The 70,641-nt window shown below is 49.0% G+C and overlaps 11 protein-coding genes across 11 annotated transcripts; 6 read left to right on the plus strand and 5 right to left on the minus strand.

The window, feature by feature from the left end:
* Positions 1-3,690: 3,690 nt before the first annotated feature.
* On the minus strand, positions 3,691-5,558 carry ALTATR162_LOCUS59 (uncharacterized protein; the record flags this gene model as incomplete). Its single annotated transcript, XM_043307652.1, has 3 exons — positions 3,691-4,061; positions 4,123-4,496; positions 4,558-5,558. 3 exons carry the CDS (start codon positions 5,556-5,558, stop codon positions 3,691-3,693), a joined length of 1,746 nt encoding a protein of 581 aa, XP_043163587.1.
* Positions 5,559-6,427: 869 nt separating this feature from the next.
* ALTATR162_LOCUS60 (uncharacterized protein) lies at positions 6,428-7,360 on the plus strand (the record flags this gene model as incomplete). Its single annotated transcript, XM_043307653.1, has 2 exons — positions 6,428-6,545; positions 6,621-7,360. The coding sequence occupies 2 exons, from the start codon at positions 6,428-6,430 to the stop codon at positions 7,358-7,360; spliced, it is 858 nt and encodes a 285-aa protein (XP_043163588.1).
* Positions 7,361-7,453: 93 nt separating this feature from the next.
* ALTATR162_LOCUS61 (uncharacterized protein) lies at positions 7,454-17,149 on the plus strand (the record flags this gene model as incomplete). The annotated part of the gene is made up of 5 exons (XM_043307654.1): positions 7,454-7,546; positions 7,601-7,711; positions 7,768-10,542; positions 13,857-15,043; positions 15,094-17,149. 5 exons carry the CDS (start codon positions 7,454-7,456, stop codon positions 17,147-17,149), a joined length of 6,222 nt encoding a protein of 2,073 aa, XP_043163589.1.
* Positions 17,150-17,721: 572 nt separating this feature from the next.
* On the minus strand, positions 17,722-19,969 carry ALTATR162_LOCUS62 (uncharacterized protein; the record flags this gene model as incomplete). Its single annotated transcript, XM_043307655.1, has 2 exons — positions 17,722-19,650; positions 19,709-19,969. 2 exons carry the CDS (start codon positions 19,967-19,969, stop codon positions 17,722-17,724), a joined length of 2,190 nt encoding a protein of 729 aa, XP_043163590.1.
* Positions 19,970-21,295: 1,326 nt separating this feature from the next.
* Positions 21,296-27,767, plus strand: ALTATR162_LOCUS63 (uncharacterized protein; the record flags this gene model as incomplete). Its single annotated transcript, XM_043307656.1, has 6 exons — positions 21,296-21,591; positions 21,639-21,930; positions 21,987-23,043; positions 23,092-23,564; positions 23,627-23,830; positions 23,889-27,767. 6 exons carry the CDS (start codon positions 21,296-21,298, stop codon positions 27,765-27,767), a joined length of 6,201 nt encoding a protein of 2,066 aa, XP_043163591.1.
* A 1,262-nt stretch (positions 27,768-29,029) lies between these two features.
* On the minus strand, positions 29,030-30,076 carry ALTATR162_LOCUS64 (uncharacterized protein; the record flags this gene model as incomplete). Its single annotated transcript, XM_043307657.1, has 1 exon — positions 29,030-30,076. The coding sequence occupies one exon, from the start codon at positions 30,074-30,076 to the stop codon at positions 29,030-29,032; it is 1,047 nt and encodes a 348-aa protein (XP_043163592.1).
* Positions 30,077-34,832: 4,756 nt separating this feature from the next.
* Positions 34,833-35,396, minus strand: ALTATR162_LOCUS65 (uncharacterized protein; the record flags this gene model as incomplete). The annotated part of the gene is made up of 1 exon (XM_043307658.1): positions 34,833-35,396. The coding sequence occupies one exon, from the start codon at positions 35,394-35,396 to the stop codon at positions 34,833-34,835; it is 564 nt and encodes a 187-aa protein (XP_043163593.1).
* Positions 35,397-55,013: 19,617 nt separating this feature from the next.
* ALTATR162_LOCUS66 (uncharacterized protein) lies at positions 55,014-56,020 on the plus strand (the record flags this gene model as incomplete). The annotated part of the gene is made up of 4 exons (XM_043307659.1): positions 55,014-55,102; positions 55,158-55,281; positions 55,331-55,542; positions 55,594-56,020. The coding sequence occupies 4 exons, from the start codon at positions 55,014-55,016 to the stop codon at positions 56,018-56,020; spliced, it is 852 nt and encodes a 283-aa protein (XP_043163594.1).
* Positions 56,021-57,359: 1,339 nt separating this feature from the next.
* ALTATR162_LOCUS67 (uncharacterized protein) lies at positions 57,360-58,748 on the plus strand (the record flags this gene model as incomplete). Its single annotated transcript, XM_043307660.1, has 5 exons — positions 57,360-57,407; positions 57,459-57,677; positions 57,731-57,831; positions 57,897-58,181; positions 58,232-58,748. The coding sequence occupies 5 exons, from the start codon at positions 57,360-57,362 to the stop codon at positions 58,746-58,748; spliced, it is 1,170 nt and encodes a 389-aa protein (XP_043163595.1).
* An 854-nt stretch (positions 58,749-59,602) lies between these two features.
* ALTATR162_LOCUS68 (uncharacterized protein) lies at positions 59,603-59,932 on the minus strand (the record flags this gene model as incomplete). Its single annotated transcript, XM_043307661.1, has 1 exon — positions 59,603-59,932. One exon carries the CDS (start codon positions 59,930-59,932, stop codon positions 59,603-59,605), a length of 330 nt encoding a protein of 109 aa, XP_043163596.1.
* Positions 59,933-60,345: 413 nt separating this feature from the next.
* On the plus strand, positions 60,346-62,650 carry ALTATR162_LOCUS69 (uncharacterized protein; the record flags this gene model as incomplete). Its single annotated transcript, XM_043307662.1, has 2 exons — positions 60,346-60,493; positions 60,654-62,650. The coding sequence occupies 2 exons, from the start codon at positions 60,346-60,348 to the stop codon at positions 62,648-62,650; spliced, it is 2,145 nt and encodes a 714-aa protein (XP_043163597.1).
* Between the last annotated feature and the right edge of the window lie 7,991 nt (positions 62,651-70,641).

A 70,641-nucleotide genomic window follows, 5' to 3' on the forward strand; every position in this document is an offset into this window, starting at 1 on the left:
ACCTGCGCCCACGCTGCGTCGCCGTTAACGGGCACGACGTCTGGGCCACCATCGCCGGGCTGGTGGACCTGGAAATACTGCGAGCCCTGGCCCTGGACCAACAACCGCTGGCAATGCACTTTCTTAATGCGCTTGTTAACACGGTCTTGGATGTTCTTCTGCTGTACCTAGGTTGGGCGTCCGCCTTTTCCTGCTAGCGACCAGTCGTGGACCTTCTGCCAATGCTTCCGCACGGTCTCTGGGCTTCGGAATATTTGACGGCAACGGTCGGGGTCTAATCGACACATCATCCCATCTTCGTACACCGGCAACTGATGGACGGGCTCAATAACCTGGCTGGGCACCTCTAACTCGCTGGCGTACTCGATCAACCCGGCCCAACTGCGGACCTCGTCTGCTATTAGCTTGGCTTCCTTGCGTTTAACGTGATGGCTGCGCTGCACATAGCTCTTGATCTGGCTGGGCAAAATGCCGTGTCGGCACTCTCTGCACACTGCTAACGCGTACTTAACTAAATGCTCAAAATGCTCGCCTGCGACGCTGCTCTCTGCTATGGTGGTACAACAGCTATAACAATATTTCAAGCTCACGATATCAACTACCCGTTATTGCGGACTCTACAATATATATCGCGCTGTGGACGCGCTGTAGACGCGTCTTCCTACCTGTATACGTGATGCAGCTAATCGCGTATCTGGCGTTGGCGGTCGCTGCTCGCTATCTCGGAACGACTCCGAACCCTGGGGTTTGGGGTATCGCGACGTCATAACCCTAACCCTAACCTCCGAACACGAAACCCTAACACTATCAACCCTATTAGCTGCAGGGCTGCAAATTCGTGTTAACGTGCAACTCAGCGCTCTAATTAACATATCTAAATTTTAGAGCTATCGGCCTGCGGGAACCTAACTGGACCAGCCTGCGAAGTTTACTGGAATCAGCCTACGTGATGTCGCCTACGCAGGGAAATGTGTACATCTCAGCACCGAAATAACTAGAGTCAGCCCTGACTCCAGTTAGCGCCCTGGGATAGAGCTAATCCGCTAACAGGATCTAAATCTAGTCTACCTCTAAAATAATAATCCAGTCTACCCCCAAATCTCAGATGTACACGCTGTACGCGTAGTTTCTATCCCTAACAAAGTATTCCAGTCTTATAAGACTGGATTTAGCGCCCTAGGATAGGACTTATAGCTATTAATAAGCTCTCCTTAATAACATAACCCTTGTAGAACTAATAGTTTAAGGTAATAAGACGTACAGCTATACGCTAATTTATTATTAGTTAGTCTTGCACGTATAGGTTGCAAGCAAGTGCAAGGTCTTTTATCTTAGCCTACTTAACTAATAAGAAAGGCATTTAACGTTAAGTAAGAAGACCTGCAAGTGCGTTGCGATACCCTTGTCGATTAAAGGCATTGCGAATAACGTTCTAGTCTGTAGTCGTTTAGGATACAGAGGTAGTAGCTTACAGCATTGTAACTAGTGTACAAGGGGTGTGCAGAAGCTAAGACGATTTAGGCTAAGCATAGTGTCTTAGAACATAGGTAATAGTGTTACTACGATAAGTATTAGACTAGGAAGGACATTATGTACAGACATACTAAGTCCTTGTACACTTGCGCTTAGAGTTGCTAGTACTCTAAAAGGTCTCTGTTTGTATAATAGCGTTAAAGTATAGAGGAGATATACTGCAAGATAAATACTGTAGCGTTAGAGATAAGCTTTTAGACGAGGGATTAAATAACATTGCACTAGTATATGTGTAATACACGACATATTTAGTAGGGTTTTAGGTAAGGTCCGGAGCATCTAGACAGCAGATTCTCTGTTTCTCTATGTGCAATACTAGCGTACTTGGCGCTAAGACTCTTATCGCGTTATAACTGTTATAACGTAATAAGAGCTCACGTAACGATATAACGATTTAAGAACCTTAAACCGTTATACGCTATAACGGTTTAGCTTAACGCGTTAAGCTGCCCAAGTATGGCTTGTACCCTCTTCGCTCCGCGAGCGCCCTTCTCAACTCCGCCAATCTCCCCAAAGCTCAACCCAATGATTATTGCAATACAGTAGGCCTCTCAGATACCGAAAAGCGACTCTAAACTCTCGGGATGTGGTGATCCCATGATCGAGCTGGTTGGGATTGAGATGCGAAGGACGCGAAGCTGCTTGCGAAGAACGCACCTCCATCCCTACTCTACCTGTAATGCCATTCATCCGCTGCCACCAAATCTCGAATCCGAAGCCAGAATTCATCTCCAAGAATCATCGTTATCTTGGGAAGAAATTCACGGTCAACAGGGACGATTTCAACGGCAGTGCCGCTCGACTGGGACAGCGCTTTCTAGCCCCTCCAATGCCGACAGCATTGCCTTCGCTGAAACATCCTGCAAATGCATTGCGCATACCAACGAGCATCTCCAACCAGCTCAAGCATACGCGCCACGTTCGTCTTCCACAGACCGTCGTCCAAGACCAACCATCATCTACACATCGTGCCTTAGCGTCGCAATCCTGTGATCGACTTTGATGTCTGGTCGTTGACTGGAACAGGCCGGCATACCGCACCGTTGAGAACAGCACGCTTCCATCGATCGCCGCTCCATCATGGATGCTCGGTTCGAAGGGACTGCGCGATGGCTCGCGATTGAATGTAGCCATCAAACAGAACGTCGCTGGGCTCAGTATCTATCACAGGCTGCAATCGGCAGTCCTGGGGGTTGCCCAGTAGCTGCCATCAGCACCATTTACCGACATTCCATCAACAATGACCTTGCGACGCGACACTAAGATGCAAGACGGGAACGAATGACGACCTGCTATGTCTCCCCTCTTCGACTAAAGCATACGCGGAACGGCCGAAGACGGGCCCCTGTCTCTCGCGCCCGACTACACAGCCTCGCTAGACTACGTAAGATCGGACACCACAGCCTCAATTGTAGGCCACTCGCTCTTGGAGAACACATTGCGGCGCAACGTATGGCATATAGATGCATCTCATCGCGATCAGCGATGCAGCTCCATGGTGATTGTGATAATGGACATACCGGAGGACGTGTCGCCGAAGCCAATGCGGCCCCCGTCCAAGAGCGCCAAGCATGGCAGGGCAACATGAAGACAAAGAAAGCAGGCGTGTTAATTGTCGATGTCGGGAGATTTGTACGCATGGTCACCGAGCAGTGGTACTTGCGAGAGGTGCACGCGCATGGAACTGCCTTCGTGCAAGACGATGGCTTAGACGCGGTAGTCGTGTTGAGACTGAGAGTAGAAGCAGGTTCTGTGAGTCGCATGCAGACTGATGCGCCTTCGCCGGAGGTGTTCATTGGTTCCTACTTTACTTGGCTGAAATGTTAGAGTCATCCATATCATCCATGCTTAGGGTCGGTACGCTGCAACTTATGTGGTCAATCGGACTCGTCTTCCCGACACGAACGGGCCGATGACCAGCAGATAGGACATACGATCACTTTGCAAAAATTAGCCCTTCGCTCACACATCGTACTATCCGCCATTCTGGACACAGTTCTTGGACAACACGTTCGTCACTGATGAGTTAGGGATCGACGCCGGTACAATGGCGTCCCATACTGATGCTCAGTGTCTAACAAGCTTATAGGTCTATTATATATTACAAAGCAGTACTATCCCTACTAGAATTCTCTTAAATCACTACATACACCAGGACTAAACAGTAAGTTTTTTCTCTTGTTGAACCTCCTCTGAAGCCTTGACCTCGTTCGAAGCCATCGCATCCTTGCTTGGCTTCTTCTCGTGGTCCGGTAGCCTCTTGAACGGGATGAGGGCGGTCAATATAACCGAAAAGGCAGCACATGCCAATGAAAAGGCGAACACGTCTTTGATACCCACCATGTAGGCGTCCAGTACAGCAGTCAAGTCATCGCCACTGAATACATCCTGCAGCTCGGAAGCTCCGGTGCCCAGAACAAGGGCAACATCAAGGTGATCTGAGCCCGAGGTGAGGGCATGCAGCATGCGATTAGCGAAGAGGGACTGCGCGATGGCAACAAAATAGGCACCGCTGAGGGTTTGACACACTGAGGGAGACATTAGCTTGATTGCGAAATAGAGATATAGATAATGCTGGTCAATACTTACTGACCATGATTCCAGTAGCGCTGGCCACTTCGTCAGGTTTCGAGAAGCCCTGAACAGCTGTCATAGGAACCTGGTTACACAATCCGATTCCAAAACCAAAGAGTACCTCTGCGCCGATGTACTTGGCTTTGGGGGAGTCGACATCAAGGATATAGATGAGGGCCATACCGGCAGTCATGATCAAGGCACCGGCAAGCTCGTAAGGCTGTGTGTAGCGCGTCTTTCCGATAGCGCCGCCGCTGACCATGGCTCCCAGAGCGAAGAAGGCGAGGAATGGGAGTGTGTTGACACCGCTTGTGACAGCGGACTGACCATGAATAGATTGGAAGTAGATAGGGAGGTAGAACATGACTTGGTAGAGCGCAGCGTAGGACCTAGAGGTGAAATAGTTGGTAAGCCGTTGCAGAAAATGATGGACATCAGTTAATGACTTACACGAGACAGAAAATGACATTACTCCATGTCATACGCTGTTTCAGGATGCTCAAAGGAGCCATGGCGCGTGCTCCTTGCAGCCATTCGACAACGAAGAACCCAATTGTGAGCAAGATCCAGAGAACAAGAGTGGCAATTACCGAGCCGTCGTCCCAAGGTTTGCTCTGACCACCCCATTGAAGCGCGAGGGTCAAACACACGAGAGATACGAGTAGCAGACAGAACCCCGGAATGTCGAGGTTGAGGATGATTTCTTTCCATGTAGCAGGAACGGGCTTGACGTGCTTCGGTACGCGAAGGAACAGCAATAGCAGAACGATGATGGGCCCCCCAACGGGTAAGTTGATCCAGAAACACCATCTCCACGAAACGCCACTCGTGAACGCACCGCCAATGACTGGCCCAAGGATCGTGGACATCATGAAGACGGCCATCCAGGTGCCGATCAAAAGAGGATGGTTCCTAGGCGGAGCCACATAGTTGATGACGATGAGAGTGCCACCAAGAACACCGGAAGCTCCCCAACCTTGAAGAGCGCGGCCAACAATGACAGCCACGCTGTTCGGTGCTGCAGCAGCGACGATGCTGCCTACCAAGAAGATGCCGACTGCGCTAAGATAGACCCATTTGACGTTGAGGTACTTGTACAGCTTGCCCCACAATGGCGAGAAAGCGGCTGCGAGAATGAATGTGGCGCTGCCATACCATCCTACATCGTCGAGCTTGCGAAAGTCGTTGGTGATACCGGGGATTGCAGTCGCGATGATACCAATCTCTAGCGAGACGAGAATGGTGCTCACGAAGATTGTGAACATGACAAGGCCCAGGCGGAGGCCAGTCAGATACTCAGGCTCCACTTTTTCGGTGGGTGAGGCTGTAGCGCTGTCTTGCTTTTCGGAAACGCTCTCAGCTGCATCGTGCTCGTCGTGACTAGACGTGGGCGGCCTACGCGTGTCCATGTCGGATTTGTTGTTGCTCTCGAGACTCGGACTGTCGGTCATTCTCGCTGTTGCTTTCCACAGTCGTACTTTGTCGAAACAATGAGGTCGCAGATGGGTTGATCGTTGCAACTGGAACGAGATTCGTAATATGGGGAACACACAAGTTGTGCCAATTCTCGTGCGGACTGACAATCGGGTGATGGCAGAGAAGAAAGTCGCCCAGTACAGTCAAGTAGAGATAAGCTCATGATCAGCTCGGACCACAGATCTTCTCAGGACGCACTCAAAACAGAAAAATATTCGACCGCCGTGGACTTGTTCGTTGGAATGTTCGACGTTCCTCCGCCGTACGGTGATAAACACGGGCGAATCCCGAAGTGGCCCAGTGCCGGCGGAGGAACGTCAAACCTGATTGACCGCCGCACCCCACCGTGAAATTCGACCGCTCACCCCACCATCTACTTCGACCGCTCGCCCCACGCTTCGCGCGGTCGAAACTAGCGGCTGACTATTACTTCTTCTCCCATGCCCCCAACAAACTTTGTGGGGAACTGAAGGAGCCTTATCAGGATCCTGTTGGCGTGAGAAGGGCCCGGGCCGTACCCTAATTCATCATCCACACCGACGCTATCTGCTGACTGCGCTACACCCTCGTTCATCAAATTTAGGCTGCAGCAGCCATTCGCTAGTGCTAGTCAAGCTCACGACACTTCTTCAATCTCACGCAAACCTATCTGCGTAATGGTGATGCTAGGACACAGGGTGGACCCTCTGGGGGCCTTGGAAAGTATTCTTAGACGGTGGAGAACCAAGAGCGAAGTCAGTGCTCGAGCATTTATACCTGCGATCAATTTCTCCTTAGTAGATGTTATCAGTTCACTTTTGAGTCTCTTTGAAAAGACTGAGCAGGGCTTTCCCAGGAAAGCAAGATGCCTTCTGCAACTCCGTCGCTCGACGTCCCCATCGCAGTCGTCGGCCTAGCATGCCGTTTCCCTGGTGATGCCAGCTCTCCTTCAAAGTTTTGGGACATGCTTAAGAATGGCAGAGGTGAGTCACTCGAGGATCTAACCTGATTTGAACCTTCAAGCATTCATCAGTTGCAGGGAACTTACAATATTACAGATGCATACTCGCCCACATCAAGCAGGTGGAACTCGGATGCTTTCTACCATCCAGTCAATGGCAAACTGAATTCGCTCCCTACCAAAGGTGGACACTTCCTCAAAGAAGATCCTTATGTCTTCGATGCATCCTTTTTCAATATCACAGCAGCAGAAGCTATCGCTCTAGACCCTAAGCAGCGGATGGCTCTTGAAGTGGCATATGAAGCATTCGAGAACGCCAACATGCCACTTCAACAGATTTCAGGCACCCAAACAGCCTGTTACATTGGGTCGGGCCCAAGTGACTATCGGGGATCGGTCGAACGAGACTTCTTACACAATCCCAAGTACCATCTTCTAGGGACTGGTGACGAGATGATCTCCAACCGTATCTCTCATTTCTTCGATATTCACGGCCCTAGTGCCACAGTCCAAACAGCTTGCTCATCGAGTCTCATGGCCACTCATTTGGCATGTCAAAGCTTGAAATCAGGGGAGTCGGACATGGCCGTCACCGGTGGCGTCAGCTTGATGCTCACTCCCGACTTCACGACACATCTCAACAACCTCACATTTCTGAATCCTCAGGGTCGATCGAAAGCTTTCGACGAAAGTGCGGGCGGATACGGTCGCGGTGAGGGCTGTGGGATTATCATTTTGAAGCGCCTGGACAAGGCTATCCAAGATGGTGACAGCATTCGGGCTGTTATTCGTGCGACTGGTGCCAATTCAGATGGTTTCACACAAGGAAGTAAGTGAAGATGTTTCCATTCAGCTGAAGGGCGCCATTTTGAAACGGCGTGCACAACTTGCATACTTTGTCAGCTACTTAAATTGTCTTACTCAGTCACAATGCCGTCCTACGAAGCACAGGCAGCACTCATCAAATACGTGTACGAGTCTCACGGACTGGATTACGATTCGACTCAATATGTCGAAGCGCATGTGAGTGAGCCATGTCACGTACACTATGCTGACTATCGCTAAACATAACGTTAGGGCACTGGTACCAAGGTCGGCGATCCAATCGAGATGAAGGCGATATACAACACCATCGGAAAGGGTTCATCAAAACCACGGAAGCTTTACGTAGGAAGTGTCAAACCAAATGTGCGTGTAGAATGTTGTTGCCACCACTCTTCTCCACACCACTAACTTATGATCAGATTGGCCATCTTGAATCAGCTGCTGGCGTATCTGGAATCATCAAAGGCATTCTCGCCATGGAGCATAATCTTATCCCACCGAATATCCACTTCACCAAGGGCAACCCCAATATTCCTTTCCACGAATGGAATGTGGCAGTGCCGTTGAAGCCAACAGCTTGGCCCGTTTCCCAGACCAAGCGCATGAGTGTCAGTGGCTTCGGGATGGGCGGCACGAACGGCCATGCGGTTCTTGAATCGTTCAACCCCAGTCGCCTGGCAGACGTACCCGTAAAACATGGCGACTTGACCCGATTCCAGAAAGCTCGCAACAAGAAACGACTTTTTGTTTTCAGCAGTCACGACCAGGCCGGCTTTAAGCGTAATGCTGACGCTTTGGTCCACCACATAGAGAACCTTGGTTCTGCAGCATCCAGCTCCGAATTTCTGGCGAATCTGGCCCATACACTTTCAGGAGCCAAGTCCAGCCTGTCATGGCGGGCAACCTGCCTCACGGAGAATACTACCGAGATTTGCGATTACCTATCCAATAAACCAGGTGATGGAGCTTCTCGAGCGACCAGCATTGGAAACACCACCCCTCGGATCGGATTCGTTTTTACGGGCCAAGGTGCTCAATGGGCTCGTATGGGTGTAGAGATGCTCGACCGCCAGGTGTTTAGGGATTCAATTGAACAATCGGCAACTTATCTCCGAGACATGGGATGCCTGTGGGACCCTATTGCTGAGCTTGAAAAGGCCCAAGCCGAATCTCGCTTGAGCTACCCAGAGATCAGCCAACCCATATGCTCTGTGCTGCAGATCGCCCTGGTCGACGAACTCCAGTCATGGGGGGTTATTCCCTCCCGAGTGGTCGGCCATTCCAGTGGCGAAATCGCCGCAGCATACAGCATCGGTGCGCTGAGCCACCGAGATGCGATCGCCGCAGCTTATTTCCGAGGAATCGCAGCTACTAAGCTTCAAACGGATGCACCAGACCTCAAAGGCGGGATGATGGCTGTCGGCTGTTCGCGAGACGAGGCAGATGATGTGATTGAGCAATCAAATCTCAGTGGCACAGCTGTTGTAGCCTGTGTCAACTCACCTTCAAGCGTCACGCTATCTGGTGATGTGAACTCCCTCGAGCAACTCCGAGCTATATTCGATGACCGAAAGATCTTTGCTCGACGCCTGAAGGTTGAGATGGCGTATCACAGTCGGCACATGAATCGCGTGTTTGGTACCTACTCTGCATCCATCGCCGACCTTGAGCCCATAACGCAGGACGATACCAATGAAGATGGAGACTTCCAGATTCAGACGATGATATCTAGCGTCACTGGCCAAGAGGTTGCGTCTGAGCTTCTAGGACCATACTATTGGGTTCGCAACCTAATTTCGCCTGTACTTTTCTCGGACGCGGTTAAAGAGCTGGTCAGCCCAACTGACCATGATGAAAATGATGGTAGTAGCAGCGCTGTAGATTTGCTGATCGAGATTGGCCCACACAGTGCTCTTAGCGGACCTGTAGAGCAAATACTGAATCACCATGGCATAAGAAATGTAGGCTACAAGTCAATGCTCATCCGAGGACGCAATGCAGTGGAAACCAGCCTTGAGCTCGCATCGGAGTTGTACCTCGATGGTATTCCTCTCGATATCTCCAAGGTAAATGGAGATCTGAAAGTTCGTCGATTAACAGACCTGCCTCCCTATCAGTGGAACCATTCGAAGGTCTTTCGCCACGAAAATCGCATCCAAATGGAGCTGATGACGCGCCAATTTCCGTCCAGAAGTCTTATCGGAGCTCAAGTCCCGATGATGGACGAGAGCCAGCATGTCTGGCGCAACTTCCTCAGACTTGCTAACGAACCTTGGCTTCGCGGTCATAAGATTGGCAGTACTGTATTGTTTCCGGCAGCTGGGTTGGTCAGCATGGCTATCGAAGCCGCACGGCAACTGGTGGAACCAGGAAAGACGGCTCGATCGCTCCGTTTTCGCGAAGTGTCCTTCTCAGCCGCTATGGCACTATCTGAAGATGTCGCCACCGAGGTGATTTTGCACATGCGGCCACATCTTATCGCTACTTCTGGATCCACCCCCTCTTCGTGGTGGGAGTTGACTATCTCCTCATGCGTTGGCACTAGCCAGTTGCGCGACAATTGTCGAGGTCTAGTCACTATAGACTATGCGGATACCACCAGTGAGCAGATGGCTAAGGAGAACGTCAATTTTGAGAACTTTATGATCTCAGAATACTACCGAGTCCACAACGAGTGCCCGGACACCTGTTCCAAAGAAGATTTCTACGGACAGTTCGAAAAGATCACTTGGAAATACGGCGAGGCTTTTCAAGGCGTTGAAAATGTCTATCCCGGTGACGGCGAGTCAACCTACGACGTTAGGCTAGTGGACATAGGGGAGACATTTAGTAAAGGTCAGAGTGACCGCCCATTCCTCATTCACGCAGGCACGCTCGATTCTATCCTGCAAGGTTGCCTCGGTAGTACGTACAAGAATGGGAGGTTCGAGACGAGCAAGCCAGTCTTACCTACGTTCATCGGCGAGATGGAGATCTCCCTGGATATACCTGGAGATATGGGATATGTTATGCCGGGACTTTGTGAATCCAAAAGGCATGGCTTCAAAGAGCTATCGTCGAACATCAACATATTCGACACTGGTCTTTCAAAAGTCATTCTATCTGTTGTCGACTACCGAGTTTCGGAGCTAGAGAATGACACGGAAGCCCAGGACATCCAGCAGCTTGAAGTAGATCCCGCGGAGATCACATCTGTCGTTCGTTGGAACTGCTCTGTTGCGATTGCAACCCAAGAAGAGCTTCAAAAGTTGGTGTTGGCTTCTGCACCTGAAGCTCAGAGATGGGAACAATCAATTCAATCAATTTTGAGCCTGTAATTGTTTCTAATTGAAAAAACTCCGAGTTCACATTAATGTTGACTTGATTGAAGAGGTTTTTAGGCATGTTAATTGATGATTGATTGACTTTTTGATGGTTCTTGATGTGAAACTTTGAGTAATCTTGTATACAAATAGTTAGAGATCTGTCTCCCAATTGCATATATCGTAGATCGCAGCTAACTCAGACTCATTTAGAGTATCCTCTGCGTTATTAGAAGGCTTAAAACCTGCCCTCTTCCAACTCCGTACACATTGTATCGCAGCTAGTAGTTGAGATCCAATCTTCCGCCTCTAAGGCTCTAATAGATCGCCAAGCTCGCTAAAGAGGCGCTTACATTGGCAGCTACTGGCTGGTATTGTGAGCAGATCTATCGCGAGTTGCGATAGGTGAGGATATCGCGTGCGTAGGCCAATCCAGTATAGTATAGGGCTGCCTTCCTGTGCGAACTGCGCCTTTGTCTACGCTAGCTCATATCGCCGCCAGCAGTCAAGCTCATCCGCCTCTGATATGTTTAGCTCGGTTGTATACTCGCGATCAACAAGCGCATCGATCGCATCGTCTATAGTGTTTGATCGTGGCGGTAGAGGCCTTCTTGTAGGTAGCGATAGCGGCTTGTATTGCGCCCAAAGCTGTTGTAGGGCATCCTCGTTTGCGGTAAGCCAGTGAGGCTTATCGCGCCAGCTGTTAAAGCAGTAGTTTTTGTAGTACGGGTAGAGGGAAACAGCGCCGTAGTAGGCAGGCGAGGCGTCGAGTTTAGTGTAGTAATCGTTTAGTTTCCGCTAGGCCGCCCTTAGGTTAATAGGCAGGTGGTCCTCAGGAGCGCTATTAGGGCTATAGTTAACGCTATCGTAGGTAGTAATTATCGCCTCATAGGTACTAAGGATATACTCGTATACTGGGATCACCTTATATAGAGCTCCAAATCCACCTGTTTTGCCGCGAGCTTCAAGGCGTTTGGTGGCCTCCTTCAGCGGCCTCAACGCCTCGATATACTTAGTTACTACCGCCCAATCTGCCGCCGATAGGCCATCTGATCGCATCCATGATGGCGCTTCTGGTAGCTTGTTGCCCTTTGATATAGCGTACGCGTCGTCGCGAGCGATCTGCTTGATATGGTGACTGGAATATAGGTTAAAAGTTTGGGATAGGTGTACTGCACGCTCAAAGGCGTCGTGATAGCTGTTCCACCGTGTAACTACAGGCTTAATAGGCTCTAATATCGTTTCTGTTTGTGTGTAAGATTGCTTGTTAACTAAGGCCTGCAGCGAGGCAAACAGATCGTGTTGTTGAGGCGTTTTGATATAGTTAATTATATCAAGTAAGACACCTAGTGGACCATCGCGCCGCCAGTTTTGCAGGTATTCTGTCTCAGCCTGATGCTCCTCTGTATCATTATTAAACGATTGAGTATTAACTCTAAACATAATCGCCTGGCCTACGAGATTGAGCGTATGAGGCGCGCAGCGGAGTCGACGATGGAGCCTGTCGAACTGGTATATATCGGCGAGTTTGGCGATAGCGCTATCGTTTGCGTAGGCGTTGTCGAGGACAAAGTATCCAACTTTTGAGCTATCAACTTAGAACTGTTGGAGTGTTTTGTATACAACTTCAGCGATCCTCTCGCCTGTATGAGCGCCTGTAAGTTGAGGCAGGGCAATAGGTAGGTCCCTAAGGTTGCCAAAGGTATCAGCATAATGAGCAACAACGCCAAAGAACCCGCGTTTACCACCCTTTGTTGTCCAGCCGTCAAAGCTTATATGAATTTTGCTAGCAGCCTGCGACAGATCTGCAACAACCAAGGGTTCTAGGTGTCGATAGAGCCTCATAACAAAGGCTGATATACTGCGGTGACTTACCCATAGGGCTTCTGCAGCCTCTAGGTTAGCGTACGCGATCATCTCGCGGAAAGCTGGTGTTTCAAACTCGCGGAGGGCGTGATTGTTGTCGACTAGCCAGCTGACTGCAGCGTATCGAAAGCCTTGTACATCAAATCCTCCAAGCGTGTTTGCAATGTCCTGAGATACAGCTACACGGCTGTTACTCAACAATCGTAGAGACGTTTGGCCGCGAGGCAGCGTAGTACTAGCGAGCCTGCCTTGACGATCGAGGCGATGGCCTGCGCGAGCTTGACCCATATGGCTTATCGCAGCTGTTGTTGAGGTTGTTACCTCTATTGGGCGCATCCCATCTCTGTTCTGGTGTCGATAGCAGTACCTGCAGATCCAGAAAGTCCTTGTAGGGTTGCCGAGTTTGGCGACGCGATAGCCATGCTGGAATACCCAGCTCTTCTTTCCCTTAAGGGTCCTTAAGGGCTTCGTATATTGAGGTATATCAGCCCAGTTAAGGCCGTCAAAAGTATCAGCAAACCAGGCATCCAGCTCACTAGTATTGCCTGTAGTATCGCCGGTAATATCGCCTGCCTCGCTTGTAGCTTCGGTAGCAGCAGTTAAGCCCTTAGCTGGCGGAGGAATCGCGTCTCTAAGTAGCGGATCGAAGAGCTGTAGTTCGAGTGGAGTCTCCTCGGCGGCCTGGCTCGCGGCGATCGTTAAGGCCCTGCCCGGCGAGGCTGTAATAGGCAGCTCGGGCTGCAATTGCGATGGAGGTTGCGATGGAGGGCTTTGGCGACTAACTCTAACGCGTTTATTAGGTGCAGCAGCACGATTAACAGCGCGTTTAGGAGGCTTTGGGGGCATTATAGGTAGGCGTAGCGCGTAAAATACTGTAGATTAGCGGCGTAGGAGGCGTCTATAACAAGATACTAGATAACGTGTTTGCATAAGCTAGGGCGTTTCGAAACAGATCTTCTGCGAGGTTACCTAGGTGCTGACTAATAAGAACTCAACACTAAAAAATTATCGCGATATCGATCTTGCGTAGGCCCCGCTAGCCTCATCCTACGCCTCCTATGCTGCGATCAATAACGATCAATTAGATCAATTTTTCAATCAATTTTAAGCCTCTAATTGTTCCTAATTGGAAAATCTCGAAGGGTAAATTGATTTTGAATTGATTGAGCTTTTGCATCAAGAATCAATCAATTCAATCAAAAAACTTGATTGTTCCCAAGTCTGCTGAAGCTAGAGTTCGTGAGGTAATTCACCATCTCCTTACCCGTATCCCGTGCCGAATCCGCAGAGGCGATGATGAGGCTTCGTATTTCATCGAATGTATCTAACATATACTGCAGCTAGTGCTTTTGCACATTCATAACAATCCTTCAGCGACTGTGATCGAGCTGACTCGAGACCTTGAGCCAACAAACCATACAGTCATGTCACAGCTACCTAGCGGAACCGTCCAGTCGAGCCAGCTACATTACGCCGCTATAAGCGTTGAGACTCCGCTTGAGGGCAGTACTGCCAATGGACTTTCGAGTGTGAATTCATTCTATTTAGGGGGATCAGATGATCTCTCACCTAGGGGTGTCACTGCAGCTGATCTCCTGATCGTTCCCCAGGCCGTTAGTGACTGCGAAAACATAGAAAACCTCTTGGATCGTTTGGTCACTCTTGGAAAACCCGATGCTGCATTAATACTGGAGTCACAGAAGAGTTTTGATCAGCTTACTTCAATTTTGAAGACCAAGGGGTTCCAATGTGTCCTGGACGTTCAACATTCGATCGCGCTGTTCAAGAGGCAGATTTCGCAGCCCACCAATGGCTTGACCAACTGCACCTCAGCCACATGCGACTTTACTATAGTCGACTCATTGGCGCCTACCGAAGACATCAACACCTTTTCTCATAATTTGCGAACTACCCTTGCGAACCAAGGCTATACCGTGTGCGTTGCTACTTGGACGGAGATAAGTGCTTGTACCGAGACAGAGCTCGAAGGCAAAACTCTTATCTCACTGATGGAGCTCAACAAGCCGATGCTATCTTCTCTCTCAGAGTCCGACTTTCATAACTTTCGCAAGTTAGTGCTGAGCAGCGAGCGCCTGTTGTGGGTCAACGCTGGTGATGATCCATCTATGGGCGTGATTGATGGCATTCGAAGAACCATGAGGAGTGAAGTAGCGGGCATCAAGTTCCAGGTCTTGCGCCTGAGTAGCTTGAAAACGGCTTTACAATGCGGTCCATCGCTCGTTAGTCGTATTCTCACAACCGAAAGTCAAGACGATGAATATCGGGAACGCAATGGTATGCTTGAGGTTGCTCGTATCTACAACAGTCCCGAAATCAATGCGGACGTCCGCCACTGTCTCACAGATTCCGTCCGTGTGCAACGGTTGGCAGACCAGGTCAAACCACTGAGACTTACGATAGGTAAGCCTGGTCTTCTGGACACACTGACATTCATCGAGAACGACCGTATGAAGACTGCGCTGGGGGAAATGGAGATCCAAGTGGATATCAAAGCGACCGGCATCAAGTAAGGCAGGTGCACTATTTGCAACGATTGTATGCTAACACAATCAACAGCTTCAAGGATATCATGGCAGCCATGGGACTAGTCGGCGTTTCTCTGATTGGCCAAGAAGCCAGCGGTATCGTCACTGCAACTGGGAGCGCTGCAGCCTCACGCTTTAAGCCTGGGGATCGAGTGACACTTCTCTGGGAAGGCATGCATACGACTAAGCTCCAGCTAGATCATCGCCTCGCCGTACATATTCCTGATTCCATGTCTTTCGAAGAAGCCGCTGCGTTGCCCATGGTACACGTCACTGCTTACCACGCCCTCATGAACATCGCCAAATTGCGCCGTGGCCAATCCATCCTCGTCCACGCTGCTGCTGGTGGAGTTGGCCAAGCTGCACTACAACTGGCTGCCTACCTGGGATTGACGGTTTATGCGACCGTTGGAAGTGACGACAAGCGCAGCCTATTGATGACGAAGTACAACATACCCGACGCGCATATCTTCTGTTCACGCGATGCCAGTTTCTTAAAGGCCATCAAGCGTGTCACTGGCGGCCGCGGCGTCGATTGCGTGCTCAATTCTCTTTCCGGGGAACTGCTTCGTGTTTCCTGGGCATGCCTTGCGCCCTTCGGCACGTTTGTCGAGATTGGACTGCGCGATATCACAAATAACATGCGTCTTGACATGCGTCTATTCAGCCAGAGCACAACCTTTGCCTTTATCAACATTGCCAATTTCTTCTGCGCTGAGGGCCTCGACGCGTTGGGCAACATCCTTTCAGACACCTTCGACCTTGTCCATCGAGGTGTTCTGCGCTCACCCTACCCCTTGACCGTATACCCTGTTTCGGAGTTGGGAACTGCTTTCCGCACTATGCAACAGGGTAAACATCGTGGTAAGCTTGTGCTCTCATTCGAAGGGGATGCTCAGGCACCAGTGCTCTGTAAGGCTAAGGACGCACTTCGTCTCAAACCCGATGCCACGTACCTCTTCGTTGGTGGACTGGGCGGTCTTGGTCGTAGTCTGGCGCAGGAGTTCATAGCCTGTGGAGCACGCCATATTGCATTCGTTTCGCGGTCTGGCGATACCAGTAAGAAGGCCAAAGCTACAGTAGACCATCTCACTGCGCTCGGTGCCGTAGTCAAGGCTTATCAAGCAGACATTGCAAACGAGGATGCTTTCCTCTCTGCCATGCAGCAGTGTGTTGCCGATCTTCCACCCATCGCGGGTGTGCTTCAAATGGCCATGCTATTGCGCGATACGCTCTTCGAGAAGATGTCATACGAGGACTGGACCGGGCCCACGCGGCCTAAGATCCAAGGAACGCTATCTCTACACCGCTACTTCTCTGCCACCCGCCCACTCGACTTTTTCCTCATTTGCTCTTCTATCTCCGGAATTTTCGGCTATGCAGGACAGACCGCCTACGCTGCTGCGAATACATTCCAAGATGCACTTGCACAACATCGCCGCAATCAGGGTCTGAAGGCCGTTGCAATTGATCTAGGTATCATGCGCGATGTCGGGATCCTGGCCGAGCAGGGTACCACGGGCAAACTCGCTCTTTGGGAAGCAGTTCTCGGCATTCGAGAGAAGCCTTTTCACGCCCTAATGAAGAGCATCATCAATCGTGAGTGCAAGGGAGAGGCATGTCCAGCTCAGATATGTACCGGCCTCGGGACCGCAGATGTAATGAAGAAGTTCGGCTTGGAACGCCCAGAACATTTTGCCGACCCGCGATTCGGTCCGCTCAATGTATTGAGCATTGATGCAACTTCGTCCCTCAACGCAGATGGTTCCGCTGTTGTATCATCGCCTTCTACACGTCTCGCTTCTGCGTCCACTTTCCAAGAGGCTGTGTCTATCATCACGGACGCGCTAGTCCACAAGACAGCGGAAATCTTGCTTATGCCTGTTTCCGAAGTCGACCCGAGCCGACCCATGTACCGTTATGGAGTTGATTCGTTGGTGGCTCTGGAGGTGCGGAATTGGATTACGAGAGAGCTGCAGGCAAACATGGCGCTGCTGGAGATTCTGGCCGCAGTGCCTATGGGCGAGTTTGCAGAAAAGATCGCGGAGAAGAGCAAGTTGGTGACAACGGGAAATGGGGAGAGATAATTGAGTAGGTGATTTCGACTATGGATCTTGGTGATTCCATCGCGCGGCGCGGATATCTGTAGATGTATCTTAGACATACAGATATGTTTTAATGTTGGGTTCCGCCATGCGAAACCAGTAAAAACTCTCTGTTAATCTCGCCTTACATGCTCACCAAGATGAACTGTCCGGTGACGAGATGGTGATACACTACAGAGGTACACCAAGTTCAAGACTTTGGATCCAATTCGAATCTTTTCGAAAGAATAGCGTAGTGGCATGTACAATTTACATAGAACTCTGTGCCTATGGTATGTTTAGCCTGGGCAAAGAGAGGAGTTGCCATGAACGACTGGTTATAAGAGGGCAAAGGAGGCACCTGTCAGAAAAGAAATAGTGATATTTTGATAGCAAGATCGTTCGGATAAGGAAGATGATCAGACTGATTCCTCATCGCACCGGTATCCAATGACCAAGCAGGTAATGTCAACCCGTATCTAAAAGCATCACCACAGCACTAACACGGCACATGAGAATATTAGAGCTAAGTACGTATGAATGCCTAACATCAATCTGTCGGGGAGGGTTAATGATCATTGCCCAAGATCTGTGTCACTTCTCATTATGCTCTCAAAAAACGCCATGTCCACCCCCTGAAACGCCCAGTCCTCACTTCCTGCAGCTAGCTCTGGAAAATTACCCTGCCATGGTGCAGGGAGTGACGATGAAAAAGCTGTATCGGAGACAGTGGCTAAATCTCCTCCGAATTCTTGGTGTTCTTGTTGCTGCTGTTGGTGTTGCTGACGCGTGAAAACAGCTGAAGAATCTGGAAGAGCTGCCATAGATGTGGCGTGGAATGCGATGTTGTTAAGAGAAAGAGCAGGAGGTGGCGTGTTCGGATGGGAAGAATAGCTCAATTGTGTTGATGAGGGGAAGCGGGCTTGAGAATGAACATGCACCGGATCTGAGTTGGTGTTGGTGGTAGTTGGGAATCGATCTAACTGCAACGGAGCTGTTCCATGCATGGTAGCAGTGACTGAAGCTTGATTTTCGGTAGGGGTATCTTTTCCGATGCGAATGATGCCAAAATACGGAATTTGTACGCTGACTACGCCATCCTCTTCTCGTGTTGTACCATCTTGTTGCACGACCCCATTACTCGCCTCACTCACGCTCACTCGCGTATCGCCTGCCTCCATCTCTATCGCCAGTAGCTTCTTCAGCAGATCTGCACTTTGAGCACTCAGTGCGTCAGAATTCAACTTGTTAATCTCATGCATGTTCTCCTGGACTTGCTCGATCATGGCACGATCGCTCAGATATTGGTGCGCGAGCGGATTGTCCGCTTCAGCTCGATGACAGTCCATGTGTGCAAGTAGCAGCGCCATGGCCGCCATGAGGGCAAGAAAGTCGACGGTGCGGCAGCTGTACGCAATGCGGTTCAAACTACGCAGTGTGATGTAGCGCGACAGCACCTCACGCGACGCATTTACGCACGTCATCCGTGAGTAGTCGTGTTTACTCTCATCAGACGAGACGCGCAGCATGTATGGTAGGTGCAACTGGATCAGCAGGTTGTAGTGAAATATCTGCGCAAGAAGCCGTCGCGTGTCCCAAAAGTGGACTTGTAGGTCGGCAGAGGCAGTGTTGAGCTTGGGGGCTAGCCACCATTTGCTCGTGAGGCCACGAGCGGCTTTTTGCAGCTCCAAATCGATTTCGCGGGTGACGACAGCATGTTGAGCATTGGGACTGCATTCATTACGCTCCAGGATACGAGACATCAGTACGCAGTGTAGGCGCTCAAGACGACCCATTTGCGTATCGTTGGAAAGGCAAGTTTCAGAGGCCATGCTGCGGTCGGTACATCCTTGCGGTATGCCCAGGAGGAGACACAGGTGTCGATCCAAGGTGACGATGCGGAGCCACATCAGTTGTGGGTTGTACTCTGTCTTAGGATCGAGTACTTTGTACTTCGATAGGCTGTCGGATCGATGGAGTCCCATCAACTGTGCGATACTCATCGCTCTTCGACCCGCGACCCAGCTTTTTCGAAGGTTTCCAATGTTTGCTTGGTACAAACTCTCGATCATGATACACTCAAGACTTTCTACACTGCCCAAAAGCTCGTTGTTGGTTGTCACGTGGTGGATTGCGATATCAACTAGACGCTGCATGATGGCGCGCGGGGACTCAGAAAGAATTTTGATTTCTTTGTCAAGATCGGGGTGGAGGTGCTGCAAGAACGTGGCAAGCTGGAGCATGTGCTTCGCAATCAGAACAGGATGCACATGTGGTTCTGGAATGCCAAGCAGACTGTCAGGAGTCTTGAGGCCGTTTCGATAGAGAGTGTCGTACGGCATGGTCAAGAGCTCGTGGGCAAGTATGGAGGAGTGACGGCTAGCTTTGCAGATGCGCTCTGTATCTTCTCGTGACGGTAGTGCCTCATGTAGATACCTGGAAAGCTTCTCATGTTTCATCGGACATGTTGATGCGTCATTGCTGCTCCGGGTCGTAAATTGTTTCTGGAACGTGGTCAGTAACGATCGTACACCAGGATAATGGGACAGGTGCAGGACGTACATCTGAGGACTTGCGAGAGGGGAGGTATCGGCAGGGCTCAGAGTCTACTGACACAGGTGTGAGAATGTCATGATCGGCTCTTCTCGCATCGTCACTAGAAGTCGCAATGGGGGTTGAGGCGTCCAGAGAGGCGCTATCGTTCGCACTGTGCGCAACATGGGAGTCGTCCTGAACAAACTCCTGGCTGATGCATGGAGAGCCACGCTGTCTGCATCCATTGCAGGAGGTACTGGTAATGCGCGGATCGAAAATACACTTCATTTTCCTCCGCTTGCATTCCCAACAGCTGTGTGTGCCTTTACGGACCTTTCTCCGCTTCGCGTTCGGGAATGTGTCATGTGACGGTGCAGCACGTGGAGACGACATCGGGTCTACTCTCCGGTGAGTTTGAGCTTCTGTTCCAGCTGCGAAAAAAAAAACGTTGAGTTGACGGACGGCGGAAAGAGGTTGACAATCACGGCGGCCGGCGGTCGAAGGACATTAGCTTATGCTTGCGGCGGGGGAAGCGCCGTTCGTCCGCCGCACGGGCGAATAATGCCAAGAGACACGTGGGGGTTCGGCCGTAGCGCGTGAGATCTAAGCACCTCGGCTGTGACGGGGGATCGACCGGTGCGGCGTGGTCCGTTCCGCGACTCACTAAGTCTGCCGCATCCCCTCTGTTCACACGTAGCCCAGATTATGAATTTTAGTTGTCAACCAGCACAACACCCAATCCTTCTGTGGCCCATTCCTGCTGCCCGCAACCTGAGGCTTTGAGCGGGATTCTTCTGATAACATGATCAGCGCGACTTGACTCGGAGAACTGGGGCTATCGTACCCGCGACTGACAACAAACGGAGGGATTTCAGGCCACCACCGAAAATACGGTCATCCTACGTAATATTTTCGTTGAGTAATCCTTTCAAGCATCATTCCATTCCTCATTCGGACGGGACGGAAGCCGCCACTGACACTCTATCTTCTCATACCAGGCTCTCCCAATGCCTTGAGTGATAGTGGAACTGGCTGGTTTAGAATTACCGCCAATAGGCGACTTCATATGCAATCAAGTCCCTCTCAAAGGATTCAAGGCGTCCTTATCAGCACTTAGGTATCGCATTATGATAGCGCATCTGGTTTGTTGAATTGTCGTTGCCTCCGCGGAAATCGTAGCTACATCCACATGCTGAACTCATAGGCTTTAGTGAGGTGGAGAGATATGGACCATTTTCCTAAATGGATGTGTATCAGTTTAGCCCCATGTGGGACGACCGGCTCAAGCTGATACCAGCCGCAGTACGTACAATGAATGAAGGCTGTAATGACCACATCCACATTTCCTGCAGTCAGCACAACCAACGCGAGATACCATGAGCGTACCACACAGGTTGTATCCAGTTCCTCGATTCAGCGATTTGCAGTGTTGAGAACGATAACCTCCTTAGATCATCATAGCATGGTCTGTTCACTACTCGTCTAGGTTTCATCCTGTCCGTCACTATGCTGGCCGGATGAGAATATATATATTCTCAATAGCCACCGAGCCGTTGTTCTTGCAACAGTGTTTGTAGCTTTATATTTCATCGTTGATTTCAATACTTCGTCATTATGAAAACCAGCCACCGAACAGTTCTTCTCTTTGGAGACGTCACAGATCCTTGGGTAGAGGGCATCGACCATGTCTATGTACAGGCCGCAAAAAAGCCCTGGATTCGGTCGTTCTTGGAAGATCTCTTCTCAGCGATCAAGACAGAGACCAAAGCCATGGACCGAGTGTTGCAAGAAGGTTTCAAGGATTCCTCCAGTTTCCAAGAGTTGGCTGAGAGATATCGACACGCTGGAGATGATTTCGGTATGGCACATGCCATGATGATCTATGCGATCCGAGCTGTAGTTCTCCTAGAGTAAGCCTCTTGCCAATCTTCAACTACGATCTCCTCATACTGACTAGTTTGAGGACTTTGAGTCGGGAGCCGCATATACTTGACGAAAGCCGACCCAGGCCCGAGGTGATCGGTATTTCTGGAGGACTTTTCAGCGCAGCAGTGATGTCAATCTCGATCAATTTCGAAACTCTTTATGCAGCATGCATCGAGGCTGGTCGTGTATGGTCGAGACTCTGCAATCTTACCTTAGTAAGATCAAGGGCTATGGAGGAGAGCCCCGGCACTTGGGGCTGGGCTATTCTCGGTATCCCAGCAGCAGATCTGGGTAAAACTCTCGATCAGTTTCAAAGTTCCATGGTAAGTTCTATATACTCGAATGAAATTACACTAGAAACTAATCAGTGTTCTCGCAGGGCATTCATTCTTCCAAGAGAGCAAAGATTGGAGTCATCGGAGATCGATGGAGTACCATCATAGGGCCTCCTTCTGTTTTGGAGCTCACTTTGAGTGAATGTCCTAATCTGAAGAATCTTCCAAAGAATGAGCTCAACATCCATGCTCTACAACATACCTTGAGCGTCTCGGACTCTGATATCGACTACATCGTTGGAAATTCTCCGTTGCTAGAGACACCTCTACCTTCTGGATACAGGATACATGGACTAGATGACGACTTTCCGGAAGCGAGCTACGCAGAATGGAGGCATCTCTTGAGGGCTTCGGCATATCAGACGTTGTCACGGCCTTTGGACATCGTCCAGGCTGTCAGCAATCTGAACGCTGCTCTGGGCGCATCAAAAGACATTGAAGCCAAGATCATCGGTCCCAGCAGCCACACAACATATCTTGTCAAGTGTCTACAAACCGCAGGAAAGGAAGTGTTTGTCCAGAATGGGTTTCTTGCAAGCCCGCAAACTTCAGGTACAAATGACGGTATCGCCATTGTAGGCATGGCTGGCAAGGGACCAGGCAGCGATGACCTCGAGGAATTCTGGAATGTCATATTGAAAGGCCTCGATCTGCATGAAGAAGTCCCGTCCGATCGCTTCAACCTGGAAGAGTACTATTCGCCTAAGCATCCACCAGCCGGCCCGGGTAGATGTACTATGACTTGCCGTCACGGCTGCTTCATGAATAATCCTGGACACTTCGACTCCAAATTTTTCCATATATCGCCTAGAGAAGCTATGCTCATGGACCCTGCTCATCGATTGTTCTTGATGAATGCATATGAGGCACTCGAAATGGCGGGATATTCAGATGGTCAAACCAAGAGTACCGATCCAACCAGGATTGCAACCTTCTTTGGCCAATGCAACGACGATTGGCATGTGGTTGGTCATCGCGCTCTGGGATGCGATGCCTACACTCTGCAGGCTGTTCAGCGTGCGTTCGGGCCAGGTCGACTTGCTTTCCAATTCAACTGGGAGGGGCCGACGTATGCGCTTGACTCTGCTTGTGCAGCCACAAGTTCCTGCATTCATCTTGCGTGCATGAGCTTGATCACGAGAGATGTAGATATGGCTGTGGCTGGGGCTGCCAACGTGTTGTCGACTCCTCATTCTTTCACCAGCCTGAGCCGGTCTGGGGTTTTGTCTGATTCGGGGAACTGTAAGACTTATCGAGACGATGCGGATGGTTACTGTCGTGCCGACTTTTCAGGTGCCGTGGTCCTGAAAAGGCTTGATGATGCTATTGCCCAGAATGACAACATCTTGGCTGTCATCTCTTCCTCGGCCAGGAACCACTCAGGGAACTCTACATCCATCACAACATCTGATGCTGCTGCCCAGGAACGATTGTTCCAAAAAGTCTTGCGAAATGCACGCGTCACGCCCCAAGATATCTCATACGTCGAGATGCATGGGACAGGGACCCAAGTAGGCGATAAGGCAGAGATAGGAGCGGTCTCCAGTGTGTTTTCGAAGAGAATTGATGGCAGACCTCTGAATGTGGGAGCTATCAAGGCGAATATAGGTCATAGTGAAGCGGTGAGTAATAACTTGAACCTAGTTCTCAACATTGCGGATGCTGATACCATTGTCGAACTTAGGCCGCAGGAATGTCCTCCTTACTCAAGAGTATTCTCATGTTCCAAAATAGTACGATACCACCACAAGCAGGAATGCCCCATACTCTCAACCCCAAATTCCCTCCATTACATGAAATCAACATCCAAATCTCCTCCGAGCCGCTGGAATTCAAGACAACAGACAACAAGCCTAGAAGAATACTTCTCAACAACTTTGATGCAGCGGTGAGTCATCTTATGTGACTGACATCTGCTACAACGACACTGACCACACCAATTGCAGGGCGGCAACGCATGCCTATTATTAGAAGACTACACAGACACAAAGGAAAGGAACGCCGATGTTAGGTCCGCTCATACCATTGTTATGTCAGCGAGAACACAGTCGTCCCAACTTCTAAACAAGAAGAGGCTTCTCAGATGGCTTCGATCGAAACCCAACACACGCGTCGAAGACCTAGCGTATACAACCACTGCGAGGAGGATGCACCACCCCATCAGATCGGCCATTACTGCATCCACGACTCAGGAGGTTATTGCAAAACTCGAAGCCGAAATCGAACGCAACGATAGCTCCGTAGCGCAGCGGGCTTCGCCTCTCGTATTCGTCTTCACTGGGCAGGGGTCTCATTATGGAGGTATGGGTTCCGAGCTGTATCGCTCAAATCCCATCTTCCGTGAGAGAGTCGATTTGTGCGCCTCCATCTGTGCTGGGTATGACTTCCCTCCCTTCTTGGACATTATCACCAATGAAACGGTCAATGTGTCTACAAAGGATGCAAGTCAGGTACAACTCGCTGTACTGACTTTGGAAATGGCTCTCACCCATTTCTGGCGATCAGCTGGAATTGAGCCTACCATGGTGATAGGACACAGTCTTGGAGAGTATGCCGCCCTACATGCCGCTGGTGTTCTGTCTTTGGCAGACGCGTTGTATCTGGTTGGGCATCGCTCTCTCCTACTCTTGGAGCGATGCGAATCCGACTCTTGTTCTATGCTGTCAGTATCCATGCCAGTCGATGAAGTTCGGGCCCAGCTTCCCAGAACACGTTCCTCTTCCTGTAACGTTGCTTGCATCAACAGCTCTACCTCTACTGTTGTCAGTGGTACTGCCGAAGATCTTGCAGAGTTCCAATCGAGCATCACAGCGCAAAACACAAAGGTTCGTGCGAAGATATTACCTCTTCCATTCGCTTTCCATTCTTTCCAAATGGACCCAATCCTAGAGGACTACTCTCGCATCGCAGCAGGTGTGACATATTCAGCACCCAAGACCCCAGTGGCTTCAACTTTGCTTGGATCTGTCGTTGATAGAGAAGGGGTGTTCACACAAGAGTACATGGTTCAGCAGACACGCCAAGCTGTCGACTTCATGGGTGGCCTTGTTGCTGTAAAGTCCAAGTTGGCTGACCCAGTTTGGCTCGAAGTCGGACCTGCACCAGTCTGCATGTCCTTCGTGCGCGATACACTTTCCGCTCCAGCTTCCAAGATGACGCATAGTCTCCAGCCGAAGATGAGCAACTGGATGTCCTTGTCGAAAACTCTCGCGGCCATGTACACTAGTGGTATTGACATTGACTGGCTCGCACTCCATGCGCCATATGAAAGCAACCTCAAGTTGTTGACACTTCCTTCCTACGCATGGGACATGAGGAACTTCTGGATAACTCATACCGATAAGGCCACGGAAGTAGTGTCTGAACAGTCCCCAGTCACCTCACCCGAGCCAATCATCTCTACATGCGCACAATATCTTGTGGCCAAGTCATCCTCTCCAAACATCCGGGTCGCGTTTCGGGCTTCAATTGCCGACCCGGGATTCATGGGACTTATGGACGGCCACAAGATGCAAGGTATTGGACTGTGTTCAGGAAGCGTCTTCTGTGAGGCTGCTTTTGCAGCGACCAGATATGCCCTCGAATACAGTGGTAGGAAGAACGTAACACAACCCTGGCTAATTCTCCATGACCCTAAGCTTCTTTTACCTCTGACGAAAAAGCTTGTGGGCCCTGACGGTGATCTTGTCACTACAGCTGTAATGGACAGCTCCTCTGCAGAGACAATTTCAATCAAATTCCAGGCTACATCTGCAAGTGCATCGCATGATCTCGGTACTTGCGTAGTCAAAGTTCGCGACCCAACCAGAAGTCAGGTTGAATGGGACCGGATATCGTACTTCATCAAAGCCAGGATGGACGAGACGATCAAAAATGCCAACGAAGGACGGGGCCATAGAATGCAACCAGAGGTCTTCTATGCGCTGTTTGGCAACGCAGTTGAGTTTGCGCCTGACTTCCAGGGTATCAACGAGGCCTACATAGCGAAAGATTTCCAGGAGGCTGCAGCAGTAGTCACTCTTCCTCATGATCCCAGCGGGACGCGATTCACATTCTCACCTTATTGGGGTGAGGCTCTTGTGCATTTAGCCGGCTTCATGGTAAATGGTAACCCGAGCAAATCTCCCAAGACCACGTTCATCGTAATGGGTTTCGCGAGCGTCGAGCAGACGGCTCCCCTGATTCCTGGGAAGCAGTATATGACATACACTCGTATCTCGAAGTGGGTCAAGGACACAGCATACTGCGATGCGATTGTCTTTGATCCCGAATCGTCCAAGATTGTCTTACAATGCGTCGACATCCGGTATCAAGAGCTTCCCCGAGCAACCTGGAAACATGTACTCGAGGGACCACATGAGACTCCCATTGTACACGCACACAGACCGCCTGTCAGAAACTTCAAGAAGGATGCTGAAACAAGAGAGTTGCAACAACCTAGTTCAGCCACAGTGCCAGCACAAGAAAGAACAATAGATGAGCCCGAAAAGCAAGAAGGAGAGTCTGCTGCCGACGCGAGGCTATTCAATGCAATCCTGGACAGCATTTCAAAGGCCACAGGTACTGATCCCTCCGAATTCAGGGACGACACGATGATAGCCGATCTTGGCGTTGACTCTATCATGGCCATCGAAGTTGTCGCTACTGTAAAGGATGTCTCAGGTCTTGATTTGCCTGCCGCATTCGTCTTCGAGTATCCTACTATCGGTGATCTTCGAAAAGAATTTGGAGCAAACGAACCGACGACTGAAAAGCCAAGATTCAGTGCAATTCCCTCTAGTGCTGAACCTTCCGTCCCGTCAAGCCCAAGTTCATTGGCTCATCCAATGTCTGACTCAGCTTCTTCGCTATCTCCTAGTGACAGGGAGGAGGTTTTGCCCCTCGAACGTCAGAGCATGACCAAGGGAGAACAGAAGCGACCGGTCAAGATAGACGATGACGCGTCACCAGAGCCCGTCGTCAGAATCATGCTTCTGCAAGGCCGTCCCGGTTCCAAAAGAACTCCATTGTATATGATGGCTGACGGTACAGGAACAATTGCAACGTATATCCATCTGCCGCCCTTCAAGTCAAAAATGCCTGTATATGGCATCGACTCGCCATTTCTCCGCTGCCCGAAAAGATTGACCAAAGAAGTCGGTATTGAAGGAGTAGCAAGACTTATCGTTGACGCGCTCATGAAAGCACAACCAGAGGGTCCTCTCATGATTGGAGGTTTTTCGGCCGGCTCTATCGTTGCATACGAGGTTTGTCGTCAACTGGGTAAAGCCGGTCGCAAGGTGGACGGTCTGGTGCTGATCGACATGTGCTGTCCGCGATCCAGTCTCTTAGACGAAGACAAGATGAACTCGGAAGACGATGCCAGTTTCGCCATCTTCGAATCCGCTGTTACGAAGGACGGGCTCTGGAGCTCCTCTGACACCACCCAACAGCATTTCCGGGCGTATCATGTCGCCATGCACGCCTACCACCCGCCGTACATGCTGGAAGAAGAAAGACCGACTCGTACGGCTGTCATCTGGGCTGAGAAGGGCATGGTCAATCGCGTGATGGGCAATGAGAAGCTGATGAAAATGTTGGTGGAGCAGGGTATTCCGACGACATCGTACCCTGGCTACATGGAGGACCCCAAGCTAGGTGCCTTTGCCTGCTTGGTGCCAGACCGTACGAAGGCTGATCTTGGACCGAATGGTTGGGAGAAGTATACTGCTGGTGAAGTTTTGGCGCTTTCGGTGGCTGGAGATCATCTCGATCTGCCAATGCCTGGCCATGTGCACTTGCTTCATGCTCAGATGGAGCAGGCATTTGCCTATATCGAGGGATAAGATGACAATAGTGGAGTCGTGTATAGGAACGCCAAATGGGATCGCTTCAACTAGTTTGATCTGTTTTCCGACATGCTTCTATGCAGACGAAGATCGATGTTGTGCTTAGCACACACTCGTCTAGCGCTTAGCGGTATCGAAGTTCGGTGTATACCAGTGAACAAGCATGATTCTAAACAAGAGCTCCCTGTCATATATGCCCTGTTGCCCAATCGACGCCCAGATTCGAATTCGTGGTATTCGTGACCTGTTCGAAGCGTTGGTCGCAGTCGCCGTCGTCGTCGCTACTCCGAGCGTTGTACTCAGATCTCAGCAGCCGTGAAGCGAGGATCAATGTGGTTGACAAGCGCCTCGCAGTGGGGGTGGTGTGCTAGTGTAGGCAATTGGTATGGCGATGCTGCAAGGCAGGCTGAGGGAGGTGAACAGGGGCTCTCTAATAAGGTATGACCATCGCCATCATGTATGGAAGTCGTACAGCCCGTTGCCAGACATGCCGAGCCTTGAGACGAGGGTTTGTGCGATACATCACCCGAAGTTCAGTGAGTCGCGTGGGATCCTCGCGTGAAGAGACCCAGTCGTCACCATCTTGAGCGATGTGTGGGTAGGTGTGAGGAGCGAATAAGAGTGGGAAGAGCGGTGTAGAGCTATCGCATGAGCGTCGCGCGATCGCTGAGGATTTCGCAATCGCGGTCATGCTCGCGCAAGATACGAGCATGCAACATTTTGAGATGAGGCGACATGAACTAAGAGTTGATAGGTGAGATTCTTTAGGGATTGTACTCTGCTATCTTACCGCAGACTATTAGGTTATGGTGTATACTGGCACCGGCATTCGCGGTGTCGCGCGGCGCACGCTGCAGTCGCGTCTAACGCAGGCTTAACTTCCTTCTTCTAGAAATGGCCCTTCTTAAATAGACGGGACGCAGCTGCTCGGTGGAATGGCCCCGTTAAGATATATGACCGTAGTGGAGAGAACACGTCGCGATGATCGTTTGGTTCTTCACCAGCTGAGACGCGCTCGTGGAGAAGCAGAGGTACCCACGCGAGGCGATCGCTTCTGGCTGCCCCACACTGCTGCCCCACTTTCCCACCACACCAGTGCGCATTATCCTTCTTTTCACTACTAATCCACAGCCATGAGTGTGTAGAGTTGCCTCTGGCCCTCGAGGAGGCCTGGTTTGGCAATGATCATTGGGTTGTGCAGAGAACTCGTTTCAACAATCTGTCTGTGCATGATGTATGGTGTCTATGTAACACAACGACTACTGCATTATCATCAACTTTTTCACTGCCCTCTCAAAAGGCCATTCGTTTTCTTCAAAGCTAACGCTCCCCAAATGCGTAGCGATCTTGTCATTCCATGTGATACTCAGCGCTAGTGTGTTTAGCAAAATGTCCTGTCCGACAAGAGCGTATTTACGCTCTTCCGTGGTGGAGTGGGCCACAGTGAAAGCCCAAAAGATGATTTGATCCTCGTTCAGCATAACATCACTCGGTATGTCATTGGTGCCGACCGTCCACTCCGAATCATCGTACCAAATGGTCTGCTTTTGTTCCTTTTGTTCGTCTTTCGGTGAATAATTCAGGGAGGCCGTGTAAGGTTTGCACATCCGTTTCAATTGACCGCTTCGCCATCGATATGCCGCTAGCAGTGAATCAATAGGTCCTTTGAGTGCACCTAGATCTATCATACCCTTGCAGCTCAGCCACGACCAAGTCGGTATAGACAAGCCACAATCTCTTCTCTGATCAGGAAGCTCTCCTAAGCCAAAGGATGACGTCGATGATGCCCATACCAGATACCCGCCGAAGCCACGGAGTGGTAGATCCCAGAAAAACTTGTCATCGATCGCTGCCATGATACCTAAGAAAGCGTTTACAATATCGTTTTCGAATGTCAAATTGCGCCTTGTGTATTCAGAGATGAAACGTCTATAGTTTAATAATGACAGGTCGTATTCGCAGCCAGGCAGGGAGTAGTCTCGTCTTAAAATGAACTCCTCATGTTCAAAATCGTGATCCTCCAACCATTCGGTACATTTGCACACCCATTCGACATGATTCTCGAGGAATACCAGTGATCGCGGAGATAAAAGCATTTCTTGGTACGTCCATGCTCGAGTTGCCCAGGTGGTTCTATTGATAAGCTGGCCATACCCAGATGAACGTGACCTTATAATCTGGAAACGGCCAAGATCTACTACTTCGTACTTCGTCCGAGACGTCTCAAGGTCAGGTAGGCCATGGTTAGCATCTTTACCTACTGCGGCGATGATAGTAAGCAAAGCCTTGCCATACACCGATGCCATTGCTGGTATCTACATCGTTTTATCTTCTGGGTCATTCGAGACGATGCAGAGGCTGTCAACCTATAAGTGTCTTTGACCCATCTCATCCGTCAACGCGACGGCATTCGATATAGTTTTTGGGAGTGTTAGAAGTCCGTAAGGCTAGCAATATCTTTGCTAGTTCTTAGTTGTTAAGACGAATTCCTTAGGACCTCCGCCCTAAACATAGCTTAAAGCACAGTACTTCGCGTTCGCTCTTTCTTTACTAATAAAAGTGACTAAACACATATTAACAACGTCTATCAGCCACAGGGGCGCTGTAGCACTGTCCAGTCTTCGGTAGCATTGTGGATGGCTCGTGATACACATCTGGAGCCAGGAATTGAATAGTGCAAGATTACATCGTGCAGGCTGATGTCTAGCCAGTAATGTTGGTTCGCTACCGGGCATTAGTGATGGTGCAGCCAGGAAAGCTAGGCGATTTTCAGCCTTGCCCTTTAGCCAACATGAAAGCGACATACAATGTAACTGCCAGCCGGCCGCCCACTGTGAGCTGAACTGCAAGCTTTGGTCCTCATCAAATGCAATCCCAACCTCGATATTTTCCAGGAGGACTTTGCAAGAGCCGGTATAGCCCGAGACAGCTGGCAAGCTCGAAACTTCCTGTTTGTCATGCTTCTCGAACATTGTGGCGATGAAGTAACAGAGGGGGCACACTTCCTTGCAACAAACCATCGCTTTCAGATATCCAAGATCGAGAGAGTACCATAATAGATTTACTGCCGGTGATCGAGGGCTGTCGTCCTTGATCGATCCATCTGGTTCGCGAATGTAAGTCTTGGCAGTGGTTTTTCTTCTATTGTAACAAGCAGAAGCATCCTGGAATTGCAGTTCAGCGGAGGGCAGAAAGAGTGAGAGGTCGATCCTTTGGCAATTATCGCACAATTCTGGCACTGAGGATATAGCCTGCGTCATCATCTCGATGTGCTGTGCTAGACCAGTTATGCAAGCAGACGACGGAAAGCAGATCGAACTCGGAAAAATTTTGGTGAATGGATCAGGTATGATCAGCGATGTGGGAAGGTGGGATTATATTCACAATTACTTGGGGTTAGGGACAGTTCCAATTGGATCACGCAGACCTTCGGGCAGAGCTGCATAATGACAGCGTGGAGGCAGCAGTGCAGCAGCCACTAAAATCGCTCCAGCTATAGGTGAGCTCACGAGAACGACTGGGGCGGCTCAGGACCTCACCTGTGCTTGAGAAAGCATCGATCCCGCGGAATGCATTTCTGGCGGGCAAGTACTCTGTTTGCGTAGTATACCCAAACGGACAATGTTGCAGTCTTATACGCCGATTGAACATGTCGGATGTGTAAGATAACATGGCTCTGTAGCCCCGCTTTCGACCATAGGCCGGCGGGGAAGTCGCGTGCAGTTGCAACCAACCAGAGGCGAGTTAAGAATCTTGACGCCCTTCTCAACACTCGACTTTGATCATTGCAACCCATGCGGTCATCGCGCAATCTTTATCATTAACGACCTAGCAATGTTGACTCTATCAAGTGTGCCGAAATTGCTCTTGGTGGGATGGAGCGAATGACGCAAGCGCAGACACCGACCTGCTGATACGGAGAAGGCTGTGCGACACCATTCCTGCCTCGCATCACCGGCAAGGTCACATGAATCAATCTCGCGAAACTTCATGTAAACCAATCAGGATTTTCGCTCAGTCGAATGAGTATCTTGATTCACTTGGCTTGCAGACGATTGGTCGAGACTCTCCAGCGATTCGATCGAGCTCTGTCCTACTATGACACTCTGTATCCGGCTAAGTTTACAACAATTCAAACTTGGCCCAATATTCTTCACCAAATATCTCGCCGCCATGGCATGCATCGTCCCCGACGTCATCGTTCCAGGCCTCCGTTTCCTCTTCTATAAGTTCCCCGTACCAATTGCTCCGTGCACCGTCGGCGTCGTACCCATGGTGGCATACATGGGCACAAGACCTTATTACGTTACACGCTAACCCTACTAGGTTAGAACGGCTTAACGCGTTATCTTATATCGTTAACGCGTTATAACGACTTTAACGATATAAGCGCAAAACTGCTAAGACCTGCTTATACCTATTCTATAAGGTCTGCTACATCGTTATCTATTGCCTCCGCATCGTCCTCTAGCTGTAGTTCTACCGGTAAACCTATTCCATTAAGAGACGAAGGTTTTATATAACCCTCTCTAAACTAGCTGCCTATGCACTTAATCTTCTTAATGTTAAAACAAGTAAGCCTTGACCGATCCTATGAACACGTCCGTCTTGCACCTAAGAACGTCCTCTCTAGCTCTAATGACTCTGCAGGAATAGATAGAATTAAGATAGCCATATAACTTAGCCTAGGGTAGCGTTGCCGCTGTTCTAGTCGGCACCACTACTTAAGAGGGCTACAGTTAATTTGTACCGCTGCATCATTTGCGAAAGCTCTTAGATCATTAATGCTCGAAGTTACCTCTCCTAATCCTTTTAACTGCTTAAAGATTTAGTTAAGTACAGTACTATGCTGTTTTAGCGGTAGAGGCATTAGCTTAGGAGTTGTAGACTCGACTAAAGACGTGTTATATTTAAACTCGTTTAGCTAAAAAGTATTAGCAGCATCTATAGCTAGTTTATACTATTTAGCTAGCTAGTTCCTCTTAAGGTAGGCACCTCTACTTAAGGGGTTGAGTAAGATTGCAGCAGCGTACACTAGAACGTGATCAGTTATTTTATAGTACTTGTCGAGCACAAACTAGCCTATTTCAATTAATCGAATTATGCGGAGATCTTTGTGTTTAGGCTTCGAGTAATGTTTCTATACTTAGCATCAGCAAAAAGGACGTAAGGTAAGGATAAGGTATTAGCACTAACCTTCTGCTGCTTATAATAAAGTAGGAGGGAGTCTATAAGGAAGATAGACTGTAAGATAGATGCTCTTTTCCCCTCTGCGTATAGAGTCGCTAATGCGAATAGGTCTAGGAATGCATGTGTATTCTGTAGTATAACCTAATCGTTAGTAGTAAGACAGATGTTGTTAAGAGATCTCTCGTTGTCGTGTATAAAGAGTTTAATTTTAGTTATCTTTTTTAAGGCTTAATTAATAACAGCGTACTACAACAACTACCTAGTTTAATTATTAATGCCTAAGCGGAGGCCTACTTAGCGATCCTATACTGCTGTATGTACAGTCAAACTGCGCAGCTAGGCACAAAGTTAATAGAGTTTCTAGAGAGTAGGAATATTCTCTAAGCCTAAGAAGTCCTTATTACTAGATCCTCAGCTCTTAACACTACGTACCTAGCGAAACAGTTTTAGACTCTGTAATGTCTCTAATGCAGCTTCGTGCTGCGCTCTAGTACTCTCTCGCTAAGACGTAAGAGCACTTAAGAATTGTGCAAGAAGATCTTCCCTTGTAGCATTAGCTACAAACTTAAGAGCAGCTCTTAGAGCTTCCTTTAAAGACGCAAGCAAGAAGGCTTATAAGGACAAATTAATAATATAACTAATGCATTAGATGCGGCGCGTTTTAGCATTAAATTAGACCTTTTAAGAGTTAGCATAAAGGCTGCGTTATTAAAGGCTTATACATCTAATACTATAATATACGTTATGCTTGCTTTAGAGGAGAGACTTAAGATAGTCTAGACAGGTGTCGTTTAAGGTCGCGTTATCCCCCTGTGTGCTAGCTAACTCTAGACTGTATCCTGTATTCCTTAAGGGTTCTAAGAAGCAGTTATGCTTGCTGTTATCTAGAGTAACCGTAACGACATTCTAGTAGACCTAGAAGAGCTCTCTAAAGCTTATGTTTGTAATTAACCTACTATGCGCATACAGTAAGGAGAGATAAGCGAAAAGGCGATGTCTATAGATCTGTTAATATATAGATAGGACTTATAGCTGTTAATAAGCTCTCCTTAATAACATAACCCTTGTAGAACTAATAGTTTAAGGTAATAAGACGTACAGCTGTACGCTAATTTGTTATTAGTTAGTCTTGCACGTATAGGTTGCAAGCAAGTGCAAGGTCTTTTATCTTAGCCTACTTAACTAATAAGAAAGGCATTTAACGTTAAGTAAGAAGACCTGCAAGTGCGTTGCGATACCCTTGTCGATTAAAGGCATTGCGAATAACGTTCTAGTCTGTAGTCGTTTAGGATACAGAGGTAGTAGCTTACAGCATTGTAACTAGTGTACAAGGGGTGTGCAGAAGCTAAGACGATTTAGGCTAAGCATAGTGTCTTAGAACATAGGTAATAGTGTTACTACGATAAGTATTAGACTAGGAAGGACATTATGTACAGACATACTAAGTCCTTGTACACTTGCGCTTAGAGTTGCTAGTACTCTAAAAGGTCTCTGTTTGTATAATAGCGTTAAAGTATAGAGGAGATATACTGCAAGATAAATACTGTAGCGTTAGAGATAAGCTTTTAGACGAGGGATTAAATAACATTGCACTAGTATATGTGTAATACACGACATATTTAGTAGGGTTTTAGGTAAGGTCCGGAGCATCTAGACAGCAGATTCTCTGTTTCTCCATGTGCAATACTAGCGTACTTAGCGCTAAGACTCTTATCGCGTTATAACTGTTATAACGCAATAAGAGCTCACGTAACAATATAACGATTTAAGAATCTTAAACCGTTATACGCTATAACGGTTTAGCTTAACGCGTTAAGCCGCCCAAGTATGCTTCGGAGTTCTAGTACATCACCCCACAACGATGCTCTAAACTCAGCATTCATAAAAAACCCCGTATCTTGTCATGACAATCCCGCTGTCTTTCTTTTCACAGTCTTCAAGCTTCAAGGTCCATCTTGTACATTCCTTACTCTCTCTTGACTCTCCCTCAGCAGGGAGATGAATGATCTTCACTCCCTCGCCAAGCACAACAGGCATGATCGCTACCTCCACGCTATCCACTAACCTCTCCTTCAAAAACAAACCGACCAAGGAACCGCCGCCCATGACCCAGATATCGTTGCCTTCTCCAGCTTCCTTAGCCTTCAGCCTTTTTACATAGTTAATGACATCATCCCTGATGACTTCAACGCCTAGCTGCTGGTCAGGACTCATTTTACGACTAACGACAACAACAGACTTTGACTTTAAAGGATTGGATTCGCCGAATGAGAGCATAGTCTCGTATGTGTGCCGACCCATGATAAAAGTTAAGAATTGAGCGTAGAGGCTGGTGAAGTCGATGCTAGCGTCTTCAACGATCCAACTTGTTGTGTGGTCTGAAGATGCGATGAAGCCATCCAGAGTTGAGGCGACGTTGTAGCGAAGCTTGCGCATCTTGAGTGAGTTTAGCCCGAGAAATTTTGATGTCTCCGAGGTTAAAAATGGGTAATTGCGTCAACGAGAAAATCGCCCAGATTTGTGATACTTGGGACGTTTCTAACCAAAATTAAGATTCTATTAACCCTTTTGAGTTTTCTCTTTCTCAAATTCGAGATGCGAGCAATGCGAGCAATACGACCAGGTGCACTTGCTTATTTGAACACATAACAGGCAGCAGCAGCTTACACAGAATTAGGCTGCGGCGGCTTTTCCTTTCGCATTAATAATAACCTGTAGCAATTCTCATCAATCTGCATCATAATCAGTATAAGTCTACGGAGGTCGCTGTCAAAAGTTCTGTCTGCCAAGCATACATGACTATCGTGGTTGAACCACATTAAGAATCGCTCTAGACCATACCATATTAGTATCGTCAAAACCATACCACGTTAATTATGGTGTTGAACCGCGTTAAAAACCGCGTTAAAAACCGCGTTAAAAACCGCGTTAAAAACCGCGTTAAGTACGTAAGCATTAATTTGAACGTGTTGGCGTGGTTACTTGCTTTAATACCAATCTATCCCACCCGCTCCCTCATCCACAACACCGAGGAGAGTTTCCTAAAGCTCTGGATCGATCGGTAGACCCACTCCACTGTCCCAGACCGGCTTAATGTGCCTCTGTCGTATCCAGTTGCCGATACACTCGATCATCTCGATAGTTCTTAGCTAGAGGTGAGGAGAAGAAGTAGATGTTGGTTGAGTTGCTAGCTATCTAAATGTAGGGCTTTATATACACAGTGATTTCTAAACAGACTATTCTAGGATGGCCTAGAATGGCTGACACTGATAGCCGTTAAATACATCAAATCTACAGAAGTGATAACTAATCGATAGTGACTACTGCCTGTAGAATGATAGTCTGCCTGTAATACGATAAAGGGGCGTTTCCCGGTTCGTTGTTGCCTGTCGGCATCAAGAGCTGTATCTCTGCATCCAACATGTAGTACCTGCCAAGCCATTAATGCGTTTTGCGGTTGAACCACATTAAGCTAATGGACTAACCTGGTTTAGACTCAACACCATCAAACCGCGGTTAGATATAAACCAGGTTTAGAACCACGTTAAGGTGGCTGGCGTGATTTGTCCCCCCGTTTTTGAGATTTGTCCCCCGCCGAAGTACCAAAAATGGCCACTTTTGCGCTCCGCAATGCAATTTCACCGCAACATCACGTGTAATTTTTATCTTTGAAGCTTGGAATACGTTCTGCATGCACTAAAGTACCTCTCGCCTGCATTTTGTAACTTTCGACAGCGATGGGAACGAGCTAAATGGAGTTGAAGTTGGCGGTTTCTTCGAAAATGTCACCAACTTTAACATGCAATTGAACTACAACACAGGCTGATCTTTGGCTTTAGATTTTTCAGGAAGCTTTGCGAGGCCCTAGAATAACTTATGACGTTTGAAACCTTATTTAAAATTTTGCTGGTGTTAAGTCATGTGGATGCAAAGCAATTCGGTACTTCGGCGGGGGACAAATCTCAAAAACGGGGGGACAAATCACGCCAGCCCGTTAAGGTGGTCATGTATGGAAACTGCGTATCACTCGATGTGGAAAAGACGGCAGGAGATCAGCGCCCTTGTGACGGGTTACGAGAAAGTGACCAGTTGGATCTCTCAACTGTGATGGGATTCAGCGCTTCTGCACGTTTTAGTCAGCCACAATCTAAACCACCCGCGGGTTAGTAAGCCCCATGACTTCTAGCAACTCAGAATCTTGTGACAGAAACAGACCACCCACCAGTCCAAGCTTCAGCTGAGCCGAGTGATGTAGCTGCGCTGGTCCTCGCCCGTTTTCGGCATCGAGTAAGTTAGTCTACCATGTCTTGATAAGGTGGACTAAGCTCGCTCGCAGCACTATCGTAAAGACTTGAAAGCTGCACACTGTCTTAGATCGCATTTGTGTTAGGCTGCATTCACATGTTATCTTTAGCAAAAGCTGTTCAATGGAATGAAGTACATGCATTAGGACCGAATAAAAGATAGCGTGAACTTAATGACAAGATACCCTCATCGTCGATCTAATGCCACTACCGTCACATATCTCCCTATTTAGGTTTCCTTATAACTACTAACCGTCCTAGCCCAAGATGTGGATGCAAAGCCATGTTAGGCATGTCTGCAGCTTCTCCAACATGCTGGATCACATAGAGCAAGTCGATGTTTCCCCTCCTTCACCTTCGCTACCCTTTTGCGGCGTTATACTGCTGTGTCATAATTACAGAATGCTTACGCTTTTGATTGCGCTTATAGGCAGTAAGCAAGCACCAAGGACGTAGCTTGAAACGCTGCGCCATAACCCTTCCAACTACGCCACAGTCATGTGCACCATAATCGTATCCCTTAGCACTACTAAGAATATAGGAGAAAGGATGATGTGTTACGCGTACGCATATAGATACGCACGTACATGTAAGATAGAGTAAAGGGGCTAGATATGTAGTTGAACGCCGTGTAGTTTGTTGTTACTCAGCAGATTTCTGCCAGGCAGCCTAGGGCTGTGAGATGCCGCGTCGATGAGGGATCGCTCAGCGCTGCGCGATGCACGCTCACGCTATACAGCAGGCATGACGTAGATGCAAAGTCGGTCTAATCAACGTCTAGTACGTCATCTTCTAGTCATACTATGAGTAGTCGTCCTATTTGCTATAGTCAACAAGCATAATACGGGGTTCTACAAGTGTGGTACGCGTGCGTCATAATGTTAGCTACAATTGAAGATCTAACATGAAAGTGGCAAGTTAAGAAAATTTTCAGAAAAAGCAACAACAAGATGGCGAAACTTCTTAATACTCTTCGCTATTACCGGCGCATATAAAGTAGGGTGTATTTGCACCAGATTATTCTTTAGATACGTATTAGCTATCTATAGCGTAAGTCTTCTAGGACCTACAGCTATCCAACTCATCTCTTTTATAAATGTGAAAATAAAAGATTGTTCCGTAGAGAACATCCTTAAGTATCATTTCTCCAACCGCGAACGGCTTGAAGAAGCATTGCTCGCTGCAGGGGCGTCAGTTTCCAGCAAAGATATACAAGGGAAACCGCAAGGTAATAAGCGCCTCACTCTCTTAGGAGATTCTATTATACAAGAAGCTGTTCTAGAGCCATGGTATAACTCTGAAGAAAGTACTAGTAAGTGCGCACATAGATGAAGGTTTGTTGAGAGACTGATCTTTACAGAGGAGGGTCATAACAGAGTAAAGAAGTTGTGCAGAAACACGAAGCTAAACCAAATAGCTAAGAGAAGCGGAATATTGAACTGTATTACTCAAAATCCATGCCAACAAGGTCAGGTACATCAGGAGACTGCTGCATTAACGGTTGAAGCACTAGTAGGAGCAGTTTATCTAGATTGTAGAAAAGATATATCAAACGTCAAGCACGTCCTCGAGGCAATCAGTTTTTTCATAGCGGGATGAAGATAGATTTATTATAATACGTAAAAAAGTAGTGCGTATTGCATAATTTCTACATAGAGCGTATGTCTAGCGAAAAATACGATTGGAAAATATAGGCAATAGGGAGATAAAAGGCCAAAAAAGTGACTTCCAAGATTTTCTAAGCTGTCCAGTCGTTGGTTCTATGAATAGTTCTTGGCCCTTAATCGACGCCGTTCCCTTGCCTTTGGCTTTGCTTGAACTCAGCGAGCTCCTCGCCAACACCTATCATCTAATCGAGGTGTTCAAGCTAGCAAGTAGTCAAACGATAGGCGAGCGCGACGCGATTTTCTGGTTAGATGGTACGGTATGTGTAAGCCTAGGACCACATCACATGACTGCTCTGCAGGCATGACTAATGCGTCCGACTACTTAAGAGCTCAGATCACACATTTGTACATACACAGAAGAATACACTCATTCATGTGACCTTATACTACTACCACCCTATGCTTACAGTTATGAGCCCGGACTAATCCGTTCTATTACTTCTGTTACATTAACCTCCAATCACTACTATTATGTCGACCCACTCTGTTAGTTCAGACATTATCCTCCAAGGCCGCAACAACTAGGAGCTCTGGATCTTCGTCATTAAGAGAATAGCTGAATCAGGGGACGTATAGGAGTACATCGATCCCGATCGAGTTGTCCAACCTCTCCAGAAGCCAGAAAAACCTCTTCGTCCATCTGCCAACATCAGTGAAGATAGATCGCCTGCCACCAAGCCTAGCCAAGAGGCTTTCGCTCAATACAATGCAGATATCAACACCTACTATAAGGAGATCAAAGAATACAGACGCTTACGAGATAAGTTAGGTCAAGTTGAAGCGCACATCACTAAAACCATCAGTCAGGACCTACTCTACCACATCAAAGACAAAGACTCAGTCTACCAGCAGCTCAAAACTCTTCAAGAGCTGTACTCACCTACCACCGCCGATCAGGAGTATCGAGTCCAGAAAGCATACGAGTCAGCGAAAGTGCTGCATGCTCGTCAGTCAAACATCGAAGACTGGTGTAACGACTTCCTCGCTGCATACAGCCGTACGAAACAACTCGATTTGCCAGAAGCACACGGCTTTCGACCTCACAAAGACTTCATTCGAGCCATCAAACAGATCGACTCAGGCTACTCTGCCACTATTGCTATCGATGTCTTCAAGGCCGAAGAGACATGGAGCCGCTATCGTGATCAGCCTGTGCCACACGATAGTCAACTTCCAACCCTAGTCGGAAACTTCCTACGATATCATCGCACCACACATTCAAAGAAAGCGAACATACAAACTGCAGCGTTTAGGGCGAAGTTCAACAACAAAGAATCTCCATACACTAAGAAAAGAGGCAGAAACGACGACAGACCCGTGAAGCCATGCCTCTGTGGCGACACCCACTTCTAGGGACAATGCCCATACATTGATACCTCACTAAGACCAAGGGGATTCGTAGAAGACCCTAAGAAAGCCAAGAAGATCTCTAATTACGAGTCTAAAGATAAGAAGGGCCTATTAAACAAGATTCGGGAGAAAAATCGGCGATACAAGAAACTTAAAACTAGCAACCCTGGTCGTAAAGTGGACTCCAATTCGATAGAGATTGATGCGGGGGACGACCCCATCGAACATACTTCACACCAAGCCTATGCTGTATTTCTGTCAGCATTCAACCATCAACCACCTTATCAGCACTATCCGCTCCTCCACTCATAGACATTGGACCCAGCTACCAACGTACACATCTGCAACAATACTGCCGAGTTCCAATAGAAAGCACCAGCCGCCCCAGATGACATTGTGCTTGCTAGAGGATCAGAAGCACGCATCGAAGCGTGGGGAGAAGTAAACATACCTCTTACTACTGCCAAAGGCACAAAGACTACAACGCTTAAACGAGTAGCACTAATCCCTACCTTCTTCACAAGCCTCGTCTCGCTCGCACGCCTGTCGTCATCAAACGTGCACTTCGACTCAGGAAAGAGTATCTTATATCGTGCCGGAACCCCGCGGGAACCCATTGCTAATCTTACCCGATTGGGAGGCCATTGGCTCCTCGTGCATCGAAGTGAGCCTCTGCAACAGGCAGCCTCACATACCGCGCTGCACTCTTTCCATGTAACAAACAAGAGAAGACCGCAACACTCTGCTCTACCAGCACGACCTCGCACGCTTTCAAAGCCACAGCTACATGTGCTTCTCGGACACGCTGGGAGTGATGCGATCGACCACCTACCCAGTAACGTCATCGGAATCGCACCACCTACGGGAGGTTCGCCAAAGACAATCAACTGTGAACAATGCTCGCAGAACAAAGGCCATCAAATCATCTCGCGCCGAATCGGTCACGAGATAGGGCATCCGACCATTCGAAACGGTGGCTATCGATCTTATTAGGCTTGAGCAACTGCTTACAACGGCCATCAATATGTCTTTCATGGTATCGACCTCTACACGAAGCTTCACTTCGTATTTACTATTGCTAAACGCGACAAAGCGACGCTACTTGAGATACTCAGACGACTAGATCGAAGCATCAAACGCGAGTTCAACACCACAGTCACGTTCCTTATCGCAGATGATGAAAGAGGGTATGGCATCACCGACGACTCAGCCCGAGGCTACTGCCAACAAGAAGGCATCAAATTTCAGATTCGAGCACCCCCGTCAAGGAGCAGAATGGCTCTGCTGAACGCTCAGGCAAGAGCCTCATTGACCGCAGTCGTTCAATGCGAGTGGCATCAAACCTGCCTCTAGCCCTCAGCCCTGAGATATACATGTGTGCTGCATATATCCTCAACAGAACACCCACCAAAACACTGAGCTGGAAGACTCCTTTCGAGATGGCATATGGCAAAAGCCCTCTTCGCTCACTTGAAGATCTATGGTTGTCGCGCGTATGCGCTGCGCCAACAAATACCAAGAGGAGACAAGCTCAGCCCACGTTCGCTAGTTGGATATCTAGTTGGATATGATGCATCAAACGTCTACCGGGTATGGTTGCCCGGAGCTAGGAGCAGAGCCCACCAAGGAAAGGTCGTTCAAGTGCGCGATGTAACATTCAAGGAAACCATGTTCTATCAATCAGACAAGGATGAAGCAGAACCAATCTTGCAAGGCTCAGACCTAGAAGAGTTCATCCAAACATATCGCATGCCAACTCTCCACGACCCTGAAGACACATCAGAGGACGAAACAGAGAATAGCAAACAGCCAACAATTCACCCTACATTAACCTCACAACTCCAACCTCAACTAAACCAAGCAAATCTAGACAAAACTGCCCAGCCATCGATGTTTCCAACTCCAGCCCCAACATCACCAAGCTATACAGGCATCCAAAGGTCACAAAGCATACAGGCACCTACTCAAACCTCACATAGCAATCTACAAATACAACAGCAAAGAGAGCCGTCACCAAATCTTGCAAGTCCTTTAAGGAAACGTAAACGACACATTCCAGTCGATTCGAACTTGGCTCAAAACAGAGAGCTCATCGACAGCGACTTGCGCCCGTCCCACATACTTTCAGAAGGTTCGAAAAGATCTAGAAAACCAACAAGAAAGAGCAGCAGCTTCTTTGTCAGTACCTATTAGTCATCATTCGTAGCTGCATCTGCAAACGCACCAAAAACGCAATTCCATCATACCGCTCTTCCACTTAAACCACGGTTCTACAAGGATGTTATGAAGCTCCCTTATCCACATAAAGAGGGATTTATTAGAGCTATGCAACAAGAAATAGAAACCGTTAAGCGAAAAGATACATTCGAAAGGATTACTTGGAGCGACTTCGACGCTCAGAACAACGAGGTTCTTCCTCTTCTCTAGGTGTTCAAGTACAAGCTAGACAGTGAAGGATATCTTACCAAGTACAAAGCTCGCATCTGCGTGCGCGGCGATCTTCAAACTACGGCTGAAGACACCTACGCCGCTACGCTAGCCATGCGCATCTTCCGGGCACTTATGGCAATTGCTGCCTACTTCAACATAGAAATACGACAGTACGATGCCGTTAATGCGTTCACCAACGCACAACTCACAACGCCTGTTTACTGCCACCTACCAGAAGGCTTTACTGATGCTGACCATTTGTGGAAGCTCAATCGAGCGCTATACGGTCTCAAAACATCTCCATTACTCTGGTACAAAGAGCTTACCCAAACCTTTACTGAAGTCGGACTTTACGAGGTCAAAGATGCACCCTGCTTGTGGAAGAACGATAAGCTTCTTGTCTTCTTTTACGTCGATGACATTGTCGTACTGTGCCTACCAGCTCACACGGCAGCCCTTAATAACTTCGAGCGACGACTACTCAACAAGTACGAGATCCGATCTCTCGGGGAAATTAAGGTATTCTGCGGCACCCAAGTCCATCGCGACCGCGTGAACGGGGCAATATGGCTCTCACAAGCATCATACATCGACAAAATCGCTCACAAGTACCCCTCTCCAAAGGCGTTCAGTCGACCTCCTTCCACACCACTTCCACTTAAGGAACTGCTTCCATCCAACGAACCAAAACACGACGCGAACACGCACAGATATGCTCAACTGGTAGGCTCGATTGGATACGTGGCAGGAGCAACACGACCCGACGTCGCTAAAGCTCATTCGAAACTGGCCGAATTTCTCGTCAACCCGTCGCAACGCCATATCGACGCGGCGTATCAAACAATAGCTTACTTGCAAAACACCCAAGATCAAGCCCTCCACTACAATGCTTCCGTCTCCACCAATGCTGCCTACATCTCAGACCACTGCGAACCAGACTTCTTTAGAGCCACAGACGCTTCATATGCTGATCATAAAGCCACCCGCAGAAGCTCGCAAGGCTACATCTTCTTCCTCTTTGGTGGTCCCGTTAACTAGAAAGCCACATTGCAGCGATGTGTCACCAAGTCTACCACAGAAGCAGAGCTTATCGCTGCTTCGTCTGCTGGCACTGAACTCATATGGTGGTGGAGAGTCTTCCGTGATATCGGCTTTGATCCGAACAACGAGCAACTACTATACTGCGACAATCAACAGACAATACGCCTACTCGAGGCTGCCACACCTCGCCTTAAGACGAGTCTTCGACACGTCGACATCCATCATCACTGGCTACGTCAAGAATCACAAGCAAACAACATCAACATCTCGTACACACAAACTAACTGTCAACCAGCAGACGGTCTTACAAAGCTTTTGCCTCGACAAAAGCACGAACACTGGGTTTCACTTCTTCACTTCGAACCCTTTCCTACATTAGGGCATTAAGCTCAGCAAAAGGCATCTAGCTCAGCCAAAAGGTTAAGCACTACCCGACCAAAATGAGCGCGAAGCAAAAGGACCTCAAAACTTACAAGCTCTGGGGACGCCTATCACATAGAGCAGAGGTCCACCAACACTGCGACGGCAGACGATCGCCCATCTGGAACTGCACCGTCAGCGGTACTAGCCCGCACCTAATGCAGCTCTGCCCGTCACACGGCAGGGGGTGGTCCACGATCACATCAGCTTCCAACATGCGTTCGAACCTGAAGGGGGTGTGTAAGCCTAGGACCACATCACATGACTGCTCTGCAGGCATGACTAATGCGTCCGACTACTTAAGAGCTCAGATCACACATTTGTACATACACAGAAGAATACACTCATTCATGTGACCTTATACTACTACCACCCTATGCTTACAGTATGCAAAACATATGAGTCTTTTAAATACATGCTTGTAGTTCCGATATGTCGAATCGCGGAGTTTAGTCATTAGTGGCCAGTTAAAAGCTCGTCTCCGCTGGATGAAGCTGTTAATGCGCGCCTGATCAAAGACGTTGACTTTGTCGTTCTGTATCGAGCTGTGCGCTTCTTCTACTATGCGATCCAAGCTATCAGAGGACTCAACTAGAAGTGGTTCTAATGCTTGGTCAGCAGGGCTTGCCAACAAAGCTACCTCATCGAATGAATGGCCTTGGAGATATTTCGGCCATCGCGTCATCTCGAGCCATGGTGAGACTTCAGTCGGCGCAGCGTTGTCCAGAATCACGTTCTCAAGCGCGCTCATCACCTGGTTGCCTTGCTCTAGTGCCTCGTCGATTTGTACGCGTATGTATTCTGCCTCGGGTAATTTGGTTGCCATTCCTTGGCGTCTCTGCGCCTCTTCTCCCTCCTTGACTTCAGCGGGCGAGATAACTGCAAAGTACTGACTTTTAGAGCCTCCTATGAAGAGACGCTGGCACGACACTTTCTTCCACTGGGGCGCAGTTGCTACAGTAGCCTTCGATGGGCGTCCTCTAGTGCGTTTCTGCTCAGTGTGCTGCGTCTGAAAGTGTCTTTCCATAGTTTTTTCTGTCGCGCAAGTATATTTGCACTGTAGGCACGACAGCCCGTCGTATATGGGAAGGTGCGGTAGAGCAGGTCGCCCTGCGGGCGGGAGTTGAAAGCATGGTGAGTCAGGGTCCACCGGAGACTTGAGCATGAGCTCTTCAACTAGTAGCATCCGAGATTTCCTTGAAGAGCCTAGCTCTGGATGGTCAGCGTGCCAGCGTGTGAGGTGGCCCAGGTAGTGTTTTTGTTTGACCCCTATGCCGCATGGGATATATATCCACGTTTGAATATCCGCAAGATAGGAGAAAAGGTCCATGGCGGTACGTGAGCATTCGATAGCTGACCCCAATGGAAGACATGGCAACCACAGAGCACCTGAGCGGTGCAGGCATAAATAGAGTGTTCCATGCTAGAAACAAAAGACGTGGCTGGGCAGTAATTTCCCCCTATCCCGTCGAGCAGCTCACTAATTACTACTGATATTGAGAGGTATTGCAGTGAGCATCCATTTGACCTGCAACTGCCGTTAAGGGTAAGATCCAGGCTGATTGCAATGGTAGCAACGTCTCATATTATCACAATTCAATAGTGGTAGCTGGTGCTGTAATGTACGTGTAAGCCCAGGGTGCCTTGCATGGTCACGTGGATTATCCAGCGACCAATCAGCCCACTACTCTATGTATATAAGCTTAGATCACAGACCTCTCGGTGATTAAGAAGAATACACACAATCTACTTACAGTTATGAGCCCGGCCTAATCCGCTCTTTCTATTATTGAACCGTCCTACCTATCTACTCTACTGTCTTACCTTACTACAAGCGTCACTACCAGCATGTCGAAAAACACTGTTACCTCAGACATTGTCCTCTAAGGCCAAAGCAACTAGGAACTCTAGATCTTTGTTGTCAAGCGCACTGCTGAAGCAGGAGACGTATAGGAGTATATTGATCCTGACCAGATCCATCTTCCACTCCATAAGCCTAAGAGGCCTGTTCGACCAGCACCTACTGTCAATGCTAATAGATCTCCACCAACTCAGCCTACTCAACAGGCTCTTATGCAGTACAATCAGGATCTCAGCAACTACTACAAGGACATCAAAGAATACAGACGCTTGAAAGATAAGTTAGGACAAGTTAAAGCACACATTACTAAGACAATTCAGCAGGATCTACTCTATCACATAAACGACAAGCTAACGATCTATGAGCAGATAAAGACGCTTTAAGAACTCTACTCTCCAACGTCTGCTGATTAAGAATATCGCGTTCAAAAGGCGTACGAAGCAGCCAAAGTCCTACACGCTCGACGATCGAATATCGAAGACTAGTGCAGTGAGTTCATCACAGCCTACAACCGTGCGAAGCAACTTGATCTACCTGAAGTACATGGCTTCTAAGCACACAAGGATCTCGTACGAGCTGTGAAGCAAGTTAATGCTGCATACGCTGCAAGTGTCTCATTTAACATCTTTAAAGCTAAAGAGACATAGAATTTAAATCGCAACGTGCCTATACTAAACCAGTCGCAGCTGTCTACCATCCTCGCAAACTTCCTACGCTATCATTAAACGACACACTTAAGGAAGACAAACATTCATGGAGGTGTATTTGGAGCTACTTTAAATGGCCAAGAATCTCTATACAAGAAGAAGAGATTAAGAGGTGATAAGACACCATCAAAGCCCTGTCTATATAGAGACAATCACTTTTAGGGTCAGTGTCCATACATTAACACAGCTCTTAGAACACGAGGATTTGTTAAAGACCTAGAAAAAGCTAAGAAGATTACGACATTTAAGGAATTAGACACAAGAGGCTTACTAAACAAGATTCAGGAAAAGAATCGGCGCTACAAGAAGCATAAAAGCAAGGAAGCTGATAAGCGAGTTGAACCTGATTCGATCGATATCGACGCCGGCGATCAGCCTACAGACCGATCCATACACAACGCATATACAGTCTTTTTGTCCGCATTCAACAATTAGCTAACATTCCGACACTATCCGCTCCTCCACTTATAGACGCTAGATCCTGCTACTAATGTCTACATCTGCAACAACCCTGCTGAATTCTAGTAGAAGGCCCTAGCAGCTAACAACAACATTGTCCTAGCAGGGGGTTTAGAAATGTTAATTAAAGCATAGGGAGAAGTTACAATACCTCTGTTAACACTAATTGGCATTAAGATAACAACGCTAAAACGAGTAGCGCTAATCCCATCTTTCTTCACCAGCCTAGTCTCTCTCTCACGTCTTACGTTATTAGATGTCCACTTTAACTCTAGTTGAAACGTTCTGTACCGCGCAGGAACACCCTAGAAAGAAGTCGCAAAGCTTACTCAATTAGGAGGTCACTGGCTAGTCGTGCATCGCTCTCAGCCTACAGCACTACCCACACAGCATTCAGCCTTTGCAACCAATCAGCGCAGGCCTTAGTACTCAGGCTTGCTACTTAAGCCTCAATTGCTCACAAAGCCACAGCTTCATGTCTTGCTAGGACACGCAGGCAGTGATGCTATCGACCAGCTATCAAGCCACGTCAGAGGCATACTGCCACCTACAGGTTCTGCTCCAGCTACGATTAACTGCGAAGAATGCTTGCAGAACAAGGCACACCAGATTATCTCACGTCGTATCGGACACGAGGTTAGCGCATCTCGTCCTTTCAAAACAGTAGCCATCGACCTCATCCAGCTTGACGTCACTAGCTACAACAGACATTAATACGTTTTCTATGGATTTGACCTATGCACAAAGCTCAACTTCGTGTATACAATCGCAAAACGCGACAAGGCAACGCTGCTCAAAGTCCTTACTCGCCTTAATCGATCTATTAAGCGCGAATTTAATACCACGGTCACATTTATCATCGCTAACGATAAGAAAGGCTATAGACTTACAGACAACTCAGCACGAGCATACTGCAATTAAGAAGGAATCAGACTTCAGATCAGAGCACCGCATACTAAGGAGCAGAATGCATCTGCTAAACGTTCAGGCAAGAGCCTGATCATACGAAGCCGATCTATAAGCGTTACATCAAATCTGCCTCTACCGCTCGCTCCTAAGATATACGTTGCTGCAGCCTATCTACTTAATCGCACACCTACACGAACAATTAGTTGGAAGACTCCGTTTAAAATAGCCTACTCGAAACAGCCTTCAATTGCTCACCTGCGAGTATACAGCTGCCGCGCATACGCACACCGCCCACAGATACCACGAGGTAACAAACTATCTCCACGCGCACTTATTGGATATCTAGTTAGATACGACTCCTCAAACATCTACCAAGTTTGGCTACCAAATGCAAGGAGCAGAGCACATCAAGGAAAGGTTATTCGGATACGAGATGTGACATTCAAGGAAGACCTCTTCTATCAGCACCAGGACGAATCTAATCCAATCCTACAAGGCGAGGAGCTTAAGACAACCACTTACACACTTCAAATGCCACCTATACAAGATCTGGAAGACTCTTCAGAAGAAGAGTATAGTACTGCACCAGAACTCGACCAAACGGTATTCAGGTCGCCTCTAGATAATCACTCGAAGCCTCACGATCCGTTCAACAGCGATCCTCTTTTGCCAACACCAGTCACTACACTCTCTCCTAATTCAGATGCTAATTCACTCAATCAAGCCTCATTAGCTACTCTTAGTCGCAGCCCTACACCAGACCTCCAAACTTCTACTCAAACATCAAGGAAGCGTAAGCGAGACAACGCAGTTGACACGAATTATTCAAACGCTGCACGAAACCGCGAGCTAATCGATAGCAACCTACGCGAAACGCATATCCTTCCTAAAGGATCAACACGAGCTCGAAAGCCTTCTCGCAAAAGCAGCAGCTTCTTCGTCAACAAATATTAGTCTGCCTTTGTAGCGGCATCTACTACAGCTTCTAAAACGCGATTTCATCACACAGATCTTCCCCCTGAACCTCAATTCTACCAGGATGTGATGAAGCTACTAGCCTAATACAAGCAAGGCTTCATAGCAGCTATGCACCGCGAAATATCTAACGTTAAGCGCAAAGGTACCTACAGGATCATCAACTGGAAGGACTTCAACGCTTAAGACCACGAGGTCCTGCCACTGCTCTAGGTATTTAAATACAAGCTTGACAGTGAAGGATATCTCACTAAGTACAAGGCTCGAATCTGCGTACGAGGCGATCTTCAAACCACGGCTGAGGATACGTACGCTGCCACACTAGCTATCCGGATATTTCGAGCTCTAATAGCTATTGCAGCCTACTTCAACATAGAGGTTCAACAGTACGATGCAGTAAACGCCTTCACGAATGCTTAGCTTGCTGTACCAGTATACTGCCATCCACCAGAAGGCTTCTCTAACCCTAACCATCTCTAGAAACTGCACCGTGCGCTGTATGGCTTGAAAACCTCGCCACTCCTATAGTACAAAGAACTCACAAAGACTCTTAAAGAGCTTAGATTGCAAGAAGTTAAAGATGCACTATGCCTATAGAAGAACGACAAACTAATAGTATTCTTCTACGTTAACGACATTGTCATCCTCGCTAGACCAGCTCACACAGCTGCTCTTAACAACTTTGAACGCAAGCTGCTGCGACGCTACGAGATTCGGTCGCTTGGGGAGCTAGCCACCTTCTGCGGTATACAGACGCATCGCTGCAGGTTAACTGGAACAATGTGGCTATCACAAGCAGCATACCTTGACAAGCTCAGTGCTAAGTATCCATCACCAAAGTCATTCAATCGACCTCTAGCCACTCCGCTTCTACTTAACGAACTGCTTCCTTCAGACGAACCAAAGAGCGATTCTAACAAACTCAGATACGTACAACTAGTTAGATTAATTGGCTATGTTGCCACTGCTACTCAACCTAATGTTTCTAAAGCTCACTCAAAATTGGCAGAATTTCTAGTTAATCTAGGTTAGCTTCACATTAACGCTGCTTACTAGACGCTTGCCTATCTATACGCAACAAAGGATTAAGCGCTCTACTACGATGCTTCTATATCCACCGACATCGCTCACATCGTCGATCACGATGAGCCAGACTTCTTTGGTGCAACCGACGCCTCATACGCAGACCACAAGGCCACACAGAAAAGCTCTCAAGGCTATATATTCTTCCTGTTTGGCGGCCCTATTGACTAGAAAGCGACACTTTAACGATGTGTTACCAAGTCTACCACTAAAGCTAAGCTTGTTGCTGCTTCATCAGCAGGCACTGAGCTTCTCTGGTGGTGGAGACTCTTCAAGGACATCGAATTCGATCTAGGCAATGAGCAAATACTGTTTTGTGACAACTAGCAGACAATTCGTCTAGTCACCACGGCTACGCCACGACTCAAGACCTCACTGCGACACGTCGATATACATCATCACTGGCTTCGCCAGGAAGCACAAGCACACAACATTAATCTTTCATACATACAGACTAAAAGCCAGCCAGCAGATGGTCTAACTAAACTGTTGCCTCGTCAGAGACACGAAAATTGGGTATCACTTTTGCATTTCAACACATTTCCTAAATTATGAGCTCTACAATGTACAGTACTCTTCCTGGTTTTTCCTACACGGTTTTTACAGGTTTAATGAGGCTGTACTCCTTACGCTCTTTACTTTCATGTTTGTTAGGGATACCACCAACCTCCATACAGAGCGAGAGGCAATTAGATCTCATATGCTTTTGAGGACGCTCATCAGCGAGATCAACCAACACCGCGACGGCGGACGATCCCCACCTGGAACTGCTCCAATCAAGCGGCTACCCACCGCACTCAAACAAGCAGCTCTACCTGAACAGGGTAGGGGGTGGCCTATGATCACATCAGCTTCTACATACGTTCGAACCTGAGGGAGGTGTGTAAGCCCAGGGTACCTTGCATGGTCACGTGGATTATCCAGCGACCAATCAGCCCACTACTCTATGTATATAAGCTTAGATCACAGACCTCTCGGTGATGAAGCAGAATACACACAATCTACTTACAGTTACTCTCGGCGATTTTAAGTTCTAGCATGTTGAAGTACTTGCTGTACTTATTATGAGAGTCAGCGGCATGGTGATCGGAGGCCATGGCGGAGGTCCATCGTGATGTGAGTTCATCTTCGTGACGCTCGAGGAAGCGAGTAACCCAGCTATCGCTAACGTATTTTTTGGCTATAGGTGACGCGAAGTTCGCGATCATTTCGCGTGTAGGAGGCAAGTGTTGAACTGTGAGTTGATCTATGTAGGTTACAAGCTCGAACTCCTCGTCGGGGGTGAGTAATTGCTGGTTGATGGCCTTATCTTCATTAGACCCTGTCACGCCGCGATACTTGCGCGACAACTGTGATCGCCCAACACCACGGTTATCAGCAATTTCTTTGCAGCGAAGTTTTCTGGCTGCATCAGCTGCAGCTTCATCTTCAAGAGCAGCTTCCATCGACTTCGTGGCGTTGAGTTATGGCGCTGAAGATTTTGGTGTGTTTTGGTGATCGCGTACAGCACGGGCTCGGGCACGGTACCGTGCCCCCGCATCCGATGAGCCACCCCAACGAGATTTCGACGACAGAAAAATGAGGCTGTAGAGCCACGCCAAAACGCTATTATCGCGAGAAAAGCTGGTGTATTGCTATATAGATGCTTTCGAACAACTTGTGCTATTTGTATCGTGATGGTTTCCTTACGTTGCGGCCGCGTTTAGTAAATTCGGGTGGGGGAGACGCAGCTGGAGGTTCAGCGTCAACACGACTTCGCGCAGTCACAACACGACGACGCTTTGTCGAATTTTTTGCAGCACTGTGTGAGGCTCTTCGCTTACGCTTGTCGAGTGTATCGTGAGATTTTTGAGCGGTTGCAGCGTCGCGTTGCAGCTTTCTGAGCGCTCGTTCGGCAGCCAGCGCTTCAGCTTGTGCTTTCTTCGCCTCGCGACGCTCCTCAGCAGCACGCTGTCGAGCCACCTTTGCCTCCTCTTGCTGCTGCTTTTTGTATACTGTTGCCGCCGCCATTGCCTCTCTATCGCGAGTTTTTTGGAGTTGTAGCTGCGCGGCTTCGTCGAGTTCTGCAGCTTTGCGCGCGCGCTCGCTGGCAAGCTTCCTGTGACTGTAGAATACAGCGCCGCCGTGCCAGTCGTTGCCGTCTTGTGTAGTCAGTGTTGTCCGCTGCGTCGGGCGCTTCTTGATGACGTTGAGCTCGTGTTGTAGCTCCTCGTTTCGAGTGCGAAGAAGCTCGTTGTTGACCTGTAGCGAGTGTAGGCTTTGCGACAGCCGCTTGGCTTCAATTCTGGCCTTGTCAGCAACTGCAGCGTCAAAAGTTTTGTGCAGCTCAGGCCAGCTATCGCCGTCGCCATGCTCTCCAATTTCTGCGTCTTCATCTTGTCATTGTGGGTGGTTGTTGAAGCGTTTTAGCACCGCGTCTGCGTCCATCGGCCACACGCCTGTAGCTTGAAAACTCTTCAATATGAGCTCCGGGGTCATTGTAGAGCTCCACGCCGGCCAAAATTTGCTGTAGAAGTCGCGTTTCGTGATCCTCGTGAGGCCTTGGGTTCGCTGGAGGTAGTGGGTGAGCTCCTCGGTGTAGTGCCTCGAAAGCGGCGCGAAGAGGACGGCATCGAGCGGCTGCAAGCTGTGAATTGAATGAGGTGGAAAGACCATGAGGAGGATGCGATTGGCGTCGCAATACTCCAAAAATTCGGGCGTGAGGTGGCTGCCGTGGCCGTCAAGGATCAGAAGCCGCCATTGACGGCGAGCTTTGGCTGCTGTATGGCGATCAAACACCTGCTGAAGCCAGGCAAGCCCCAGGTCATTGTTTGAACATCCCGTCGCTGAGTGGGAGATGAAAAGTTGGTGTTGTTCGGCCACAAGGTCGTCAACCCAGGTCGATTGAATCCCAGAGGTGCCTGGTAGATGAGAGCGGGCGGTAATGCCTCTCCAGAAGCGCATACGCAAGCCAGCAGCGTTACCCATTCTCTGTTGCCATCTCTGAGCGCTGTGGTGCGCTCTTTTGACTCCCAAATTGCCTTGGAGACTATCCTTTTGGTGCGGCTGTTGATGCCGACAAAGAAGCCTTTCTCATCCATATTGTACGTGTTGCGCTCGTCAACGCCGTGTTCACGCATCTTAGAGTGTAATAGATTGAAGTACAGCTCGTACTTGCGCTTACTGTCAGCCAAATGGCGCTCACGATTCATCCCGGCGCTCCATTTGGTGGTGAGCTTGTCGGCATGGCGATGTAGAAACCGATCAATTCAGCTGTCAGAAACCTCCCACTTCGCAACCGCACTGGAAAAATTTTGCAGCATGCTTCTGGTGGGTGGCAAGCCGTCCCTTGTGCATCTTTCTATGTATTTGACAAGCTCCTCCTCTTGTTGTGGGCTGAGTAACTGTCGCTGGCGCGCTTCTTCTGCATTTGAGCGTATACGACGGTTGTACCTCCGTGACAACGTCGTTCGATCAACCCCGAATATTTTGCAACTTGGTGGTCCTACAGTTGTTCTTCACCTTTATGCGATTCCAAATATTCAATCACTTCTTGAATCGGATCCATGGTGGTGGAGTTATGACGCGTTGAAGTTGTGGGTATCTCAATGTTGTGATGTTCCGGGTGGCTCATCGGCCGAAGTGGCTCATCGCATGCGGGGGCACGGTAGGGGTTTTGCACACGGTTCTTTGTCGGCAAAACTGTCCGACTTTTGCTACCCGCCCACAGAAGCGTGCCTTCTCGTCCCGTCCCTCGGTTATGTTCGTTGCCTATTGGCCGGATTTAAGGTGCTCTTCCGTCTGCTCCAGCTGCGATCCTGTGGCTTCATTTCCTGCCTGTACCACTCTTAGCGTGCTTGACTGTGTCCGCAGTTATTGTTGGGCCTGAAACACCTTTGCGCTTAGCTTCCATGTGCGCCTTCTAGGTAGGACTGCGGAGGTGTCGTTAGGATCGGGGTAGCCATTGGGGCTCCGGGTGAGTCCGAACGCAATGACCTCGAGCTACCGGACTTCTACCACGACCCGAGCTCCCGGTGCCAGGGCGCTAAAACCCAACAATCGCCTATTCTTGCTTTGATACTCCAGATGGGAGGGCTCGACTCATTGCCGCTGCTCGCTGAAGTCCAGCATTGGTTACCACGACTCGTATCGAGGGGCATTGCAATTTTTCCAAGATCCACCATGAGCGCAATCGAGATGATCAGACCTGTCCAACCTCGAAAGAGCCGTTATAGTGTTAACAGAAATATTGTTGTTATAGAAAGTCACGTAACTGTTGATTACTGCGTCCAAGAGCCATCACTATTAAAGATCCTAGAGCATGTCACTAGGCGATCTGGCTTCTGAACAGCGTGTTGTAGTTGTTGTTGTGATTAACGCTAGACAGTGTACAGAGTTTTGCACAATGGTTGAGGTACCCGACCTGAGAAGTGAACTGTGGATCATCCGTAATACTAGCTTGACGCCTCTTCCCGCCCCTCGGAGACCCTTGTCCTGCACGGATGCGGATCAACTGCCACGCGAGGAAAGACTCGGTAGAGTTCCCTTGCCTACATCTCTCTAGCGTAGACTCTCAGGGCAAACCACATGGGATAGGGGAAATGTTGACACATTAGTGAAGCAAGATCTATAAAGGGTAAAGGACAAGGATGTGGGCATACTATATAATGCTATATTGTGCCTAAAACATTTTTTTTCCTGGTTGCGAGTTCTCTTCTTTCCTACATATCCTTATTTTGACGCAGTACAGATCGGCTCACCCCGTAGCACTATACCCTCACTTGTGAGTGCTGCAGATTAGTGGGTATTATCCCCCAGATAGATTGCTTGGATCAATCAGATTGGGGACCAACGGCACGCCTTGAATCATGGAAGATCGAAGTGGACAGGTCACAGGCATAGCCGTTACATTCTTCGTCTTGACATGGCTCACCGTTGGCCTTCGATGCTACGTCAGGTTAGACCCGTCCATTTCTTTATTCTACAGGGTAGTCATCTAACATAGTTCATAGATATTTTATAGTGAAAGGTTTTGGATTAGATGACAAACTTATGGTCACCACTCTCTGCTTCTTCACAGCGTACCTGTCATGTCAACTTGGCGGCGCAGCCTATGGTACCGGCCACCATACCCCTGTACGAACTCCATGTGAGACGTGTACTGACTTCGTACACCCATCTTGAGGTCCGCTTTGGGCGATGGCAAGATCTCATCGCACTGGAAATGCCATTAGATAAGGATCTTCATTGTGTGACAACGGCAATGATGCATTATTGTAAAGGCGTTGCATACGCCGTTACTGGCGACATCGCGAACGCACAACAGGAACGCGACGCCTTGGTCGAAGCCGTGGAGCGTATTCCAGCATCTCGGATATGTGGGGATTTCCCTAACAGGTACAGTATCCAAAACTGAAGGCTGTGCAAAGGACATACTAAGTCAGATAGGTCTAACGTTGTCCTTCAAGTTGGGATAGCAATGCTGGACGGTGAGCTTGAGTACCGCAAAGGTAACTACGAAGAAGCTTTCAAACGCCTCGAAGCAGCTATCCAGCGTGACGACGACCTCACATACGCCGAGCCGTGGCCATGGATGCAGCCAACACGGCATGCGTATGCCGCTCTCTTGTTGGAGCAGGGCCGAATAGAACATGCGGCCGCAGTCTATAAAGCAGATCTGGGGTTCGATGATACGCTACCACGGGCAAGGCAACATCCGAACAACGTATGGGCGCTGCGTGGCTACCACGAGAGCCTGATAACGTTGGGTCGGAAAGACGAAGCAGAAATCATTGGGCAGCAGCTGAGAATTGCACTTGCTGTAGCGGATGTTAGTGTCAATGTGAGCTGCTACTGCCGACGCACTCGTGCGTAGTGAGAACGCGTAAAGGACGGACAGTTCGTGATGGGCCGAGGTGTTGCATTAGGATGCGAGCGTCGATGGGAACGTCCGGTTGCTGATTAGTTGGGCTTCATTTCTCGTCCAGGTCATTTTAGAGGCCGATCGTCTGTCTTGGGTCTGGAGAGGGTTTATGGTGTAAAAGATGCAAGGATGGTTAGCATTGGCTGTGTTGATGCTTTTTCGAATAGCTTTTTCGAATGGATGGATACAAACTCGGTTCCGTACCGGACTGATCAGTCCGAATCTGTCTACAAAGTTAGTACGACTCGTGGCACCTGTCACATCTCTGCCCGGGCGTTCCCCTTTCGATCTGATTCGTGGTGTCAACAGCCTTACGCACTTTTTGGGAGTAGCCTCGGTGGGCTTCAAGGGGGCGGAGAGCGACCCGAGCGACAGCGTTGTTACTGTATAAGCAGTCAGCAGGTGGCTTGGTGTGCATTGCAACTGAGTCGTGCCCCATGTCCCATTCATCAGCTCTTGGGTGTTTGAGTTTCACGATCTGCCGCTAAGGTCGCCGACAGCTTCCAAGGTTCGCCACCCATGCAGCTCCCACGTGTTTTTACCAAAAATCATGCTCGATGGCTTCGCTTGCTACGCCCCGTGGAGATTTTATCCCAACAGACTCACGACTTGGATGCACTTGCGCAAGCAAAGAGGCGTCGACAACTTTCCCTGAGGAACTGCGGATCCTTCCCGTCTCTGTGCCGCCCCACGACAGCGTCGCTTGGCGTTTAGCCGCCTCTACTGAATGTTAGAAATCAAAATCGAGGTCAGTCTGTAGACCCCGAAAAAAGCGCACGCGGGAACCTGGGACCGAAAACTCTGACGTCTGCACCCAACACGGGCACTTGGTTGTCAGAACGGCGTCCGTCGATGTTTGTCGCGCGCGGGTAGCCCATACTTGCGGGAGCTTCACGAGCCGCAATGCTCTATCAACAGACTATCATCATCTTACGTTGATGCAACACGGCAAGAGACCGATCATGCATTCCCAGAACAGAAGCTGCGCGACTACGGAAATAATCGCCACAAGACCCCTGGTCCCCTATCGGAATGCCTGAGCTTTGGATCAACATGGTGTGAAGGAGGAGACACACCCGCGGCGTCTCGCATGCCTGAGTCAGTAGCATAGGGCAGGCCCACGAGCCGTCTTTCCCCTAGGTTCCCATCGAGTCGAGACTCGCTAAAGTGTGGGTTGGCTCATTTTGGCTGATACCCAGGGCTCTGGGTACGAGGTATATGGAGTCAAAATCCGCCGGCTTCTTGAGGAATTTGGGGATGAACCAGATTTGCCCGAATTCACGCCTTTATCATGGCTTCCAGGCACGAACGAGACAACCGGGGACCTGAACTACAGGCGGTATGTTGGAGAAAGTTGAGCGAAGTGGAGGCCATTGACTGATGTTCGCAGGTATGCTCAACCTTCGTCTCTCTAGCCTTCATAGCCACCGTCCTACGAGTTTACGCGCGAGCGCGCGTCGTTAAAGCCTTCGGAGCCGACGACTGGTGGATGGTGGCAGCATTATGTAGCCATGTAATGTTCGCCACTTGCGCAATCGGTGGTATTCACTATGGCACTGGGCGCCATATGGATACACTTTCGGGTGAACAACAGTTTAAAGCAATGCGCGTATGTCCAGACATGTGCATTCGTTTCGGCCACAATACTAACAGTACATACAGTACTGGTGGCTCTGCTACATCGCATACTGCTGGGCGATGATTACATCCAAGGTGTCCATTGGCCTGTTCCTCCTGCGTGTCACTGTCAAAAAAATACACCAGTAAGCAACAATTGCTGCACGAATTGGGCGTGAAACGTATACTGACTTTGCACGCTGAAATCTAGGTACATCATCTACGCTGCGATGGGCCTCACGGTCCTCTGTGGACTGGTCTTCTTCTTCGTCACCCTCTTCCAATGCCACCCAATCAGCTTCTTCTGGAACAAAAGCATCGATGGAGGAACTTGCATAGACGTAGACATCATTATTGGTCTTACGTTCCTATACAGCGTAATCTCGGTCATCAGTGACTTCACTTTTGCCATTCTACCCTTCTTCCTCATCTGGGGCTTGAACATGTCGGTCAAGACAAAGGTTTTGCTGATTCCCATTCTCGGCATGGCTTGCATGTAAGTTGTCTTGGCATCCATTTGCCATACTATTCCTAACGCCACCGTAGTGCTAGTGTAGCAGTCTGTGTGCGCATGGGCTACGTCATGGATTTCAGGAACCCCGACTTCCTCTGGGCCACCGTCGACATAGCAATCTGGTCCGACATTGAACAAGGTCTGGCCATCACAGCTGGCTCGCTCGCTACTCTCCGTCCCCTCTGGCGACAAGTTTCCGAGAAATTTGGATTTTCAAACTCATCGTTCGGCCCTTCAGGTCCGCGAACACCACAATGGAACAACGACCCAAACAGAGAGCTGAAGAAGAAGCCCAGCTTCTTCAGCATGACAATGTCTTTGCTGAAGACTGAGAAAGGAACACCCAAGTCAGAGATCGACGAGTACTACGGAATGGGCAACCTTCAGCCAGTCCGGCTACGCGACGATCTATCCACAGAGAACGAGAAAACCGACAAGGTGTTCAATACTTGGAAAATCAAGGGAGGAAGCAAGGTGTCTGATGAGGAATGCCGGATTGGCGAAATCACTTTGGAGACACACATCAACCAAAAAACCGAGATACGGTAGAAGGAGAGAATGGAACTGGAGTGGACAGTCAACGATATTGACCACTGTGTTATTAGCTAATTTAGATTTTATGACAGCGTCTTCGTGACAGCGCGAGCCACTCAAAACAATGTAATAAAAAACACTTCATAACAAAACTTGCCTGCAACACGTCGCAGTCGAAAACATCGTGATATCTTACGTGATGTGGAGCCCAAGCATACATGGGCAAACCGGTTAACCGGTTTCGCTTACCTACCGGAACGACCCCCAGTTTAACCGGCCCAACCAATCAGACCAGTTGAAAATGTAGACCGATCGGAACGACCGATCATTTTGCCCATGTATAAATCGTTCCGATTGGTCGTTTCGGTCGGTAAGCGAAACCGGTTAACCGGTTTGCCCATGTATGAGCCCAAGTAGGACCGTAAATCCCACACACATGAACTTGAAGTCATTGCAATGCAAAATGCTCGTCGAACCAAAAGGGGTCCAATAGTAAGAAACTACATGATCCTGGGGACCCCAACTCTTCACCAGCACCGATCACCGCAAGTTACTGATCTTGGCCCTCAAGAAGTTCTCGACCATCTCATCGGTTACTTCCGTGGTGTTCGACGATTGAAAGCGGGATTCGCTTCTCCTCCCCGCTGCCGAATCAGGACATTTCTCGCCTCGGAACCTCACGTCGCCGACCACTTCATGCGAGGCCCCATTTTGTACCGGTCCATCCGGCGCATAGCCGTCAGATGTCGTGGCTGTGCCCACTACACCAGCAGCCCCACTGCGATGTTAATCTTGACCATTAATTGACCTTCTACCCTCTTTCGTCTGCCCCTACATTTGCGCACCGCTTATCCTTTGGTTCGAGGGTGTTAGGTCGCGATGGAACGGGCGCTGTCGCTGCTCCGCGGCTTGCTTGTCGACTTCCATATGCCGCCTGATGGGTCAACAGTATAAGCGTGAGGGTCGTGCTTGACCAATTCGTCGAATATCGGATCATTGGGTACCCTTTTGAAGAAGACGTGTTGGAACTTGTCGCCCTTTGCTTCTTCGTCCTTTCGCATTTGCCTTTGGCCATTTTCGAGTGCGTTTTTCGCTGCTGAAACGCCTTTCATGTCACCTTTGCGTAGGGAGGATATGACATCGCCCCATGCTTTCCGGCTCTCCCATGGGTCTTGTTCTGACAGGTCGGGCACAGTCATGGGTTTGTGCTTGATGGTTCTGACGTCGAATGTCTCCACACGATATCAATAGCTATATATATTAATTAAAGCCTATAGATACCAGCACTAGAAAAAATGGCGATAATAGCTTTTGTGTGAGGCTGTACAGCCTCAAGTTGTAGAGCTGTTTTGGTGTTCACGTGGCTCGGTTTGGCTGGGGGGCCGGGTTGGCCGTCATCATCGGTAATCCGAAGTGCCGTCGCGCCGGCCAAGTTTGCGCGTCGTCGCGTGTTTGTCTCTACCTTGTCCAACCATCACCACTTACATCACACGTCTTATCTCGTCACCTTTGGTTTGTCTTACCCTTTCTGAATCACATAGAACTCTGAGTGATCGCGTTTGCGACGACCACGCTTTGGCAAGATATCGGCGGCTGACATGTCTCTTCGAGGATGTCTACGCAATCGCTGTCGCAGATCATACAGTCTAAACCGATAGGTGAAGGACTAGATGGCTTTCGCAATACTTTCAGATCGATATGCGAAGACTTCGGCGTCTCCAACTCCTCACAAGCGCTTGACCAGGTGGGCTATGAAGGTAGTACAGGCTGAACATCTTTACTGCACTTCTAACGCGTATTAGAAACCCAGGATTTGTTAGTCAATCTTCTCTCTGCTTTGCTAGCTCTCCCGGCCGCTCGAATTCTGCAGTCCCGACATAGAGGCAAGACCCTCTTCCATGACCTCTTGAGACTCTGCAGTGGTCAGCTCCGATAACTTCGACGACGGACGGATACGACCTCTACTCGATGCAATCATCAACAACCAGCCCGATGAGGTTGTTTGGGATAGGGTATACGAAGCCGTCACCGAATCCACGCCGCCGCCCCGCCCTTCCTCGTCCTTCCAACAAACACCGCTGTCAATCAATACGGGCAGCTTCGCGAACTCGGCCGAGCACCGCAAACACGTCGACGATGTGCTGAAGGAGGAGCTAGGACACCTGTACGTTGGCGTACCCGGTTTCTTCGACGCATTCTTCGAAGATGTGCCGGGACTGAGAACAGCGGCACAGGCTGTGTTGGACAAGTGCAAGGAAGGAGACAGCCCGCTCTACCGGATGGAGAGCGGCTGGCAGGGCTGGCCTGAAGGGGCGAAGGAGAAGGATGTCTTGAGCTGGTTTGCACCGCTTATAGACCAGCTTCTGGACATTGGGGATGAGCACCTGTCAACACCCCGGAGTCCACGGCGACCGCTGGCACAGCCCCATCGATTCTTGCAAGGCTCTACGGCCGATCGCAAGCTGGACATTGGCTTTGTGGACGATCCGGACGCTGGCGCGGACTCGAAGTGCCGCTGGTCGCAGATCCTCATACCTGGAGAGCTGAAGAGCAACCCGTCAGCCGATAAAGCGTCCAAGGCGTGGCTTGACCTGGGCCGGTACGCAAGGGAGGTGCTCGCCGCGCAAGACAACCGCCGCTTCGTTCTTGGCTTCACTCTCTGCGGACCCTTTATGCGGCTGTGGGAGTTCGACCGACTTGGGGGCATCGCCTCTGAGCAGTTCGACATCAATGAGGATGGACTGCAGTTTGTGTCTGCAATGCTTGGGTTTCTGTGGATGAATGAGGCGCAGCTGGGGTTCGATCCGACTATCGTGACAGTCGGAGACAAGCGGTACATCGAGATTGAGCGTGAGAATGGGAAAGAGTGCCTCGTCGTTGACAAGATGATCAAACGAGTGCCTTGCATCGCCGGCTGCGCAACAACCTGCTGGAAAGATTATCAAGAAGAAGACCCTGGCACGCCGCTCGTTGTCAAGGACTCATGGCAGTATCCGGAGCGCGAGGAGGAGGGCGAGCTGCTACGCGCGGCGACGGAGAAGGGGGTGAAGAACGTCGCGAGGTACTTCCACCATGAGACGGTCCGTGTAGGCGGTCAAGACGACGACATCCGCGCAAACGTGCGAAAAGGGCTGGACATAACAAAGGCAACGAACTATAAGCCAGAAAAGTCAATGCCGCCACCGAGCACGACCGGACGCCGGGCTTCGCGGAGAGACGGGAGCAGCAGCGCAGCCGGACGGAAGCGATCATCGAGCTGCACCGACGCCTCGCTGCCGCCCAGCAAGCGCACCTGTTCGAGCTCGCCAACAAAACTTGCAATTGTGAATAGGGTCCACCGCCGTGTCATCGTTCGCGACTACGGGAAGGCCATCTATAAAGCAAGCTCCCTAGTCAGTCTGCTTGCTACAATAGAGAATGGCATAGACGGGCATGAGTCATTACGCGAACTAGTCAAAATACTTCAACGCGACATATCACTGAGCAACCTCCTGGTGAACGAGGATGCCGAAAACCCGTCTTGGCCGGGATTTTTGATCGATCTCGACCTTGCGGTCGACGAGCGGAGGGAGATGCCGTCCGGAGCGCGTGGGAAGACTGGCACGCGGGCGTTCATGGCAATAGGAGTGCTCCTCGAGGAAAACCATTCGTTCATGCACGATCTTGAGTCGTTCTTCTGGGTCCTCTTCTGGGTGTGTGTTCATTATGATGGGCCAGCCAAAGACGTTGGGGCGACGGAGTTCGAAAAGTGGAATTATTTAGCCACGGAGGAGTTGGCGGAGTTGAAGTTAGGGCTTGTTAGCACGGAGAGACATTTCCTTAACCGGATCACGAAGGCCTTCACGCCATACTACCGGCCGTTGATTCCACATGTGAATAGGTTGCGACGGGCAGTGTTCCCGATGGATAAACCGTAGGAGAAAGAAGATACAACATTGTACACTCGGATGAAGGAAATTCTTCGGACGGCGCGAACGGATCTAGAGTGTTCAGAGTAGGCATTACAGCCAGAGGCAAACAAGGTTGTCGTAATTAATTTCTTTAACGTGGTTCACCATCGAGCCGGCCACCCCAACGAGTCGGCCACTAAACCCCGCTGCGTCGCCTGCGCAGCGACACAATGCAACACCACAACAAATTACTATGCAGTACGCAATAGAACAGTATTAATAAGACGCGTCGCTATCATCTGCGTCCTCTATTTATATCTTACAGGTGCGGGAATTGTGTCCAATTTCGCTGCAACGGCCGCAGCGCCTCTCTGCGCGCACCCTCTTCGCAGGCGTCTCACCCTTCTCACGACTGTTACCCTCCTTTTCAGCAATTACGTCAGATACCTCACCAACTGTAAGAGTTTCCTCTACGCGTACGTACCGCCTCTTATAGGTCTTGCGCTTTGTAAGCGTGTCAACAGCGTCTCGAAGGCGGCCTATTTCCTCCTGCACTAACACCATATTATAAGCTATCTGCTAAGCGCCTTTACTTAGCCGCTTAACTTGCTTATCTAATGAACTTGCTAGAGACCCTTAATAGTTTTGCATGCAATTTCGAATCAGCGTAGATTGCGCCTCTATCTCGCGGGTGTTGCGCGGTGTTTGCGCCTCCCAGGCGACAGTGTCTAGTGCAGGTGGTGTTGGCGTACGCAGCTGTACATCAAGCTTTGATAACACAGCGTCTGGGTTGTACGGGACTAGCCCAGCGCCTCGAAACCCTGCGCAAACGTTCTCTGCTGTAAACGTCTTCTCAAAAGCAGCTCTAAAGGCTGGTAGGAAGGTGTCTTTGTTAATGTGGTGGATGCGGCTGCGTGCCAAGAGCGATATCCCATTGCCATAGTAGCGCTTCAACAGCGAGTAGCAGACAATGTCAAGTGGTTGCAGCAGGTGCGACGAGTGAGGTGGCATGCAGAGAGCGATAATCTCGTTCTCCTTGCAGTAGTCCTGGAATTCTACTGAGCAGTGGCTCTCATGGCCGTCAATAATAAGCAGCCTGTATGCTCCAGCAGAGGACGCCTTTGTATAAGCGTCAAAGTGCTTAAGCCACGCGAGCGCGAGGTCGTTGTTAATCCAGCCAGTAGGAGAAACAGCAATAACCCAATTGCGAGGTAGATCAGCATACCAGGTAGAGATGAGGACCTTGCCTGCAAAGATGAGGAACGGTGGGATGATGCGCCCTGTCGCAGCGACGCCTTGTACCAGGGTAACCCACTCGCGATCGCCAGGCTGTAGTTTCTTCTGTTTCCCAGGTTTCTCTAAGCCTGTAACTACAAGCTGAGAGGATATCTTGCCCATCATGAAGCCAGACTCATCAAAGTGCTAGGTATCCTCATCCGCGATACCATACTTCGCCTTCATCGATTGAACGAGCGTGAACCAGGGCCTAATAACCGCTGGATCCTCGCAGACAGCTCGCTGGCGATCGTACGGACGGCTCCACCGCGTGCGCAGCTCAGGTGTACGCGCGATAAACCTGTCCACCCAGTTCTTGCCTGTAGGCTTCCCGCCACGCTCTCGCAGCAGTCTGTCAGCCATATCTCGTACGTGTGCCTTCGAGGGCGGTATGCCACGTAAAGACTCGTCGAGTACACGCTGTACAATCGCCTCCTCTTCTAGTTTTGTAAGGCTCTTCCGATTCGGCTCACACTCGCGTCGAGAGTGTGTTGCGTTGCGTCGCCGCTGTATTGTCCTTCGGGGAACGTTGTAAATTGCCTCAGCGTGTCGCAGACTTTTTAGTTGGTTACATTGGATATCAGAGATAGCAAGCTGTACATCAGCTTCATTGTAGAGTCTAGAGGCTTTGTAGTGTTGAGACATTACGCGTTGTTGCTGCGCTGGCGTTTTGGTGGGTAAACTTGGGCGCTCGATGGGGTGGGGCGCTCGATGGTGAACCACGTTATAGGAAGACGCGTTAAGGTGGGTGATTACCTAAACTACCTGCAACTACAACACTAAAAAAGTATCGTGAGATAGCTTTTGCTACAAAATCAATAGCCTCAACGCCTACTTATTTCTATATGTAAAAGTACCCGGCCAACCCGGCCAAATACGGCTTTTGCTACTCCTCCAGCCGGCTGGATACCTATTTTTCGCGGCCTTCGGCCGGCTGGCTGGATACCTATATTAATAAGGCTGGCCTTCAAGCCATCCGGCCAGCCGTATTGTTGACAAGTTTGGTTGGTAGAGCGTTAGGGCGGGATGACTTCCTTCGGAGCTCTATCAAGGCAGGCCAAAAGCAGGTAGCCAGCACAATGGACGATGAGTATGATATTTGGAAGCGCGAGGCGCCTTTGGCGGAAGACGACCCTCTCGCAAGGCACCCAATCAACTACTGGCTGGTTACGCGCTCTCGATACCCGGTTCTCTCCCAACTAGCCCTTGACATCTACTCTATTCCAGCTGCCTCAGCTGACTGCGAGAGAATCTTTAGTGAGCTTGGAGATCTGCTTAGTGTACGACGACTTAATATGAAGCCAGAGTTACTCAGCGCCTTACAGTCAATTCGATCGTGGAGAAGAATAGGCCTAAAGGCAAAACACCCAACTAATTCTTAATAGGTCAAAGTCAATCTTAAATCAGTCCCTAATCAATCTCAATCAATCTCAATCAATCTCAATCAATCTCAATCAATCTCAATCAATCTCAACTCAATCTGAGTCTAAAAAGCACTTAATCAATCAATTTAGACGGCGTTAGATTGATTGATTGATTGATGACCAGTCTGGTGCTATCTAAGTTATGACTGTATCCTATATTTCTCTAGAGTATTGATAACTGCCTGCGCTTGAGCTTCTCTAGAATGACTCTCTAGACATTCTGGTAGAGATAGTAGTGCCTTATAAAGCCTATAGTCTTTGTCTACCTACTGTGCACACACAGCAGGTAGAGAGTGTCTATGTGGCGATGTCTAGAGGTCTGTTAAGATATGGATTGGACTTAACGTGGTGGTGAGACTGTCCTTGATCTCGCTGCTGTAAAAATTATAGTTTGCTGCAATATATTGGACTATCGTGCGCCGTGAGGTAATAAGGGAGTCTTTGATGTATAGGTTACCCGCGAGAGCTAGTTGTTTAAACTTATTCTATTTAATAGCCGAAAAGGACACTCTCTGACGCGTGAGTAGACTAATTGATGCTTCCTAATATGCTTGTGGGTTGAAGGCATTTTGAATCGCATCCTTGCTTGCTACAGGGCGAAAATGCGCGGAGATTGAGCGCTGGGTACCCGATACGGACCTAGTGGATATGGATGCGACCAGACTTGCTATCAGTCAGTTCAGTCAGTCCGGAGGTCTCCGGACTGACTGAACTGATGTTTGAAGGTCATTGAACTGGACTGAACTGACTGCCAAGACTTTCTAGGTAAATTGAAACTGACTGAACTGAACTGACGTTGCTGCTACTGTGGACTGACTGAACTGACTGCCAAGACCTTCTAGGTAAATTAAAACTAACTGAACTAAATTAGCTAATGTCAAACTGAGACAGCTGCTCTTGTATTTTTGAAATTTCTTCCTCTAATAGTACATGTGCTGGCCCATAAGTAGAGGTAGCTGCAGGCTGTATACTAAGACTCTTCCAGCTCTTTAAACTCTGTAAAGCTGCGATAAGCTCTAGCTTTATATAGAGTCTCCGCGTGCCTAACATGTCGCTAAGCTCGCTAAATGTCCGCTCGCAGTCTGCTGCTGCCGCCGGTATTGTAAGTATGTTTATGGCAAATTTAGAGAGTACTGGAAATTGCCCAGCAACTAACTCCTAGTAGAGCAGCGGGTTAAGCAACAGCTAATCCTCTTCAGCTAACGCCAGTTGCCGCCTCTAAATCTCGTATTCATCCTCCTTCAGACTTGCTTCTACCTACCGCAGATTAGTCTTAATCAACGACTGCAGAAAGGCTGATCGCGACGCTAACAACCCTAGCCAGGGCTTCTTTTGCGGCGGCGTTACTGCGTTAGCTACGTCAACCACAGCGTTGCTCCGCTCCTACCACATTCGCAAGAACGCCTAATAGTTATTATTAAGCTAGCCATCGCGATAGTGGACGCTGTCGCGGGCGGTAACATAGGTGTTAGGCACCTTCTAGAGCGCCGCAAGGTAGTTCTTGTAGTGCGGGTGGAGGACTGTAGCGGCGTAGTAAACAGGCGCGTTATTAAATTTTTCGTAGTACTTAGCAAGCTTACTATGCGCAAGGTTAACGTGCGTAACAAGATGGTCTTTAGGCGCGTTAGGATCTTTGTGATTAATGTCCTTAAGGCGGTCTTTAAGAGCCTTAAGCTAGTTAAGAAGCTATTTAAACGTTACTAGAACCTCCTATATAGCGCCGTAGCGGCCATGTCAGCCGCGGCCTTCAAGCAGCCGTGTAGCTTCGGCGAATGGCTTAAGGAGTTAGATATACTCTGTAATCGTGGCCTAGTCCTTGCCGCTTAGTCTGCCCTTGCGTACATATAGTCGCAGCTGCGCAGCAGGCAGCTGCTCGCGGGTCTTCCGGCGTCGTGATAGTGCTGTTGCGGCACTGTGCTCCTTAAGTTTGATCTTAATATAGCTGTCAATAGGACTATATAGCTTAGCTGCGCGTATAAAAGTGTCGAAATAGCTATTCTAGCGCGTCTTAACAGGCTTGACAAGTTGCTAGATATTAGCTGTAACGCCTATCGCCTCTGCCTCGTTACGCTGGAGGCGCTCTAATAGCTGTCGAGTTTGCGGCGTGCAGATGGATGTAATTACGTTAAAAAGGACGCCAATAGGGCCGTACTTGCGCTACTTATCTATGTACTTCTCCTCGTCGTTAAGGTGAGCGGCGTCGTTTTCGTACGCGCTACGATCCTTACCCTAAATTACTAATTGCGCGCCTAGGTTAAGGATGTGGCAGCAGCAGCGCAGCTGCCGCTCGCTTGCAGTAAAGTTGAACTCCTCTGCTAAAGACTTAACCGCAGTATCGTTGTTGCTTGCGTTATTAAGCACAAAGTATCTAACGCTTGTGTCGTTAACACTAAATAGCCGTAGTATTGTCGCCGCTACTAAGGCGATATTGTTGCTAGTGTGCGCCCTGTAGAGCTTAGGCAACCCGAGCAGGTAGTTAACTAGCTTGCCCTCGCTGTTAAGGTAGTGTACGCAGAGGCTAGTAAAAGCGTACTGTCCGCTAGTTAAGGTCTAGTTGTCAAAGGAAACGTGTATAAGCGACTGGGCTTCGCGAAGGTAGGCGGCAACGGCTAGTACGTACGCGTTGTACTTAGCAATAATATAATCGCGGAGCGTCTAGTAGCTACGCTAAAGGAGGGCTTCTGCTAGGGGACTTGCGGCCGCGATTATATTTCGAAACTGCGGCGTCTCTATTACGCGTAGGCTCTAGTTGTTAGCAATTATCTAGTCCTTTAGCGCGTCTTGAAACTAAGAGGATAAAAAGCTTGCCGCTATCTTATTAGCAACCTCCTAAGAGACCTCTACACCTCTAGACCTTATTATGTGGACTTGTGATTCTGCGAGCGCGCCTATAATGTTGCCCTCCTAGCTAGCAATTAGTATAGGTCCGTTAGGTCTAAGTAAGTGCCTAGGCCTGTTGCTTAAGAGGTGTCGACCAGCGTTCGTAGTGCTATTAGCCTCGTAGTAGGCCTCTTGCTGACGCCGTTGCTTGTAGCAGATCTAGCAAAGCCAGTAGTTCTTCTTGTGCTTGCGGTGCTATACGCCCCAGCCGTGGCGGTAGATCCAGCTCCTTACTGCACCGCGACTGCGCTCTGCTTAGCGTCGCTCGAGGTACGGCACGCGCTTAAAATCAAGCCCAACGTAATAGTTGTCGTTGTTAGGTAAGTCCGCATGTATTGCCACGGGCTCGTCAGGCTAGGACCCGTCGGGCTAAGCCTCGCTCGCAGTATCCCCAACAGTGGGCGTATTCGATAGCAACAGTAGAGGAGAGCTGCATTTATCGCGTTCGACAAGGCGGCGGAGGCTTGAGTTTAAAGGAGTAGACATAAAGCACACTAAACTATTTAGTGGCGACAGTATTATAGCAACAGGTTGCTAGAGTAGGCGCGACGCGTTAAGGCTGTTATGTGGCTGTAGCGCGATTAGCAGAGTCTGATTGGCTTAGGATTAACTCTAACCTAAGCAAAGCTAGTGTATCTTCCTATCTAAGACTAGCGTCTATTTTAGTTGCAACAACAAGGCGTATTCTAAGCAACACTAGAAGTTGCTATCGTGACTGCAAAACACGGCTTTAAATAGCAAAATTCAGTTCAATTCAGTTCAATTCAGTCAGTCCAGTCAGTCTAGAGACCTCTAGACTGACTGAACTGTTGTCTAGAGGCCTCCGGACTGACTGAACTGATATCCAGACAGAACGAAGACTGACTGAACTGACTGCCAAGACTCAGTCAGTTCAGTCAGTCTGAACTGAATAGACTGACTGGTAGCAAGTCTACGAGAGACCGACACTTTCAATAAAAGCCTGGCTTCTTTCCGTTGGCCAATTTTTGGCCCTTCTCTCAATACTTGGGTAACGAGAGTGATCTTTTACAAACTTGCAATTGTCGGCTGATTGGCACACTTTGAGGGCCGCGGATGCCAGTTCCTGGCACCGGCCCTCGTCAAGTTGTCGCCCACTCTGATGTTCATTTGCTTTGTCCGGGGAAGGAGGTAAATCGTAATTGCTTTCACCAAAAGCGTCGAATTTTGGTAGCAATGGACAACGGGCAAAGGCTGGGTGGCCCCGTTTAGCTTCCCTTGGCCGCTGCGAGACCGTTACTGGCGGTAATACGCTATTTTGAGGCCCTTCATAACTGGATATAAGCTGGCACTCGCTATTAAAAAACCTTCGTCCAGTATTTGTGCTCCCTCCGCGATGGGAATTGAGCTGACCAGATGCAGAAGACACCAAAACTCTCGAGCCATTTCGCCCTTAATCACTGACGGCTCCAAGATATTCAAAGGCTTTGACCACCACTGAGTATAGATGAAGAGCGCACAGGTTGCGTGGGCGAAGCTGTTCAGTTCGAGCAGGCTCATGGACAGTCCTTGAGCTAGCCGTGTGATGCACTGCAGAGAGAACCAGACAAGCTGCGTGCATAGGATCAGCTTGGTGACACTGTCTGCTTTGCTTTTGTCTTCTATATCTTTTTCAGTAATTTGAGGGATTAGTTCCCTCGCGTATTTTGCAAGAATGCGCAGTCCGGTGGGGGTAAGTGTCGCCCTAGACGGGAAGGGGAAACCATCTCCGCTGTTAGAATCGAAGGTGAAGCCGCCCATGGATGCGTAGTATGCGTGTGCACTCTCCCAATTGACAGATTTTTTTTCGCCGCGATGACATTGTCCGATACCAGGAGCTTCACTTTGCTGAAGCTCAACATCATGAGAGCGTATTAAAATAAGAGATACTAATTTCACATTTGTGAACAGAAACTTAGGAGAATACATACATCGTTTGGCTGTCTCTGGTTCTCTGGAGCATGAAGATTTTGATCCAGGTCTTTCATAATGTCCTTATATAACTTCTTTGCTTCTTTGTTCTGCACCCATGCTGCATACGCTACCTAGGCACAATTAATAAATGCAGATCGAAATCTCCAGACGGTGGGATGTATTGTTACCAGGTCTGGAGCTAAAGTACCAAGTACGACCCAGGCAAGTTTTAGCCAGAGGAATTTCTCTTGCCTAAACCATCGCCGTAAACCTTTGACCAGACCTTTAGCGCAGGGCAACCTCTTGTCGGACGGAAGTGATGGCACATTGAGATGGACAGCAGTCCACACACATGACGCGAGAACGATAAGACAAGTCGATAGGATGTTAAAAGAGCCTCGAGATCTGGACTCTGGGCGCCAAACTAATGTGTTGTTTTGCGGGGTTGCGAAGAGCAAGTGCATTGAGAGATTTGAATGAACGGGTCCCAATTGGATATGGTAGCGGAATTCTTTTTAAAACAGATAA

This window comes from Alternaria atra (assembly GCF_907166805.1).
Source record: "Alternaria atra isolate CS162 genome assembly, contig: 15, whole genome shotgun sequence".
NCBI lineage: Eukaryota > Fungi > Ascomycota > Dothideomycetes > Pleosporales > Pleosporaceae > Alternaria > Alternaria atra.